We start from the raw sequence: 68,841 nt of genomic DNA, 5'->3' as shown, positions 1-68,841 counted from the left end.
GAGTGGTAGATAAGCCTTTTCAGCAAGGCCAGGCTGAAAGCTCTTTCTGCTTGAGCTGAGGCCTGAGGAAGGAGAAGAGAGGCTCCAGATACCCACTGAGTCCACAGGAATAGTCCAGGATAAAAAACAGCAGGTGTAAAGGCCCTGAGGTAGGAAAGGATTTGGTGTGTTAGAAGAACAGAAAGGGGGACTTCCCTGGTGGTGCAGTGGTTGAGAATCCACCTGCCAATGCAGGGGACACGGGTTCAATCCCTGATCTGGGAGGATCTCACATGCCGCGGAGCAACTAAGCCCGTACGCCACAGCTACTGAGCCTGTGCTCTGCAGCCCGTGAGCCACAACTACTGAGCCCACGCCACAACTACTGAAGCCCGGGCGCTCTAGGGCCTGCATGCCGCAACTACTGAGCCCGCGTGCTGCAACTTCTGAGGCCTGCATGCCTAGAACCCGTGCTCCACAACAAGAGAAGCCACTGCAATGAGAAGCCCGCGCACCATGATGAAGAGTAGCCCCCGCTCGCCGCAACTAGAGAAAGCCTGCGCACAGCAATGAAGACCCAATGCAGCCAAAAAATAAATTAAAAAATAAAAGAACAGAAAGGGAGGTAGGAGGGCAGTAATGGGAGGGTGTGTGTGATGAGGCTGGGGAGGTGGGCGGGGCCTCCAGCCCCTGCAAGCCCAGGGGCAGAGCCATCTCCTGGCGCCCGAGACGGGATGTCCCAGCAGCAGGGCCTTGGCTGGTTTCCCATCTTCCTAGTTTGAGGCTCTCTGTCCGGCTTCCAATTCCTCACTTTCCTGCTGCTCAGACATTTTCCAGCCGTGTCCACTTCTCTCCCTCCCCACGGCCACTATGCTGGTGCGGGCCCGTTGTACCTCCCACCTGGACTCCTGGCTGCACCACGACCACTGCACTGTCCCTCTGTGCATTCTGCTCTCTCATTAGGCTCCTTAATGTGGGTCACTCAGCCAGTAGGGACCGCCAGCATCGTTGCCCCACCGCCCTGCCCACCTTAAACTCCTCGGTCAGCCTTGACACCAGCTGTGGTCCGTCCCTGCTCCCTTCCCTCCACGTCTGCATCCTGGGACCAAATCCCAGTTATCACATCATTTGACCCGTGACCATTTCAGCATGGGATTGAAAAATAAGGAAACTTTTCAAAGGCCACATTTTCATTTTAGAAGTCCAACATGATCATTTCTAAAAGTCATGAACGATAATTCCTTAAAATCAACAAATATGCAGTGTCCATATTCATTTATTTATTGGTTTATTTACAGGATTGTGTGTGTGAATCAGGATCCAACTAGATGCACTGGTTGATATGCTTCTTTTCCCCTATTTTCAACTATAGGTTGCCCTGCAGCATCTCTCTCTGTCTCTGTCTCTGTCTCTCTCTCTCTGAGTTGGATCAGGAAACAGACACACCACACTATCAGGGAAATAAGGGGTTTCATACAGGAATGTGGGTGGGGCTGGGCCATGGAATTCTGGAAGACTGGAACCAGAGGATGGGAGAAGCAGTCACTAGCCTTCAGGATACTGGCCACTCACCCACTGGTGCCGGGGCAGAAGCTGGGGAAGTGCTGACCCAGTATCACTCAGAGAGGACATGGTGCAGCGGAAGACACTCCAGCCCAGCCCACTCCCCACCCCTTTAACTATTCTTAACTTCTTGGGGGGCTGCAAGTCATTTATGTGGGAGATGATCCCAGAAAGCATTACACAAAGATGGAGAAGTGAGGCAGAGAAGGAAGAAAACCCTGAGAGTTCACTCCTGCCTGGCTTTGAGAGGTCTGGTCCTCCGTCAGCTCACCAGCGCCCCAGCCTCCATCAGTGTGCTGTTGTGACAATTGCAAGACATAGGCAGGTACCCCAGGGAGGGTGGCTTGAGCGGGAGGAGACAGGCTGAGTCCAGTAGTTGGGGGGAGACTGGTGTAAACCCACTCCTGATCTGGGGGGACAGGAGGGAGGTAGGCAAGGGATGATGTTGCACTAGGCTCTGTGTTTCCACTGGGCCTGCCGTTGGTGCATGTGGACACATAAGATAAAAATATGTCTTGGAGGATTGGTTCAAGATGGCAGAGAAGAAGGACGTGCGCTCCCTCCCTCTTGCGAGAGCACCAGAATCACAACTGACTGCTGAACAATCATTGACAGGAAGACACTGGAACTCACCAGAAAAGATACCCCACATCCAAAGACAAAGGAGAAGCCACAATGAGACGGTAGGAGGGGCGCAATCACAATAAAATCAATCCCATAACTGCTGGGTGGGTGACTCACAAACTGGAGAACACTTATACCACAGAAGTCCACCCACTGGAGGGAAGGTTCTGAGCCCCACGTCAGGCTTCCCAACCTGGGGGTCCGGCAACGGGAGGAGGAATTCCTAGAGAATCAGACTTTGAAGGCTAGCGAGATGTGACTGCAGGACTTCAACAGGACTGGGGGAAACAGAGACTCCACTCTTGGAGGGCACACACAAAGTAGTGTGCGCATCGGGACTCGGGAAGGAGCAGTGACCCCATAGGAGACTGAACCAGACCTACCTGCTGGTGTTGGAGGGTCTCCTGCAGAGGGGGGGTGGGGTGGCTGTGTCTCACCGTGAGGACAAGGACACTGGCAGCAGAAGTTCTGGGGAGTACTCCTTGGCATGAGCCCTCTCAGAGTCCTCCATTAGCCCCACCAAAGAGCTGGGCAGGCTCCAGTGCTGAGTCGCCTCAGGACAAACAACCAGCAGGGAGGGAACCCAGCCCCACCCATCATCAGACAAGCAGATTAAGGTTTTACTGAGCTCTGCCCACCAGAGCAACACCCAGCTCTACCAACCACCAGTCCCTCCCATCAGGAAACTTGCACAAGCCTCTTAGATAGCCTCATCCACCAGAGGGCAGACAGCAGAAGCAAGAAGAACCACAATCCTGCAGCCTGTGGAACAAAAACCACATTCACAGAAAGATAGACAAGATGAAAAGGCAGAGAGCTATGTACCAGATGAAGGAACAAGATAAAACCCTAGAAAAACAACTAAATGAAGTGGAGATAGGCAACCTTCCAGAAAAAGAATTCAGAATAATGATAGTGAAGATGATCCAGAACCTCGGAAAAAGAATGGAGGCAAAGATCGAGGAGATGCAAGAAATGTTTAACAAAGATCTAGAAGAATTAAAGAACAAACAAACAGAGATGAACAATACAATAACTGAAATGAAAAATACACTAGAAGGAATCAATAGCAGAATAACTGAGGCAGAAGAACGGATAAGTGACCTGGAAGACAGAATGGTGGAATTCACTGCTGCGGAACAGAATAAAGAAAAAAGAATGAAAAGAAATGAAGACAGTCTAAGAGACCTCTGGGACAACATTAAACGCAACAACATTCACATTATAGGGGTCCCAGAAGGAGAAGAGAGAGAGAGAAAGGACCTGAGAAAATATTTGAAGAGATTATAGACAAAAACTTCCCTAACATGGGAAAGGAAATAGCCACCCAAGTCCAGGAAGCGCAGAGAGTCCTAGGCAGGATAAACCTAAGGAGAAACACACTGAGACACATAGTAATCAAACTGACAAAAATTAAAGACAAAGAAAAATTATTGAAAGCAGCAAGGGAAAAATGACAAGTAACATACAAGGGAACTCCCATAAGGTTAACAGCTGATTTCTCAGCAGAAACTCAACAAGCCAGAAGGGAGTAGCATGATATACTTAAAGTGATGAAAGGGAAGAACCTACAACCAAGATTACTCTACCCAGCAAGGATCTCATTCAGATTCTATGGAGAAATCAAAAGCTCTACAGACAAGCAAAAGCTAAGAGAACTCAGCACTACCAAACCAGCTCTACAACAAATGCTAAAGGAACTTCTCTAAGTGGGAAACACAAGAGAAGAAAAGGACTTACAAAAACAAACCCATAACAAATAAAAAATGGTAATAGGAACATACATATTGATAATTACCTTAAATGTGAATGGATTAAATGCTCCAACCAAAAGACACAGTCTCACTGAATGGATACAAAGACAAGACCTGTATATATGCTGTCTACAAGAGACCCACTTCAGACCTAGAGACACATACAGACTGAAAGTAAGGGGATGGAAAAAGATAGTCTGTACAAATGGAAATCAAAAGAAAGATGGAGTAGTAATACTCATATCAGATAAAATAGACTTTAAAATAAAGAATGTTACAAGAGACAAGGAAGGACACTACATAATGATCAAGGGATGAATCCAAGAAAAATATATAACAATTATAAATATATATGCACCCAACATAGGAGCACCTCAATACATAAGGCAACTGCTAACAGCTCTAAAAGAGGAAATTGACAGTAACACAATAATACTGGGGGACTTTAACACCTCACTTACACCAATGGACAGATCATCCAAACAGAAAATTAATAAAGAAACACAAGCTTTAAATGACACAATAGACCAGATAGATTTAATTGATATTTATAGGACATTCCATCCAGAAACAGCAGATGACACATTCTTCTCAAGTGCGCATGGAATATTTTCCAGGATAGATCATATCTTGGGTCACAAATCAAGACTTGGTAAATTTAAGAAAATTGAAATCATATCAAGTATCTTTTCTGACCACAATGCTGTGAGACTAGACATCAATTAAAGGAAAAAATCTGTAAAAAATACAAACTAGTGGAGACTGAACAATACATTACTAAATAACCAAGAGATCACTGAAGAAATCGAAGAGGAAATAAAAAAATACCTAGAAACAAATGACAATGAAAACATGATGATCCAAAACCTACGGGATGCAGCAAAAGGAGTTCTAAGAGGGAAGTTTATAGCAATACAAGCCTACCTCAAGAAACAAGAAAAATTTCAAATAAACAATCTAACCTGACACCTAAAGGAACTACAGAAAGAAGAACAAACAAAACCCAAAGTTAGTAGAAGGAAAAATAATCATAAAGATCAGAGCAGAAATAAATGAAATAGAAAGAAAGAAAACAATAGCAAAGATCAATAAAACTAAAAGCTGGTTCTTTGAGAAGATAAACAAAATTGATAAACCGTTAGCCAGACTCATCAAGAAAAAGAGGGAGAGGACTCAAATCAATAAAATTAGAAATGAAAAAGGAGAAGTTACAACAGACAGCAGAGAAATACAAAGCATCATAAGAGACTACTACAAGCAACTCTATACCAATAAAATGGACAACCTGGAAGAAATGGACACATTTTTAGAAAGGTATAACCTTCCAAGACTGAAGCAGGAAGAAATAGAAAATATGAACGGACCAATCACAAGTAATGAAGCTGAAACTGTGATTAAAAATCTTCCAACAGGGCTTCCCTGGTGGCACAGTGGTTGGGAATTTGCCTGCCAATGCAGGCAACACGAGTTCAAGTCCTGGTCTGGGAAGATCTCACATGCCTCAGAGCAGCTAAACCCACAACTGCTGAGCCTGCGCTCTAGAGCCTGCGAGCCGCATCTACTGAGCCCGTATGCCACAACTACTGAAGTCTGCGTGCCTAGAGCCTGAGCTCCACAACAAGAGAAGCCACCGCAATGAGAAGCCAGAGCACCACAATGAAGAGTAGCCCCCACTCGCAGCAACTAGAGAAAGCACGCACACAGCAACAAAGACACAATACAGCCAAAAAATAAATAAATTTATAAAATAAAAAAAGAAAAAGTTTCAAAAAATAAAAAATCTTCCAACAAACAAAAGTCCAGGACCAGATGGCTTCACACGTGAACTCTATCAAATATTTAGAGAAGAGTTAACACCCATCTTTCTCAAACTCTTCCTTAAAATTGCAGAGGAAGGAACACTCCCAAAGTCATTCTACGAGGCCACCATCACCGTGATACCAAAACCAGAAAAAGATACTACAAAAAAAGAAAATTACAGACCAATATCACTGATGAATAGAGATGCAAAAATCCTCAACAAAATACTAGCAAACAGAATCCAACAACACATTAAAAGGATCATACACCATGATCAAGTGGGATTTATCCCAGGGATGCAAGGATTCTTCAATATATGCAAATCAATCAATGTGATACACCATATTAACAAACTGAACAATAAAAACCATATGATCATCTCAATAGATGCAGAAAAAGCTTTTGACAAAATTCAACACCCATTTATGATAAAAACTCTCTAGAAAGTGGGCATAGAGGGAACCTACCTCAACATAATAAAGCCATGTACAACAAACCCACAGCCAACATCGTTCACAATGGTGAAAAGCTGAAAGCATTTCCTCTAAGATCAGGATCAAGACAAGGATGGCCACTCCCACCACTATTATTCAACATAGTTTTGGAAGCCCTAGCCACAGCAATCAGAGAAGAAAAAGAAATAAAAGTAAATACAAATTGGAAAAGAAGAAGTAAAACTGTCACTGTTTGCAGATGACATGATACTATACATAGAGAATCCTAAAGATGCCACCAGAAAACTACTAGAGCTAATCAATGAATTTGGTAAAGTTGCAGGATACAAAATTAATGCACAGAAATCTCTTGCATTCCCATACACTAATGATGAAAAATCTGAAAGAGAAATTAAGGAAACACTCCCACTTACCACTGCAACAAAAAGAATAAAATACCTAGGAATAAACCTACCTAGTGAGACAGAAGACCTGTATGCAGAAAACTATAAGACACTGATGAAAGAAAGTAAAGATGACACAAACAGATGGGGAGATATACCATGTTCTTGGATTGGAAGAATCAATATTGTGAAAAGGACTATACTACCCAAAGCAATCTACAGATTCAATGCAATCCCTATCAAATTACCAATGGCATTTTTTACAGAACTAGAGCAAAAAATCTTAAAATTTGTATGGAGACACAAAAGACCCCGAATAGCCAAACCAGTCTTGAGGGAATAAAATGGAGCTGGAAGAATCAGGCCACTGGACTTCAGACTATACTACAAAGCTACAGTAATCAAGATAGTATGGTACTGGCACAAAAACAGAAATATAGATCAATGGAACAGGATAGAAAGCCCAGAGATAAACCCACATACCTATGGTCAACTAATCTATGACAAAGGAGGCAAGGATATACAATGGAGAAAAGACAGTCTCTTCAATAAGTGGTGCTGGGAGAACTGGACAGCTACATGTAAAAGAATGAAATTAGAACACTCCCTAACACCATACACAAAAATAAACTCAAAATGGATTAGAGACCTAAATGTAAGACTGGACACTATAAAACTCTTAGAGGAAAACATAGGAAGAACACTCTTTGACATAAATCACAGCAAGGTCTTTTTTGATCCACCTCCTAGAGCAATGGAAATAAAAATAAACAAATGGGACCTAATGAAACTTAAAATCTTTTGCACAGCAAAGGAAACTATAAACAAGATGAAAAGACAACCCTCAGAATGGGAGAAAATATTTGCAAATGAATCATCGGACAAAGGATTAATCTCCAAAATATATAAACAGCTCATGCAGCTCGATATTAAAAAAACAAACAACCCAATCCAAAAATGGGCAGAAGACCTAAATAGACATTTCTCCAAAGAAGACATACAGATGTCCGAGAAGCGCATGAAAAGCTGCTCAATATCACTAATCATTAGAGAAATGCAAATCAAAACTACAATGAGGTATTACCTCACACCAGTTAGAATGGGCAGCATCAGAAAATCTACAAACAACAAATGCTGGAGAGGGTGTGGAGAAAAGGGAACCCTCTTGCCCTGTTGGTGGGAATGTAAATTGATACAGCCACTCTGGAGAACAGTATGGAGGTTCCTTAAAAAAACTAAAAATAGAATTACCATATGACCCAGCAATCCCACTACTGGGCATATACCCAGAGAAAACCATGATTCAAAAAGACATATGCGCCCCAATGTTCACTGCAGCACTATTTACAATAGCCAGGTCATGGAATTAACCTAAATGCCCATCGACAGATGAATGGATAAAGAAGATGTGGTACATATATACAATGGGATATTACTCAGCCATAAATAGGAATGAAGTTGGGTCATTTGTAGAGACGTGGATGGATCTAGAGACCGTCACACAGAGTGAAGTAAGTCAGAAAGAGAAAAAACAAATATCGTATATTAATGCATGTATGTGGAACCTTAGAAAAATGGTACAGATGAACCGGTTTGCAGGGCAGAAATAGAGACACAGATGTAGAGAACAAACGTATGGACACCAAGGGGAGAAAGCGGCGGGTGTGGTGGTGGTGTGATGAATTGGGAGATTGGGATTGACATGTATACACTAATATGTATAAAATGGATAACTGATAAGAACCTGCTGTATGAAAAAATAAAATAAAATTCAAAACAAACAAACCAAAAACCCCAAAACAACAGCAACAACAAAATATGCCTTGATCCCCACATGAATTAGTCACAGTTTTCCATGAAACAAGTGCAAAATTGCAGAGTTGTTCTCCAGTCTGACTGCTCTGTTGTCTCCTGTTTATGGGAGGCCATGTTTCCTAAACTTTCTGGCAGAAGTAGCTGTTTTCCAGATAAAACTCAGAACTGTTTAGCCCCTCAGCTGTTGGAACTGGAATTTTCCCCCCGAGGCCCGGGCCAGCTGAACAGATTACACTGATTGGTATGTGCGTGTCTTTCCACTCATTTAAAAAAAAATTTTTTTTTTAAATTCCAGGATCTTTTCAAATAAATTGTGGTGAAATACACCTAGCAGAAAACTTGCCATTTTAACCATTTCTAGGTTCTTTGGCAATGAGTACATTCACATTGTTGTGCAACCATCACCAGCAACCATCTGCAAAACCCTTTATCTAGTGACGCTGAACATCTGTCCCCGTTAAACACTCCTCTTCCCCTCCCCCACCCCCTGGCAACCACCATCCTACTTTCCGTCTCTATCAGTGTGACTCTTCTAGGGACCTCCTCTGAGTGGAATCACACAGTATTTGTCTCTTTGCGACTGGCTTATTTCACTGAGCATAATGCCCTCAAACTTCATCCGTATGGTAGCATGTGTCAGAATCTCCTTCCCTTTTAAGGCTGAATGGTATTCCATTGTACGGATGGACCACACTTTGTTTATGCATTCATCCGCTGATGGACAATTGGGTTGCTTCTGTGTGTGGGTTGCAAATCCCTCTCTGAGACCTTGCATTCAGTTCTTTTGGGGTTGTACCCAGAATCGCTGGATCTTATGGTTGTCCTCTTTCTAATTTTTTTGAGGAACCATCATACTGTTTTCATTCCCCATTTTACATTCCTATCAACAGTGCACAAAGGTTCCAGTTTCTCCATACCCTCAGCAACACCGGTTATTTTCTATACTTTTTTCACAGTAGCCATCCTAATGGGTGTGAGGGGGTCCCTTCACGTAACTTTTAAATAAAGAAAACAATATTATCTTTCTAGGAATGAAACTGGGTCATTTGTAGTGATGTGGATGAACCTAGAGTCTGTCATGCAGAGTGAAGTAAGTCGAAAAGAGAAAAACAAATATCATATATTATCACATGTGTGTGGAATCTAGAAAAATGGTACGGATGAACCCATTTCCAGCGCAGGAAAAGAGACGCAGATGTAGAGAATGGACTTGTGGACACAGTGGCGGGGAGGGGAGGGTGGGATGAACTGAGAGAGTAGCATTGACATATATACACTACCAAGTGTAAACTAGATAGCTAGTGGGAAGCTGCTGCATAGCACAGGGAGCTCAGCTCAGTGCTCTGTGATGACTTAGAGGGGTGGGAAGGAGACTCAAGAGGGAGGGGATATATGTATACATATAGCTGATTCACTTTGTCGTACAGCAGAAACGAACACAATGTTGTAAAGCAATCATACTCCAATGGAAAAAAAAGAACTAACAGAACTCCATTGTCCCCTGTTCAACCAAAGACACACTAATCCTCCCTCCAAAAACGGAGATGCATGGGACTTCCCTGGTAGTGCAGGGATTAAGAATCCGCCTGACAATGCAGGGGACATGGGTTTGAGCCCCGGTCCGGGAAGATCCCACATGCTACGGAGCAACTAAGCCCGTGTGCCACAGCTACTGAAGCCCACGTGCCTAGAGCCCCAGAGAATCTTCTGGACCCTGGGCATAGTCTCTCCACTGCATTCCCCCTCTGAACCAGGACCAGTCATGCCGGCGGGTACAATAACCCCCTTCTTCGTCTCTTGGTTCAGAGCCTAGGCCGTATCTTAGAAACAGCAAAGTATCATCACCCAGGCATTAAAAGGCCATCCCTTCATTCAACGATGCTTAGGACGATGGGGAACATGGTCAGGCCAAGGAGCCAGTGGGCTCAAGCCTGGTGATGCACCTTCATTTGTGGAGAAATGAGCTCCTTGGTGAGAAGCAGTGTTGTGGGGTTTAGTAATGACCAAGGAGATTCCGTATGTCCATGGGTGGTGGTTTTGGCAGAAGACTTCCAGGCAGGGAAGGCAAATTCATGTTCAGAGCAGTCATAACTCCAGAAAAATCGAATCACTGCCCCTTTCATGATGGAAGTGGTCCAGTGAAATCAATCCACAACCAGGTGGCTGGCTGTCCCCCGGGGAATGGTGTCTGCTGGGGGTCCCTGGGCTCGCAGCAGTGACTGAGCTGGGTCAGCTTTGGAGTAGGGAAGCTTGGGTTGCTGAGCCCATGCAAAGCAGGGTGGCTGGGGACACAGGCTGGCTGATGCCATCAGACAGGCCATCTTGTCCATCTGATGACACTGAGTCTCCTCTGTGAAGCTGGCCTCTGCTGAGTATTTACATGGGATGCTAATCTCTACCTGGCTCCCTTGCACCTACTCCAAGAGGTTCTTCCTCAGGCCTCTTCTCCTGACCTTCTGTGACCAATCATCCAATCCTGTTCCTTTCTTTTTATTTTTTGGTTGTGCCGTGCGGCACGTGGGACCTTAGCTCCCTGACCAGGGATCGAACCCATGCCCCCTGCAGTGGAAGTGCGGAGTCCTAACCACTGGACCACCAGGGAAGTCCCCCAATCCTGTTCCTTTTGGGTCCCTGACCATCCATTAGGTCCTGCAGACGTGTCAGTGTAGACCCATACCTCTGACCCTCTCTCCTTCCAGGTAAAAGGAAAAACCAGGCACATGTCTGAAAATGTGGCCCCAGACCCTTCAGGACCACCTCCCTGGAGCCGCAGAGCTGCAGCTGTCCACCCTCAGACGATGCCAGCTTACCGTGCGGGCCTGAAGTCTTTCTTCATGTCAGCTGGGAGATCATTTGCGTGGATGGAGGGAGAGGGGCTGACACAGCAAAGGAGGTACCGTGGGAGTCTAGCATCTGCTTCTGCAATGACTTGTGCTTTCAGGTCTGATCTGCTGTATCTCACTTCCCCTTGACCGTGGAGAGCCGTGGTGGGCATCTCAGTGTCTATCTTGCTGGATTGGGTAACACCTAGTTCGGGATGGACAGCTCAGATCGATGGTAACTTTGCAACCTGTGTTCACACGTTTAGTCTCTATTAGGGCCCAGAGGCAAGCCAGGAGCTGTCTTCTCAAAAGGAGAAGAGTTCTTTTCAGAAGAAGATGTGCTTTGCTCCAAAATTTGAACGGTCTGTTCTGCAATACCCCAGTAGGAGCCTGCTGAAGACTTCCCACAGAATCCCCCCATCTCCTGACACCTATGTTCCATCGGATCTGCTGGGTCATTTGGCCTGAGCAGCGGAGTAGCTTCCGCTGCATCCTGGGTGCATCCCAGAGCCTTCTCTTGTCCTGGCATCTACTCACACCTGCCTTACATGTCACAGGCAGCCTTACGGGTAGACCAGTTGGACGAGCACACTTTATAAGATGTATGTTGTGTCCAAGATCTAAAGAGGCTCGCCAGGCATTGTGGGACTTTCCTAGCAGTAGGAGCTGGCTGGTCTAGCAACTTGTATTTTCTTTTGGCGAGGCTACCTCAACACGTCCCAGACCATTGTCCTTCTAGAAGTTTCATTGCATTTTGTGGGGATCACTTCTCACCCCCTGACATGCATGTGTCTGACCAAGATTTCTGGAGGGTTTATGTTTCTGGCTCATTGGGTCCAATCTGCCCGATGTCATCGATATGGTGGGTCAGTTTGTTGTCCTGTGAATCGGATCTAGAGGGTTTTCTTTGCTTATTCCAATCAAGTAAATCTCAGTTAGCTGCTCCTTTATGAGTCTGAACCATGTTAAATGGTAGTTCAGGTCAAAAATGGTTGCCTATCACCAATTTTATGGGGTTAAACCAAACGTTTCAGTCCCAGGTACTTCCTGAGCAATTAGCCGCTACCAAAGAGCTCCGCTGGTCATTCATGTTTCCGTGATGGTAACTACACCCTTCTTGTCTCCTTGGCCCCTGCTGTGTTGGGATTCCTTCATCCTCATGGAATTCAGGAAGCCTGTTTCAATGGCAGCGTCTCCCAAGGTCATTCCTAGCCCGCAGAGAACAGCCACGAAGACTTTCCACACACTGTGTTCCCCTCCCAACTGTATTTCTCAAAGCTTTGGTGAAGGGCCCTCTTGGGGCATGGTTGGGGCGTGGGTGAGTGGGTTGTATATAATGAATCCACCCCAATATTCCTATTTCCCCAAGTGTTTGGAGAACTTTCTCTACAGCAGGGAGGATTTTGCTACCACACACCGCCCGCCAACCTGGGGACATTTAGCCATGTCTAGAGACATTTTTGGTTGTTACAGCTGGGAGGGGTGTGTTACTAGCATCTAGTGGACCAGGGATGCCACCAAGCACCCCCCCCCCTAAGAGCCTCCCCCAACAAAAAGCATTATCTTGTCCCAAATATCAAAAGTGCCAAAGTTAAAAAACTGTCCTTTACAGTTTACCAAGGGAATCCCATAACCTCATCTCCATCTCAAATGGGCCACCACTGAATGTAAATTGGTGCAGCCACTGTGGAAAACCAAAAATAGAACTACCATGTGACCCAGCAATTCCACTCCTGGGAATATATCTGAAAAAAAGAAAAACACGAACTCAAAAAGCTACACGCACCCCAATGTTCACAGCAGCGTTATTTACAATAGCCAAGGGATGGAAGCAACCTAAGCGTCCATCAACAGATGAATGGATAAAGAAGGCGTGGTACATACATACAATGTATACTACTCAGCCATTAAAAAAAAAAAAAAAAAACCACCGGAATTTTGCCATTTGCAGAAACATGGATGGACTTGGAAGGCATTATACTAAGTGAAATAAGCCAGACAGAGAAAGACAAATACTGTACGATATCACTTATATGTGGCATCTAAAAAAATACAACAAACTAGTGAATGAAACAAAAAAGAGGCAGATTCACAGAGATAGAGAACAAACTAGTGGTTAGCAGTGGGGAGAGGGCTGGGGGAGGGGCAGCGTAGGGGATGGGGAGGGAAAGGGTTATTCTGAGACTATATGAAACCATGTGTGTGAAATTTTTTTTTCAGTTTTTTGAATTGAAGTATAGTTGATTTACCATGTTGTGTTAATTTCTGCTGTACAGCAAAGTGACTCAGTTACACATATATACATTCTTTTAAAATATTCTTTTCCATATGGTTTATCCCAGGAGACTGGATATAGTTCCCTGTGCTATACAGTAGGACCCTGTTGTTTATCCATTCTAAATGTAACAGTTTGCATCTGCTAACCCCAAACTCCCAGTCCCTCCCTCTCCCTCCCCCTTTCCCCCTTGGCAGCCACAAGTCTGTTCTCTATGTCTGTGAGTCTGTTTCTGTTTTGTAGATAATTTCATTTGTGCCATATTTTAGATTCCACATATAAGTGATATCATATGGTATTTTTCTTTCTCTTTCTGACTGACTTCACTCACTATGATAATCTCTAGTTGCATCCATGTTGCTGCAAATGGCATCATTTCGTTCTTTTTTATGGCTGAGTATGTGTGTGAAATCTTTGAAAATTGTAAAGCGCTGTAGAATTGAAAGAATCTTTCTTTTAATTGAAAAAAATAGTTAAATTTTGGAAAAACAAAAAAGAGGAGCCACTGCTGGGTCCAGACTCCAGTCGATGACATGAAGTCACGAGCATTCTATTAGAGCCACGCCCAGCTCTGGGTTATTCGAGTCTGGGATGGGCGATTGCATCCGTATCAGAAAACATCACGTTTCTTCCATTGCTGGCCTGACACCCGCAGGGCCGTTGCCGTGCTTATTCCCGAGGTTTCTGCCAATGGAAACTGGTGATGCCTGTCAGTTCTTTTGTCGTATGCAGTACATCTTCCTGGGTCAGAGGTTTTGTGTTTTGGCTGTGCCGTGTAGCTTGCGGGATCTTAGTTCCCAACCAGGGATTGAACCCGTGCCCTCGGCAGTGAAAGCGAGGAGTCCTAACCACTGGACCGCCAGGGAAGTCCCCCTGGGTCAGATTTTATACCCCTGTTCCTGCGATTCGAGTTCAGATCCAGAAGCAAGAGGTGGTGGCAGGCCCTAGAGGAAGCGTCTCCCTTAGGAGTGATGGAGGGGGGACTCGGGACGGCTTCTGCAGGCAACAGAGTGTCTGAGGGATTTGGAGGTCCAGCAGCACCGCAGTCTTTCCAAATGGGATCTGTTCCAATGTTTGGGGTTCCCCTCTTTCCCATAGGTACCCTGATTCACCCCAGGGAACCCGTGTAGCTACGATTTCAAACGGCCGTGCTGACCCCACGGGGTCAGAGTTTGGGTCTGGTTTTCGAAAACCTTCACCCTGTGATTACAAGAGATGTGGACTTTTGAAGGGCAGTCATGGAAGTTTTCTGGTACTTTAATAACTTGGTCATGGGTTCAGGGTCCAGACTGCCCCAGCACCGTGTGACCCCATTGCCGTCCTCCTGCGGTCACCACAGATAGAAGCCTGCCCGTGAGGTACTGACGTCTGCTCTCGGATGGGACCACCGCGCTCTGCAGTGAGAACTGTTGGCAGCTGGGGTGAGGGGTCCTCAGTTCTCAGGACCATCAGAGCCCCGTTGACTTGCCTCCCCGTCCTCCCTTGCAGAGGCTGACGCCACGTGACTCCAGCACCCGTTGGGGATTCATCTCCACCTCCTTGCCTGCCGTGGCCTCCTGGTCGTCTAGTTCCATCCTGGCTGCAACCCATGAGTTTTGGGTTTTGTTATCCTAGGTGCTCTGTCCATTTCTCTAGGGGAATTTGGAGAGATCAAAAGAGATGCGTCACCCTTCCGTCTTCCCCAGACGGCCTTCAAGCTCTCTTGAGATAGCAGCAGAAGTGTCTGCTCTGAAAGTCCCAGGCTTGACGGCAGCTCGAGGTGGGCTGTTTCTCAATAGAAACAAGAGCACCAAAGAGCAGAGCATGACGCCTGGGCCCCTGTCACCAGACCCTGAGGCCTGGCGGAGAGAGCTGCGAGCGGGGCCACCAGGCACTGTCTCTGGGTCACATGTCCTCCGTGCACTTGGCTGACAGGGCAAGTGGGACTGAATTCCAGCTCATGTACGAGCCCTGGGTCCCGTCCCGGGGCTGCAGCCTCCACCCTGAGAATGCACCCTGTGTGCTGGGGGTTTCCCCGACCATAGGGAGGGCGTGACTGCCTGTCTTTAAGGCCTCTTTCCGCGGTGGGATTCCCTACAAGGGGGTCAGCAAAGTGGCCTCTCCCTGAGATGGTGGGAGCCGTTGCCAAGGTGAATGCACGCCCTCTTGGCTCTGAACTGTACCAAATCCCTCCCAGCAGAAATGTGGGGTTCCCTCACATCTGTGGTCACCTTGCCACCCGCATCCTCACCTGGGGAAGGGTCTCAGGGATGGGGGGGCAGGTGGACAAGCAAAGCCGGGAGAGTCAAAGGAATCAACCAAGTAGGGAGTCGCTGGCCCATCCTAGCTTGGCCCAGCTCGAGGGGGCTCCTGGCAGAGAGACCCTAGGCTTACCCCCCTCCTGGAGGAGTACCCCCAACTTTCCAACCCCTGCCCAGGCAAGGGCTGCTCGGTTCCCTGGTTGGTGCAGGCCTTTTCCAACCTCTAGGTCTGTGCTTGTGTGTTCTCTCTACCTGCTGTTCTTTGGAAAACTCCCACTATCCTTCAGGGCCCGGTTCAAACGTCACCTCCTCCAGGAAGCCTTCCCATGAAGCCCTGCCAGGACTTGGCACACCGAAGGCACTTGATGAGGGATGAATGGGTCCAGTGTGACTCCCTCAGCCAGCTCTGAAGGGCAGCGAAGTTCCCTTGACATCCTTCTCCCAGATGCTTCCCTGTTCCAGCTGCTGGGACGTCGCTGGCTCTCTGAGGAGCTCACATGTTGCTGAGTCGTGTGGGGACTTCCCCTCCACCCTCAGAACAAACCTTGAGTGTGACCTGCCAGATCCGCTGGCCTGGCTTAGATCCTTGGCAGGACGGCCGTCTCCAGCCCGGAAGACCACCAGTCCCTCCCCGTCAGGTTTCCTGGTCCTGGTGGACTCTGCCCCTTGGGCCCGTGCTCCCCGCAACCCCCCTTCCCCGCCCCGAGGAGCCTGGGCAGCTGGCCGGGCAGCAAGCTCAAAGTCCGCGGTGCTTCCCAGGCGGCCCCGGGGTCTGCTTCTGCCCCTGCCCTGCTGCCTCACTCTCACCCTCCCTGCGGCCGGACGCGGCGCCCGCTCAGCCCCTTTTCTGTGCTGCGGTCTTTTCTCCCTCACCCTGGGGTTTATCATCTCAGGGCAAGGGTGCCTTTAAGATACTGCAGGATACAAATGGCCACAACGGAGCAAGGTGTCCCCACCCACAGTCCCTCTTAGGGCATGGGGGTGAGAACAGGTTTGTACTGGGTAAGCCCCAGTCCCAAGGGGTTCCCAGGAGGCATGTGGTCTCCTGGGGGGTTCTGTCTCCTGTCCCCTGTAGTCCACCCCGTCCAGCCATCACACTTTTTAATTTTTTTGCAGTATGCGGGCCTCTCCCGTTGCGGAGCACAGGCTCCGGACGCGCAGGCTCAGCGGCCATGGCTCATGGGCCCAGCCGCTCCGCGGCATGTGGGATCTTCCTGGACCGCGGCACGAACCCGCGTCCTCTGCATCGGCAGGCGGACTCTCAACCACTGCGCCACCAGGGAAGTCCCAGCCACCACACTTTAAAAGCGTAAATCCCACATGTTTCTCTCCCAAGCTTGAGCCCCTCCAGCTGCTGTCAGAACAAGCTACCCCTCAGCACGGATGCCGCCCCCTCCCTGCACCTCGGGCCCCTCCCCTCAAGCTCACTGTCCTCAGCCCTCCGTCACTCCCCCTACGTGCCACACCCCCTCCTGCCCTGCCCCATGGCCACTTCCTCCTCATCCTTCAGACCTCAGCTAAAATGTCACCTCCTCCCAGAGGCCCTCCCTGACCATCTCATGTAAAGAGGACCCCTCTGTGTGTGTTTTTCATTTTAAAAAATTTTATTTATTCCTGTTTTTTTTGGCCACGCTGCACGACATGTGGGATCTTACTTCCCCAACCAGGGATCGAACTCGGGCCCCCTGCAGTGGAAGCGTGGAGCCTTAACCACTGAGCTGCCAGGGAAGTCCCCGGGTGTGCTTTTTAGGATCGAGATTTAATGAATTCTCTTACCATAAACTTCACCCCTTTAAAGTATAAAATGCAATGATTTTCAGTACGTTCACCAGGTTGTGCCACCATCACCACTGTCTAACTTCAGAGCACTCTACTCACCCGGAGAAGAAACCTCGTGCCCCTTGGCAGTCTCTCCGACCCTCCCCTCCCCCAGGCCCTGCCACCACCAACCGCCTTCTGTCTCCGTGGACTTACCTCTTCTGGACACGTCGTATTAGTGGAATCCTACATTACATGGCCTTTTGTATCTGATTCTTCCACTTAGCGTATTTACCGTCATTCAGCGCCTCATTCCTTTTTACGGCTGAATAACACGCCCTCGTGTGGATCTGCCCCGTGTTGCTCCTCCGTCCCTCACTCCCTTTGTGCGGAATCCAGCCTATGCTTTTCATTTCCCCACGGTGCTCTTCTCACTTTTGGTCTCTTTGATGAGACACAGTCTCCGAGAGAGAGGCCCTGACTGCGTGCTCCTGGCCGTGCCTCGGTGCGTGGCCAGGGCTGGGTGCACCGGGGTCCTCGGTGAATAGGGCGCCCCGAGTGGGATGGTCTGAGCTCCGCCCTGCCTTGTCTCAGTGGATGGCGGCTGGTAGCGCTGTGGACCCACGGATCCAGGCCAGGTCAGCGATACCCTCCCGCCAGCACCTGTGCCTTTCTGCGCGGGAGACTCACACCCTAGGAATGGCTCCAGCCAATGGCCTTGTCGCGGGGGAGTTGGGGGAGCATCTAGGCTTCCTCGCCCCGAGGAGGCGGGGACACCCTGAGGTTTTTTCTTTGAGGTCCCCACGGAGACTGAGCCTGGCTGCTACGGGCTGATGGGGCACCTTCTATGGCTTCCTTCCCTTCCCTGACCTGCTTCTGGGATTGCCATCCAAACACACTGCTCAAACTCTGTCTCAGGATCCCAGCCCAGGAGGACACGGATGTGCCTGCCTGACCTGGAAAGGCCCCAGATTCCTCCCCAGGCTGACACGGCCCCCGCCTCTCCCAGGCTCTCACTCCAGCTCCCCACGGGCCTTCTCTCCAGCAGGTACCCCAACCCTGAAGGCAACTGGGCTCTGCTCTCCAGCCCCCGCCCCGCAGACCCTTGTCACCCTCAGCCCATCCCTTGGCCGCCACCCGAGCAGCTCGGTTCCCGATGCGACCAGTGATCCGGGTCTCCCCAGATTCCTGTTGCTTGTGTCATGTGTGGGAGAACTCAAAATAGCCAGTGCGGCCTGTGCCCTGCCTGGGAAGGATCTGGTTTTCCCAGGGGTTGGTCCCCAGGGCACAGACGAGGTCTTGGTCACCAACACCCCTACTTTTGGCCCCGTGCTCAGCCGATGTGCTCTCTTCCCACGCTTGGGCAGGCTTGATGTCCACTGTGTCCCTCACTCGCCGTGTGACTGTGGACAAAGCACGTGGCCTCTCTCAGCCTCAGTTTCCCCAAGCGCAACAGGAGGATCGTCGCTGCGCTAATCTTGGTGGTCATTTCAAGACTGAAGTATGACGAGGGACTTGAGAGTTCTTGGTGATCTTAAAACACTGCGTCATGTTCCTCCCAGAGATGGTATAGAAGGGAGGGACCAGGAGAGCAGGGACAGGGTCTGAGGCCCTGTTGCATGTCCCTTGTCGCTGCAGATGGGAGTCGCTGCCATCATTATCCGCGTTTTATGCAGGCAGAGACCGAGGCTCAGCAAGGGGGTGGGGCTGCCCGAGCTCAGGAAGCTGGTCGTGGGCAGGATATGAATTCAGATCTGCGTGATTCCAGGCCCATGATTTTCCCTTGTAGCCGTGAGGACGGGTGATTTAAATTTTTTTTCCATGTGCTTTTAGAAATCATTTGAAACTGTTACGAGGAGCAACTTTTGTCTTATTCAGTAGTACCCGGGCCGGTTCCTGGCATGCAGGAGGCCCTCAGTAGATGCATGGATGAATGAGTGAGTGAATGAATTAAACTAGAAAGCTACGTTGGCTTCATGGGCACATAAACCGTGGGCACATGTCTTCTGCTCCTGCAGGTGACAGGGGAGACCTAGCCCCATGGTGGGCGTTGGCCTGAACTGACCAGGAAGGAAATGGTTGAGATCAAGCAGTGTCACGAGCAGGCCCAGGGTGCCCGACCTCTGACGGTCACGGGCCCAGGCTGGGAAGACGTTTGGGCCCCTCTGGGGTCTCCTCCATGCCCTGGCAGCCTCTAACCCTATAACCCTATAAAACAATGCAGAAATGTGCCAACACGGTTGGCACGTTGCCCAAAATAACACTGCTGGGGGCCAGCGTTCGGGAGCCGTGGGGGCATCTCTGTCGTTCGAACCACGTTTGGTGCGTCCCGCGGGCGGGTATCTCGGGAGAGAAAGCTCTCTGTTGATGCTGCGAGCCGCCAACAGTGGCCCTGGTATGGCATGAAGGATGCCCAGGCTGACTCAAAGCCAGTGTCCCCACCAAGAGGACATCTTCCTCCACTGCAGGTTCCGGGGACAAGGACCACAAGAGCAACGCTGCAAAGGCAGCTGCGGGGGGTGGGGGGTGGATTCCTCGTCCGTTTACGGTGTATGTGGGGTAGGGGGTGGCAGGAGACAGGAGGACGCTGGCCCCTTATGAATCTCAGGTCTGTTTCCTTGCCTGGGCGCAGGGCAGGGAACAGAGTTTGTGCCAAGGATGCCCTTTCTCATCTGCTTTGTAAACCAGCGGCTCTGTGACTGCCCCGTTGCAGGAGTGATGGATGTTGCTTCCAAGATTAGGTTCTAGAGGACGGTGATCTCCATCGCGTTAGTCCTCTCCGACTTTTCTCACTTTCTTGTTCTGACGAAGCCGGCTGCCCTGTTGTGAGCTGCCTTATGGAGAGGCCATGGGGCAGGGAACTGAGACCCTTGGTCTATCAGCCCGTGAGGAACTGCACCCAGCCCACAGCCGCTGGGGCTCAGTGAGCCCGGTCCCTGGAGGGGTCTGCAGCCCCTGCCACACCTTGACTGCAGCCTGGAGAGACGCAGGCAGCCATCCAGCTAAGCTGTATTCGGATTCCAGTCTGGGAGAAACTGGGAGACAGCAAACATCATTTCAAACCATAATGTTTTGGGGTTACTTGTTATGCAGCCATAGATAACCAATACAAAGATTTCATTGAATGTGTCTTAGGAAAAACATAAGTAGCACGTGAAATTGGGTTTGGGACATTTATTGCTCGCAACGACACTAAGCAGGGAAAAGCAACCCATTTAAATCAGTTTGAAGAGAACCATAAGGTAAATAAACGTACAGATGGGTGTGGGACGGCAGAAATCGGGAGGAGGAAGGAGATGACTGACTGAAGTTCCGAGAGCACTGAGATATTGGCGGGAGGGTCACTGATGCCACAGCAGGTGTGTTCAGAGGTAATTCTGGGTTGTGTCTGGGTGCAGCTGTCTACAGGGTGCCACAAGGGCTGCCTCTTCCCAGGCTGAGTTCTGCTCTGCTGAGGGGAGGCTGCACAGGAGATCACCCCGGTTACTGCCCCCTTCCACAGCCTACGCAGGGTGCAGCATCCTCAAGGGGGGAGGAGTGGCTCTGTGGCCTCTTTGCTGTTGCCCAGTGTCCAGTGGGTTGAGGGGACCAAGGATCTGGGAACCCTGGTTCTAGGACAGCTTCTTTTTTAAATTTTATTTTATTAAAAATTTTTTTTGGCCACACCACGCGGCTTGTGGGATCTTAGTTCCCTGACCAGGGATTGAGCCCACGCCCTCGGCCGTGAGAGCACAGAGTCCTAACCGCTGGACTGCCAGGGAAGTCCCTAGGGCAACTTCTGGCTGTGGCCGTCACCTGCCTGTGGGCTGAGGAGGGACAGTAGGTCCATGGGAGGAAGGGGAAGGAGAGAGGACGATGGGGGTAGGGGTGTCAGATGACATCACTGTCACACCCCGGGTTTCCTGCAGGCCTGCTTCCTGGTCTGCGGCACCAGAAAGACCCATGGGCAGAGCTAGGAGGAGGCCTGGTGACCTCATCCAACGTCAGCCACAGACAAGGGGAGATGTTGGCAGAGCCTTTGTCACCTCTGGTCTCAGTTTCCCCATCCCATGGCCTTTTGGGGGGTGTGGCCAGAGCCCACTGAGTCCACGTCCCTTCCTCCAAGCCTGTCACAGCATCCTCTTTCCCAGTTCCGTCTGTGTCCTCCACTGGACCAGACAGACGAGGAGCTCCGAGGGCCAGCTGGCCCCTGACACTGAGTGCCTCCCTCTGCCCAGCGCCTGACACGTGTCACCTTGCTTGTATCCTCTCAACAGCCGTGTGAGGCTGGTGTAATTCTCCCCCCACCCCCACTTTACAGATGGGGAAACAGGCTCAGAGAGGGGCATGACACGCCTACATCCTCAGAGCTGGGCCAGCCTAGGAGCAGAAGTAGCAGAGTCAGGATGCTGGCATCCCAAAGCACCTGTTTTGTTTGCTGCTGTATCCCAGCGCCCAGACTGGTTATCCCAGCGCCCAGCCTGGTGTCTGGCAGGCAGTAGGTGCTCGGTAGACACTTGCTGGGCAGGACTGGCTGAGCGGTGGCTCTTGGTCAACCTCACAGAGCGGCTGGACTTTGAGGAGGCAGCTCACCAGGGGACTGGACCTCAGCGGAGGTTACATTGCCGCTAGGGGGGCTGTGTATGCCCAGAGAGTCCTGAGGGCCAGTGCCATCTCCTTCATGCCTCACAGCGGTCTTGGGTTTGTTATGATCCCACTTCACAGAAGAGGAAACTGAGGCACGCAGAGGGGCTGTGACTTGCCTGAGGTCACATCGAGGCCAGGCTGGTGCCCCTCTGGTTTCACTCCCAGACCAGCTCTGCTCCCTTGGTCCTGTCCCCCTCAGTCAGTGCCCTGGGCTCCAGGAGACCCACACATGGGACCACCAGGCTGTCGTGAGGACCCGGCTACCCAGAGGGCCCCGCCAGCCCTTTCTCTCCCCACGGGCACCTCCAAGCGCGAGGCTGACTTACTGAAAGCTAGTAGTGGACATGGCGCAGAGGCCATGTGTCTGCACCCCAGGGTCAGTTTGTTTGTACAGGGGCATGCACTGGCATCTGAGAAACCTTGTTTCTCTCTCCCCTTTTATGAGCACTCCTTCTGTTAACCCCACCTGCATCCAAACCAGCCTTGACTGACTCCAGAAAGTCCGTGCAAATGCTTACACAGCACTGCTTTCCACTCGGGCCTCATGAGTTTGTACAAACATCAAAGGAACTCTTTAACTGCAGTAAAGACAAGTCCTTGGGGGATGGGCCATTTTTGCAAAGGGCTGTGTGCATCTATTATTTCCTTTTGCAGAACAAACATGTCTTACTTTTTCCTAGGTTTTATTTATTTATTTAATTTCTTTTGTTTTTACCGTTCTGCTCAGGTATTTTAGGTGTGTTTGTCTTTTTTCTTTTTTTGGTGGGGGAAAGGTTGGAAGGGAGACAGAAAAACAAAACCGAAGGGAGAAAAAAAATCCACATGACTCTTCCCACCCACTGCCACCCCCGGTCCCGGGCCTGAGTCGATGAGGGCGAGATGAGCACACACGGGGCAGAACAGCAATAACTTAGGGTCGGGGGGGGGGCATCAGGAGAACCCCAGATATAATCTCCGGACTCCACAGCAGACGACGCTGCCTGTCTAGAGGCCCAAACGGCTAGGGGTGAGGTGGGCAAGCGTACCGAGGAAGGAGCGGTGACAGGGAGGAGAGATCTGGGACTGGAGAAACTTCACTGAGTAGTGGCAGATGAAGTGCGTTTTCAATGCTCTAGATATGCGCTGGGGAGGAGCTAGAGTTGGCCACACCTCCAGGGGGCGGGGCCCCAGGGCTGGCGGGTTCGGGATCTCCGCGCAGCTAGAGTCCCTGGTGGTGGCTTAGCCGGCGCTGGCTGCGTGGTAGCAGCCGGGGGATACGGCTGGGCCGCTCACGGCCAACTGGCCAGTGTGTGGATGGCCCAGGGGGGCAGGCGGGTGGCTAAACCCCGGCTGGCCTGTGCCAGGCGCCAGTTCCAGCCCTTACACGGGCCCCCAAACCTTGCCAACAGGGCTAGTGGGTGTCGGGCAGTGAGAGGATTACCCCGCCGGGGCCCAGGGACAGGCAGACGGCTGCGGAAGCCATCCATCCTCGTTGGTCTTGGGGTAGAGTGCGAATAGGCCCAGGTCCCCCACAGCCCTATAGGGCCCTGAAGGTCATGGGCGACAGACACAGCAGAGCATGCAACCAGGGTCGAGAGATGCCCTGGTGCATCCGGGGGCCCTGCTGCCGCACCCATTTGTCCCCAGCTGCCAGAGCTGCCTGAGGTAGAGTCAGGCCTGGCCAGGCTGGGAGCCAGGCAGCCCCAAGGCCCAGAGGGACACCCATGAGGCCTCGGCGCCCCCAGTGCGGTGCCCTGAGCCAGGAGTAGGAATAGACGGGGGTCAGGTGCAGAGCTGTACAAAGAAGTAGGTAGGAGGCCCCGACCTCGAGGGCCAGCAGGGCTGCCTGCGGGCCACCCCCCCCCGCCCCCGGCCGCCAGCAGTGGGAGCGGCAGCAGAAGTAGCCGGGGCAGGAGGCCAGAGGAGGGCCCCGCTGCAAAGGAGAGTCCAGCCAAGAGGCCATGGACAGGAGTCCAGGGAGCTGGCTAGTCGGGCTGGGCCTCAGGGGTGTGGGAGGGGGTTCGGGGGGCATGTCTGGTGAGGGACAGCCATCTCCAGGATCCCTCGGGGTCCTAGACGGAGCCCCCTCCTCCTCAGGCACTGGGGTCACTGCTGGACCCTGGACCCAGCCAAGCTCCAACTCCTTATGCAGGAGGCTACCATTCTCCTTCCCCCACGACCTCTGTTCCCCGGATGCCTCCTGGCCCCAGGGGCTCCTCTCCTGGGGTGCCGGGGATGGAACTCTACGCTCCTCCATCTCCTCCCGAGGGAGCCCCCAAACTTCCTCATCAGCCAAACTCCTCTGCTTTTGTGGACTGGGGCTAGGGGTTCCTGACTCTTTCCCCAATATCCTCTGCTCTCCTGGCTCCAAGGCAGCCCCTTCCTTCCCCAGAATCCTCCTCTCTGGAACTGCTTCCTCCTCCTCTCCCAGGATTCTTCTCCTTTTTTTAAAAGATTTACTTATTTTATTTTATTTTTGGCTGTGTTGGGTCTTCGTTGCTGTGTGCGGGCTTTCTCTAGTCGCGGTGAGTGGGGGCTAATCTTCGTTGTGGTGCATGGGCTTCTCATTGCAGTGGCTTCTCTTGTTGCGGAGCACGGGCTCTAGGTGCACGGGCTTCAGTAGTTGAGGCTTGTGGGCTCAGTAGTTGTGGCTCGCGGGCTCCAGGGCGCAGGCTCAGTAGTTGTGGCGCATGGGCTTAGTTGTTCCGCGGCATGTGGGATCTTCCCGGACCAGGGCTCAAACCCGTGTGCCCTGCATTGGCAGGCAGATTCTCAACCACTGCGCCACCAGGGAAGCCCTCCCAGGATTCTTTGGTCTGCCTCCTGGCCAGATTAGCAGGGCTGCTCTTCTTTAAGGGTGCCTGTGTTAGGTGGTCCCAGAGCCCCAGGAGCGGGGAGTGGGAGGCCCGGGGAACACCGGCCTGCACATACGTTGAGGCTCTTGGGCTGCTGGCGAACCTGGGCCGCGTGCTCTGCCGCGGTCTTGCGCACGCCGCTTACTGTACTCCAGCTGGTTGCCCAGCTCTGTCTGCTGCTGCCGGCGGGTGAGCTCGGCCCGTGTGCGCTGTACGGCCTGGGGCTGCCGCAGCTCCGGCTCCCGTGTGGTCTCATGCTGCCGTAGCAGCAATACACGCTCCAAGTCCTTCTGTGTCTGTTTCTTGTTCAAGTCCTGAGGCAAAAGAGAGGCAGAGCCCAGAAACTGGTCCGAAAGCCTTGTTGGTGTCAAGGAAGGGAGAGCCCCAGGACTCCTCGGCAGAGGGAGCCGAGGGTGGGGAGACGGGGGGTGCAGATGAGAGGTGGAAGGGAGCCAAGCTCCTGGCGGGCCTGGGAACTCTAGCAGGGTCTGGCGGGCATGACAAGCGAAAGAGGCGTGGAAAAGAAGCCGGGTCGCAACACGAATGAGGGCAAACGGGAACGGCAACCACAAGTGAGGCAAATGGAAAAGGATGTAGGTGTCTGGGATCTGGGAAGGGAACAGGGGAGGGGGTGGCCTACCTCTCGAAGCAGGTCCTGGTCCAGGCTGTGACGAGCCAGCAGCATCTCGCGCTGGTACTGGTGACGCTGCAGCTCCAAGGCCTGGCGCTGCTGTAGCTGCTCCTTCGGCCGCAAAAGCCACCCGGGCTTCTCCCGCTTGGAGTGCTGGGCTTCTGGCGCTCCCCGGCGAGGGCAGCGGGACAGCAAGGAGGTCAGGGCCGCCTCACCCTCCATCAACCCCACCCACCGCTGCAGCCCCATCCCACCTCCTTCAGCTGCGCCTTCCGAAGCTTGGAGGCTAGCTTCTGCGCCTCTGGCAGGGCGGCCGGCTCCTTCTTCTGCTGCCCGAGGACGTGCTGCTGGCAGTTACTGCCTCAGCCCGGGCAGCTCGCGCCGCCTTCTCGCCGGTAGCCTGGTGCCGCCTTGACAGCTTTTCGGCCGCAGCCCCAAAGCCAGCCCACCGGCCTCGCGCTCCCGCTCCTGAGGCTCAGCCCTCAACCTCAGCCCCGACGCCAGCAGCGGTGTCCGGTGCTTTGTCGCCTCTGCCTGCAGCTGCTGCCGCAGGGCTGAGTCCTGCGCGCGCTCCCGGGTCTGACGGCTGACCAGGCAGGCAGTACGGATGGTGGCAGAGCGCTCCCGGCTGCGGCAGTAGGCCTGTCAGCAGGCAGAAGGGGTGGTGGATGTGGGAGCCGGGCTGCAGGTGGCTGGAGAGGGCCCGGGCTCATCTCTGGTGGGTAGGGATCGTCACGGAGGCTGTCAGAGCCCGGCAGCCGGTGGACGATGGAGCTGTGGGAGATGACGGTGTGCTCGCCCTCCCGCATCACGGCCGTGTCCCGGGCTTCAGGGCCTGTGCCTCCTTGTCAGAGGTGTCTGCCAGGCTGTTGACTGAGCTGCTCTGGCTGGAGGGCTCTCTAGACCGGCCCGTGTCTCGGCCCGCTGCCTGGAGGGCTTGGCCTCCTCCTCTGGGGCCTCAGCGCCAGGGCCACTGGGCGCCTCTTGCAACAGTATCTTCTTCATCTTGCGGTACTGCACGTTGTCCGGCTCCCGGACAGCATCCTTGGTTCTCTGGATTAAGTCCATGATGACTGCGGGTGGCTGCTCCCGGAGCACAAAGCGGTGCTTCAGAAGAACCTCTGAGGTTGGTCTGTCTCGAGGGATTTTCTGAAGGCAGGAGTCGACACAATTCCGGAGGTACTCAGACCAGTGTCCTGACCGGAGCACCGGGGACTCGCTCTCTGCAATGTGGTATAAGGCACTCATCGCATTCATGCGAAACAGCGGTGGTTTCCATTCCGCCAGCTCGGTGCAGGTGATACCTAAGGACCGAGACATCCACCTTGCCATCGTCCTGACCCCTCATCCATTGCCAGGATCACCTCTGGAGCCATCCAGTACGGGGCGCCCGCGAAGGAGTTGGCAGGTGCCATGACGGGTGCAGAGCCGAAGTCCCCCAGTTTCACCAGACCTGGCTCTGACAGCAGGATGTTTCCAGCCTCACATCCCTACGGATCACGTTGCGGGAGCGCACATAAGCCAGGCCGTGAAGGGCCCCGTGGTTCCCAGCTGCAATCTCCACCTCCTGAAGGGGCTTCCTGTGCACTTCTAGGAGGTCAGAAGCTGAGCCCAGGCGATACTCCACCACCACCCAAGCCGTGTGCCTCCTCAGGTAACAGCCCCGGTACTGAATGGCATCGGGATGCCGGAACTTCTGCAGGAACCGCACCTCCTTGACGATGTCCTGCCGCTTCTCATTTGACTGCTTCCCACTGTAGGATACCTTCTTGAGGGCCGCCACCCCACTATTCCGGACACTCCCGGCAAAGTACACGCCTCCAAAGCTGCCGTGGCCAATTTCCCGGAGGCCACAGAAGAGCTTTTCCGGGTCGTTCTTGAAGAAGAGCTCAGCCACGTCGGGGTCCTTCAGGCTCCCGGCCGGCATGGTGGCCCCTGGGGGTCCTGAGAGTGGGGCTTGACCTGCTAGGGGTCACTCTGGTGCCCAGGGTCTCCACCTCCTCCTGGGGTCCGCCAACGCCTCTGCCAAGCAGGGAGAGGGCCAAGGAGCCCTTTCCCCTTGCCACCTCTTCCCCTATCCTCCCGCCCCTTCCTGAGGGGGTCCCTCCTGTAGGGCGCTGGTTGCTGAATCCCGGATTTCTGATTGTGGGGTCTGAACCCCAGATATTTGAACGCGGTGGGGAGGCCGAATCTGATATTTGAACTCATGGGGAATGAACCCCAGATACTGGTGCACGCAGGGTCCTGAACCCCAGAAACAGAGCCCCAGGTTTAGAGAGGAGTCCCAGATATCTGGAATCTCAGGAGCTGAGACCCGGATATTTCAGAAGCGTGGGGTCAGGCCCGGAAATTCGGGACAGAGGGGACTGAGCCCCAGGTTTTTGGCCACTGATAGGGGGCCTACCCGGAGGATTCCGACGGCACAGCCCCTCTCACACCGGAGTCCGGGGGTGAGAGCCTCCACTCCCACCCCGGCCCCCTCCCTTTTCCTTTCTCTCTCCCTAGGACAGCTGAAAGATTGTACGTAGCTGAGGGCGGTCCCGATGCCCTCTGCCCCTCTCCTCTTCTCAGTCTCCGCCTCTCTCCTCACCACAGCCCCCCGTCTCGTCCCAGTGTCCTTCTCCCTTTTCCTCCCAATTCCAAGGTGGACACAGGGCGGGAGCCTTTTCTAGGTTTTAAAATGCACGCAGATTGTTTAAGAAAAAAACAAACCAAACCCATGAACGCATCCTGTGATTTCTCTCTACCCTCCTGGGGTAACCACACTGGTGCCCTCCAGAGCTGTATCATCTTTTAAATACTTGCCAAGTGATGGGCTCAAGGATTTCATTGTTATTTTAATTTGCATGCCTGTATTCTAAGGAGGTGGAGCTTTGCATCGAGCATTCATTATTCATATTTCTTCTTTTGTGTACTTCTGGTTCTTACCCTTTGCCCCTTTCCCACCTAGGGGGAATTTAGTCCTTTTCTTACTGATTTTTTTTTTTAAAAGAAGATGTTGGGGGTAGGAGTTTATTAATTAATTAATTAATTTTGGCTGTGTTGGGTCTTCGTTTCTGTGCGAGGGCTTTCTCTAGTTGTGGCAAGCGGGGGCCACTCTTCATCGCGGTGCGTGGGCCTCTCACTATCGCGGCCTCTCTCGTTGTGTAGCACAGGCTCCAGACACACAGGCTCAGTAGTTGTGGCTCACGGGCCTTGTTGCTCCGAGACATGTGGGATCCTCCCAGACCAGGTCTCGAACCTGTGTCCCCTACATTAGCAGGCAGATTCTCAACCACTGCGCCACCAGGGAAGCCCCCTTACTGATTAAAAAAAAAATTAATTAATTTATTTGGCTGCCTCAGGTCTTTTCGTTGTGGCATGCAGGAACTTCGTTGCGGCATGCAGGCTTCTCTAGTTGTGGTGCACGGGCTCCAGAGCGCGTGGGCTCCGCAGCATCTTAGTTCCCGGACCAGGGCTCGAACCTGCGTCCCCTGCATTGGCAGGTGGATTCTTAACCACTGCGCCACCAGGGAGGTCCCTCTTACTGATTTTTTTCTCTTTTTTAAAACATCTTTATTGGAGTATAATTGCTTTACAATGGTGTGTTAGTTTCTGCTTTATAATCTCTCTCTTACTGATTTTTAAGAGCTCTATGGGAGGCAGAATTATGGGCCCCATGACCTCCCCCTCCCCATCATGCTTGTGGTTATGGTCAGTTAGATGGCAAAAGAGATCCTACAGATGTAATTAAGCATACTAATCATAGCTCACGGGCTCAGCCGCTCCGTGGCATGTGGGATCTTCCGGGACTGGGGCACGAACCCGTGTCCCCTGCATCGGCAGGCGGACTCTCAACCACTGCGCCACCAGGGAAGCCCTAATCAGCTGATTTTAAACTAAGGAGATTATCCTGGATTATCCCATGTGTCCAGTGTAATCACATGAGCCCTTACAAGCAAAGAGATGCTGCAGAGGGGGAGGTCAGAAGGATTGGAAGCACCTTGCTGCATCTTGAAGCATCTCATTCAAAGCATGGGAGGATTCAGTGCTCTCTTCCTGGCTCCGATGATGGAGGGGGCCATAAATAAAGAAATGCAGTAGCCTCTAGGAGCCGAGAATGACCCCCAGCCAACATCCAGCAAGAAATGGGTACCTCAGGGTGCCACAGTGGTTAAGAATCCGCCTGCCACTTCCGGGGACACGGGTTTGAGCCCTGATCCAGGAAGATCCTACATGCCATGGAGCAACTAAGCCTGTGCACCACAACTACTGAGCCCACGCTCCAGAACTACTGAAGTTCACGCGCCTAGATCCCGTGCTCCACAACAAGAGAAGCCACCGCAAGGAGAAGCCCGTGCGCCACAAGGAAGAGCAGCCCCTGCTCACCGCAACTAGAGAAAGCCCGTGCGCAGCAACGAAGACCCAACGCAGCCAAAAATAAATAAATAAAATAAATAAATTTATAAAAAAGAGAAGAAATGGGTACCTCAGTCCTAGCCCCATGGCAGTGAATCTGCCACCCCACCTGGATGAGCCTAGCCCAGGTGGGCTGAAACCTTGACTTTGGCCTCCTGAGGCCTTGAGATGAGAACCCTGCCCAGCCACTGGACTTCTGACCTCCAGGACTTAGAGGTAATAAGTGGGAGTTGTTTTAAGCTAAATTTGTGGTATTGTGTCACTGCAGCAATAGAAAAAAAGCTCTTTACAGATTAATGTTGGAAATACTTTTTATATGTAGTGTAAATATTTTTTTAAATGTATCACTTGTCATTATAAACTTTACCCTCAATTATACTTAACCTCCCTAATTTCATTATCAGAGGGTAAATTCAAATTCCATTTTGGGGGATGACCTTTGGCATCACTCCCATGTACCCAAAAGTCACATGCAAAACACAGATTCCTGGGCCCTGCCCCGAGTTTCCGATTCAGCAGGTCTGAGGGGGCCCAAGAATGTGCATTTCTAACCCGCGCCCACGTGACGCTGACGGAGCTGGCCGGGGACCACCCTTTGACAGAGAAGGCCTTCCTTAGAAGGCCTTAGAGCCCCGCCCTGATGGAAGGAAGCTGAGCCCCACCCACCAGGAGGCGTGGCCGGCTAAGCCCCCGCCTCCAAGAGCAAGATCTCCATCTTCATTGGCTGGTAGGAAGGAGCGTCCCGTACATCACAGGGCTGTCCCCGCCTCCTCCCGAACCCCGGGGGCGGGGGCATTGCGCCTGCGCAGTGGAGCTCGGCGCTCTTGTGCTTGTGTGAGGTCTGGGTGGCCGGCTGTGACCCCATGGCGGACCCCCGGGAGGAATCGGAGCCCCTTCTGAGCCGGACCCGCGGCGGCAGTGCCCGCCATTCCCCGGCGGGCGTACCCTCCTGTCACAGCATCCAAGTCGGCCCTGGTGAGCCGCGGCCTGGGGAGGGGCCGGGCCGCGCAGGGGTGGCGCGTGGGGTCCCGCCGGCCCGCGCCGCGTCACTACTGTCCCTGTGGGGGCGCCCCGCTCCCCCGGCCGGGGTCCGAGCGGGCCCGGGCGGCGCGGCGCGCCAGGGAGCCGCCTTCCCGAGGGCGGGGCGGCTGCGCCGTGCGGACCCCGGCCCCGGCCAGGGCGCGGGCTTCAGCCAGATTCTGCGGGGTCGCGCCCTGCCCCCGACCGATCGGGCTGAGACGCCTCGCTCAGCCCAGGGGCAGCCAGCCTCCTGCAGCCCCCACGGTTCGCCCGGGGCCTCGTGCTTTCCGTGGATCGCCTTGGTGATTCCTAGGAGGAAGCACTTTCGTTTTCCCCAGTTCTTACGGGGAAAGTGAGGCACAGAGAGGGGCGTTCCCCTACTCAAGGGCTCACAGCCAGGAAGTGGCCGAGGTGGGATTCGAACCCAGCTGGGAGTGAATTGTGAGGCAACTCCTTCAGCGTCGGCTTGGGGCAGGCGTCCCCAGACCGGGGCGGCTTCCTTCCTTCCTTCTCTGCAGCTCCATCCTGCTCTTCCTGTTTACCCGCAGAGAGATAGCTGAAACCCAAGGAGGGCGGGGAGGGTGAAATCCTTCTGTCCCTGGCAGACCCCAAGGGCACTGGGTGCTGGGTTAGGGATGGAAGGGCCTCAGCCTCGTTTTGCAGAGGGGGAAACTGAGGCCCAGAGAGTGTCCAGGACCTGTCCAAGAACATAGACCTGGGATCTGTCTCAGCCGCTGCAGGCACCCACACTGGGTGCTCCTTCCAGGCCACCTTCTGTCTCTGGGCTCACTTTCCTCCTCTGTTGGGGAGGGGTCCGCAGTGTGTGCCTGTCCTGGGATTATTGGGGCGGGTCTCTGGCAGGAGATGGAAAACATGCCCACCTGCCCATCTCAGAGGCTGTCCTGGGAAAGTTCTCCGTCCAGTCCGTGCAAGACCTCCCGGGGCCCTGGACATGGTGGCATTCAGGGGATGCAGCCTTTGCGCCAGGAGGCCACTTCCCGGCTGTGTGACCTTGGCAGGTTGTCTAACCTTTCTGAGTCTCAATAAAAGGGGGGTGGTCGGGGCGTTGTGAGGATTCAGAGAGAGTCCAGGTGCCCGGCCAGGTGGCAGAGCTGGTGCACATCAGTGCTGATGACCATTCTGGGCAGAGAACCCTGATCACTGCAGGTCCAGCCCCGGGAGAGTGCATGGAGGACAGGTGAGACTCACCCTAGGGACAGGAGCCGGGGCAGGCAGTGTGGCTGGTGAAGGGGGACCCTGGGGATGGCTTTTTGTCCCGACGCCGTGGCCTTGGTGGGGGCTTCGGAGAACATGGACAGGACACTCTGTGTTCTGGATTTCCCTGGTCAGGCTGTCCAGCCAGGCTCTGCAGACCCTCATTCAGTTTCTGCCCAGCTCCCGTGCGGGGCTCCTGGATGGGGTCCTGAGCTCAGGGTCCGCCTGTCCGCACCTAGCTGGACTCTCCTACCGACAAGGGTGGGGGAGGGCTGCTGCTGGGTGCTCCGTGGACCCCAGTGGGCCCGGTGGTCAGGTCCAGACCCAGCCCCACCTCTGGGCCGTGACCACAGGGTGGGGATAGTCATTTTCTCTTCCTGTTCCTGGTCAGGGAATTACCCTCTTACTGGTTATGGAAAAGTCAGAGGACAAGGGGTCACTGTGCCATAGAAGGGGCTTTGAGAATAACAATAATAGCAAATGTTTATGAAGAGCTTACCGTGCACAGCACTTCAGCTACAGTAACCCACTCCGCCTGCCCATCAGTCCTGTTGCGTAGGGCCCGCAGGAAGTGAGGCACAGAGAGGGTCAGGGGCTTGTCCAGGGTCACAGAGGCAGCTAGTCAGGACCCCACCCAGGTAGTGGGGAGTGGGCAGGGGCTGGAGCCAGAGCGGGAGGGGGGTTTATTCTGGGATGTTGGGGAGGGCAGGCTTGGGGCGGGGGGACCAGTGCAGGGCTGAGGTGTTCGAGCCCCCATGTCCTCTGTGCTCCGACATTCTACAGTGGTTGGGGGGGGCGCTGACAGCTGATCGCCACCTGAGGCAATGAGTCCCTAGACGCCAAGCTGGGGCACAGCGCTTCCGGTAGGGCCGACAGCCTGGGAGGCTTTGGAGAGCTTGGCCTTGGCGGAGCCAAGTTCAGGGTGAGTGGCGCGGAGGGCACAGGGTGGAGGAAGCAGCAGGGGAGGAGGCGGGCAGGCGGGCGGGGTGTGGACTTTCTCCTGGAGCAGTGGGGACCCACGGAAAGCTGTGGTTACCATCTGAGGGTTTGTGACAGGATCCCTCCGGCCACCGCAGGGTGGGAAAGGGAGGCTGGTGTCGGGGCCGCAGAGCGGTGTGGGATGGCTTTCCTGAGGTTTGGTGCCTTGAGGGCCGGGTGGCCAGAGGGAGCCCCTTCCGCTGCACCCAGTCCTGGTCCTGGAGCGAGCTCTGGGGGCCCTGGCTGCCTGTCTCTGCTTATCCAGGAAGCTTGTCTCCTTGGACCTCTCCAGGCTGAGTCCCCTGAGTTCTCACCCGGGGATTTGGTGACATGGGGCCTCTTCCGGCCCCTCAGAGCACCCTGCCCTCCCAGGCTCCCCTCAGCTGTTCACTCAGTTGATCAGTGGGACTTGTGGGCTGCTATGTGCCGAGCCCCACGCTGTCCTGGGCTCTGTGGGTACAGCAGGGAACAAAACAGGGTGCCTTCACATCACAGCGTTCCCGGGCGCTTCCAGGGGAAGCAGGTGGTCGCCACCCTCAGAGCCTCCGTGGGAGAACTTTTTGGCCCCTCACGTGAGCGTGGAGGTCGTCCACGGGAGGAGCCTGAGGCCCAGATGGAGGAGGGTGCTGTTCCTGGGTGACACAGCAAGGTGATGGCGGAGACAGGACAGAGTCCAGCCTCCTGTCTCTGTCCAGGGTCCCCCACGTCCCCGGTGGGCACAGTCCCTGAGGACAGCGGCAGCTGCGTCCCTGGGGTCGGCAGGCAGAGTGGGCAGGGCCCGGAGCTCCGCCCAGGTGCCCGGCCTCCCCGCCTCTGGCCTCGACATCTCTGCATCTCTCGGGACCGGTTAAGGGCGGTTTGGGCAGCTCCTGGGCTCAAGGGCAGATGTGAAAGTAGAATCTTCAGCAGAAGTGGTGACAGGCCTGTTCACCGCGTTTCCAAGCCTGGATCTGGGAGCTGCTGGGGGCTGTGTGACGGCTCTGCCCCCCCACCAGGGCCTGGGCTGCGCCGTCTCCGGGGCCTCTCTGGGGGGTCCTTTTTCCTGTGAGCTGCAGCTCCTCGTGCCTTTCTTGGCCCTTTACATCAGGCTTCTGTGCAAAGCTGCCCACCACGCGGTGGGCAGAACCCTAGGCCAAGGTGACAGACCAGGGGTTTGAGCCATGTGACTTGTCCTGAAGGCCCCTCCTAGTCAGGAACCTGCACCACCCCAGCCTCCCTGGCCCCGAGGACCCCAGTCCCTGGTTGGTGAAGGTTCCCTTGCCTCCCACCCTCGGGGTGACTCGGTTGCGGTCGCCTGGCCCTGTGGGCCTGTGACACAAGCAGGGAGCCACGATGGCCTCGGAAGGTCCTTCTTAGTGCTGAGTGTTTGACGGAGGGTCACGCAGCGCCTCAAGCTTCTAGATGTCATCTTCCTGTGTGAGCGTTAAATCTGTGACCTTGTTCGGTGAGCGGGTAGGCCGGTAGCGCTGCCCCATCTTACAGTCGCGTAAGGGGGGTGCAGCGTCCTGACGAAGGTCACCTGGAGGCTGGTGGTGGGACGGGACAGAAGGGTGGCTGTGAGCACGTTCTGTGTGCCGGGCCGGCCCTGGGGGGTCCTGCACTTGCACTGGGGGCCAAGCTGTGTGGCTGTTAACACCCCCGTTTGACAGGGGGAGATGGGCACAGTGAGCTTAAGCCCACGGCCCTCAGCCTTTGAGCCAGTAGGTGCGGAGCCGGGGTCTGAGCCCCCTGAGCCTGGTTCCGTCCCACTGGCTGCTTTGTGCCCTCTGCCACTCCACCCCAGGGGGTGGGAACCGTGGGAGCTGCTGTTCCTCTGGGCCCGGAGCCCGTGCTTAGACCCTGCCCCACCTGGGGCCCAGCCCTCGGGGGTCCTGCCCTGTGGGCGTGCACACACGCTGCGGGGCAAGAGGCGTCTCGTCCCAGAGCCTTGGAGAGGATGCAGCCGGGTTCTTGCCTTGCTCTCGGTGGCCCCGAGGTGGACGGGCGCCTCCCGAGGCCCCTCCCCACCCTACGTGTCCCCTCTGCCCGCAGGTGCCGTGGCCAGGCGGGATCTGTGCTTGGACCAGGCTGTGGTGTTCATCGAAGACGCCATCCAGGTGGGCGGCGCCTGCTCCCGGCGGCTTGTCCCTGGGGCTCGTGGGGACTGCACGATGGCTGCCCCACTGGCCCCTTCTCTCCTGCCATCCTGGGGCCAGGGCTGCGGTTGCTGGACCGTGTGGTCATTGTGGCTGCGATGACTGGGCTTTGGGGCGTGGTCCCCTCGAGTCCCCCTTAAGGAGACACGTGCTGGGTGCTCTTCTGGGTCCCTCGTCCCTCATTTCACTGGTTCACCACCTGCCGAGGGCCTGTCGTGTGCTGCCCTGGTCTCGGTCCCGTGAAAGATGCCCAAAGGTGGCAAGACCTTCCCCTGCCTGCAGACAACACACAGGCTTAATCAGGGAAAGAGACTAGAAGCCACCAGTGCCCCACCTGGCGGATGAGGCTGGGGGCGTCCTGCATGGGGACACAGCTGAGGTGGGTGGGGTCAGCCTTGCACAGAGGAGGGGAGACCCTCACAGACAGGGCACAGTGGCATCCAGCCAGCAAGTGTCCGTCCACCTACCGGCCCTGGGGAAACCTTGCAGCTTGGGAGGGTCTGACCCTGCTGGGTCCCGACGAGCCCCTGGTCCCTGTACTGAGTGGAGGTGGACCCTGCGATCCCCAGCCTGTGTCCCCGCCTCGGGCCTGTCGTGGGTGAGAGGGGTGCCCTGCACGGGGCTGGCTGTGCTGTGTGGCACGGAGGGGACCCTCAACGTGCCCCGTGTGACCTTCACTTCCAGTATCGCTCCATCAACCACCGCGTGGACGCCAGGTCTCTGTGGCTGTACCGACGGTACTACTCCAGCACGAGCCAGTGGTGAGAGCGCATGCGCGCGCCGCGGGCCTCCCGCAGCCGGGCCTGGGGAGGGGGCTGCTCTCGGGGGGCAGGCAGGCTCCCCTCCCCATCGGAGCAGAGCCCGGCCCCTCTGTGGTGAGGGTCCCTTTCCAGCACCTTCCGGCCAGCCACGGCAATTGAGCTGTGCGCCGGTACGTGTTATCTGACCACACACACGAGTGGCCACGGAGCAGGAAGTGTGGGCTCCGGCCTTTGGACCCTTCCCGGCGTCCCGCCTGCTCCTCTGCTTCTTTGGCCCCGGCGTGTGGCTGGTTCTTTTGCCTTTTGACCAGTTTCGGTCCCTTTTCCAGGACTCTGAGCTTCACCATTTTCTTGATCCTGGCTTTGGCTTTTATCGAGACCCCCTCGTCACTCACCAGCACCTCTGACGTGCGCTACCGCCCGGCCCCCTGGGAGCCGCCCTGCGGCCTGACCGAGGGCGTCGAGGCACTCTGCCTGCTGGTCTTCGTGGCTGACGTCTCCGTGAAGGTGAGGGGGCTGCACAGGTGCTGAGGTTGGGACCCGCGCCCTCCCGGCCCGGCTGCTGCTTCCTGGGTTTACTTTTCGCGCTCCTGGAGCAAGCTGCCTGTCCCACTGTGCGCCACGGAGCAGAGGCCTAGGCTGCCTCCTGGACAGCTCTCCCCCATCCCAGACCACCGATGGGGGCCGGCCGAGCCATCGGGGGCGCACAGCCTTGCAGGACCCTGGGAGAGAGTGGCCGAGGGTCCGGCAGTGCCTCTGTGGGGAGGGACCCCCGCTGAACAAGAGGGGACCGGGCGTCTCTCCATGGCCTACGCTCCCGCCCCGACAGAGGAGAAGCCCGGAGGGGAGGGGCTGCTGTCCCGCCCCCGGCCGTGTGCAGCTCTGGCTTCCTGACGCAGGTCCTTCTAGAAGCTGGAGCTGGGCCATGCCTTGCTTGCGTGAGCTGAGCTGTGTCAGGGCTTCAGAGCTGTAGTGACTTCCCATTGAGACGCAGGGTGTACCACTGGCCACGCCTTCTGTCGCTTCTGACAAACAACAGTGATTCTGATTCCGTTGCTCCAGCCCCGGCCCACGTGCACGTCCACACCCTGCTGCAGGGCGCCCCCTTGCGGGGTGGTTTGGCCTCTGTGGCCTGACTCCGAGGGACGTGGGTGAGCGTTGGTGCATGTGTGTGTGACTGAGGGCCCGGGCGGTTTCTTATTTCTTCTTTTTTAGCCTATCATGTGGTTAGGAGGTCTGGGGGTTTTTAAACTGGAACTGAAACTGGGTAGAAGTTCTCATTAGCCTGTTTGGAATGGTTGGTCCATTTGGGAAGTCTCGAAAGGTGAGAGAGAGCACGTGTTTTATCTGCAAGCTGTGACGTCCGGCGGGGGTCAGTGATGGGAAAGGGCAGTTAGGTGCCCCGAACAGGTGACGAGCTCCCGCCTTCCCAAGGCGCGTCCCCTGCGCATCTGGTCAGATTCCTAGGCATTTCCGGAACGATTCCTAGGCACAAGCTACAGTGGTGGTTGGGTAGGCAGGACAGGCAGGGACCCCGTTACCCGTGAGGACATGGGCGCAGCCGGTCAGTGCGGAGCCCAGGGTCACGGGCTGCCCAGGGTCACCCGCAGGCTGGGCGAGGACCGTGGGCCTTCTGACCATGGCTCAGCTTCCTGCTGTGTGAGTCCCGCGGGGACCGTGCTGCTCGCTGAGGCTGCCTAGCGCCCGCGTGCATCACAGGCCTCAGACCGGCTGCCCGGCCGGGGTCTGTGTGGCCACCCCCGGCTCAGCCGCGTCCCTCTTGCAGAGCTACCTGGTTGGGTGGGCCCAGTTTCGGAAGAACCCCTGGCTGCTGGCCTACCTCGTGGTGCTGCTCGTGTCTCTCGTGGACTGGACCGTGTCGCTGAGCCTCATTTGTCAGGAGGTAGGTGGCGAGGCGACTCTGAGGGGGGCGGCGGGGAGCTCTGGGGGTTGGGGGGACGCAGCTGCCCAGGGGAACGGTGGGCGGGAGTCCCGAGGCCCTGCATCCGTCCGGCCCACCTGCCCGGCTCTGCCCGCCCTCCAGAGCACGTCAGTAACCCACGGGCCAGGGAGCTTTGTCCCCATCTTGCAGATGAAGACACTGAGGCCTGGGGGAGGCGCAGGGCCCTGGGGGCGAGTTCTGGGGTTCCTGCCCTGCCTCAGCCTTGCTGACGACAGCATCTTTGTTCCCCCCGAACACCCAGAAGCATCGCCCTGTGATTTGATAGAGCAGAGCTGGGAGCGGTTGGTTTGGGGACATCCTGAGCCATCAGGGCTGGTCGGGGAAGCACCCGTCAGGTGCTTTAGTCGAGAGAATTTAACATCGGGCCTCAGACAGGGGATGAGCGAGCAAGAAACCGAGAAGGGGGCCCGGCGAACACAGACCTGCAGGCGGCAACCCCCCTGCCCCCCTAACCTGGGGCTAGGGGAGGAAAGGAAGGAGATTGGGGTTATGGAACCTGGAAGCTCAGGGGAGGGGCTCCGAGAGCTGGGACCCTGCCCGCTGGGGACGGGGTGCTGGCTCCCCCAGGAGGCGCGACCACGATGCTGGTTCTGGGGGTGCCGGAGGAGGGGGACGCTGGATGCCCTGGGTGCTGCCGGCGGGAGCAGCAAGATGACGGGAGACAGCGGGCCCCCAGCCCGTGCCTCCCGCCTCCTTCCCGCTAGGCAGGGGCGGCCGATGAAGGAGAGGTGTCAGTGGCGGGTCCTGGCCCAGCTCACAGCAGGGCCGCAGGGCGGTGGAGGGCGCAGTGCCCCCTGCAGCCCCCGTGCCTCCGCCGTGGCCCTGTAGGAGCGCGACAGCACGTGCTTCTCCCTGAGAAGGTGCTGCCGTCTTCGTACCAAGGAGGAGGCCCTCACCCGCCCCAGAAGGCGGACAGACACCAGCCTGACCACCGCCGGCCCTACTTCTGAGTGACCATCTCACGTCACCTGAGCATCTGTCACCTCAGCACCACCAAGGGGCCTTGCGTGAGATTAGGAAGCGGGGAGGGGAAAGGGGGCCACCGCTGGATACAAACCTGTGTCTGTGTAACTGGCCCGCAGGCCTTGTGTGGTTAGTGGCCCAGGAGCCCAGCTGCCCCCTGCCCCAGCCCCACATGCCTTGGGTCCCCTTGTACGGGGACCCAGACTGGCTTTTTATTACTGGAGTTTGGCGGTAATTTTTCACGTTGGATGCAGCCCTCCCTGCCCCTCTGGGCAGCAACATCCCGATCTGTCCTTGGCGATTGGAGCTTGTTTGCCTGCACTGGCCCCCAGCCCTCTTTTCATGAACAGCTGTGGTCCAGCCCGGTGGGCCCAGCGTGCGTCCCTGGTAGAAGCATCTTGGGAGCGGATGCTTCCGGACCAGCAGGGCCCGGGATCGTGGGGTGGGGAGTGGTGTCGCTGCTCCCGTTTTGTCCTGGTGCTCAGAGCCTCTGCTGGTTTTCCCACCCCACCAAGGGCTGTCCCCCTCACCCCCCCGCCCCGCCTCAGGGCCACCAGGCCCTCCCACAGGCCAGCTGCCTCGGGGTAGGTCCGTGGTAAGGCCGGTGGGAGCTGTGGGCCGTGCCCGGGTTGCATGCAGCATTGGTCCCGAGGCTCAGACGGTGGTCTAGGGAGAGGCCTGGAGGGCAGGGCAGGCAGAGCCCATAACCCCCGCCTGCATGTCCGCTGAGGACAGCTGAGGGCCTTGCTTGGGGAGGGGCTGGTGGGTCCCCGCGGGGGCGCCTGGGGGCCGGCTCTGGGCTCTGCTTCTGGCAGGGTGGGCCCCCAGTAGTGGCCTGGGTGGGGCGGTCCATGTGGTTGGCCCCGGGCGTCACCCCCGTGCCTGCTCTGTGGCCACTTTGCCTGTGGCCTGTGGAGATCGGTGCGGGGTGGCCAGGGGAGAGGCTGAGGACATCCACAGACGTGTCATCTGTCCAGAGAGCCTCCTCCTGCTGCCTCGTGGTGGGGGCACTCTGCCCACCCACACGTGTCCTCTCGGACGGTCTCGTCGCCAGACGCCCAGGCTGTTCTCTCCATGGCCCTGACCCCCTGGGAGTCACTACCTTTCTGGTCCGTACAGGGTGGACCCTGCCCTCTGTAAAGCTCCCCCTGTGGGGCCGTCGCTAGGGGACTTTCCCGTGGAGGTTGTAACACCACACGCCGTCCACTTCTGGCTGGGACTGGCCCATCACCCAGAGCCGTCTGCACACCAAGCCCAAGGTGCTTCTCCGTGGCCAGCTGCTGGTCTTCAAGAGCTCCCCCGGCCTTGGGGCCTGCAGGAGGACCGGGGCCTCTGACCTGCTCCAGTCTGGTCTTCCCTGTCCTTTTGCACCCGATGGAGTCCTGCTTCCCCAGCCTTGTGGCTGGAGGGTCAGGTCACATGGTCTGCTGGTCAGCTGACAGGCTGTACTCGTGACTGCCGTGGCTGTTTCTCATAAGAGACTAGTTCTCTGCGGATTCGTTGGTAGCTTCTTTCTAAAGGCTCAGAGGCCTAGGCTGTGATTCTCAGTTGATTTAAGCCTCGCCAGGGGCTTAGCTGGCCCTGGGCCGGCTCTCCTTGCGGGCAGGTCACGTGGGAGCGTCTTCCCGCCCTTCCCATGTGCTCCCTGCATCCGTGGCAGTGATGTGACCCCAGCCGTCGGGGAGGCCCTCGGTGGGGTGGGTTGGGCGGGGTGACTGCATCTGGAAGAAGCCGTGCTCTGGTCTGTGTCTGACTGCAGGCGAGGGCCCAGCACCCGGGGAGTGGATGCGGCTGGACCTCTAGCTCCTGCTCGGCCTGGGGGACGGGCTAAAAGACTCCCGATATGGGCCCCGAGACTGCAGCTTTCGCCCAGGGGCAGCGAGCGGGTCGTGGGTGAGCTGGGGCCCTGGTCCCTCAGCCTGGGAGTGGGGCAGACCCCTGAGCCTCGCCCGTTCACCGCTGTTTCCTTTTCCCGTCTCAGTCCTGTCGGCAGCCGGGGCCCCTTCTGAGGGCGAGTGCAGCCTGGGGAGGCCGAGTGAGTCCTTGGGACGCTCACGCTGCAGACATTCTGAGGGCCTGCTGTGCGCTGCTGCTGGCGGGGCCTCGTTCTGTTGTGAGAGGGGCTGACGGTACCAGGAAGCACCAGATGTGTGCGGGGGGGGGGGAATATCGAGGCGAGTGGCGAGAAGGAAGGTCGCCCATGCAGCGCTGGAGGTGGCACTGACGGCGGGACGGAAGGGCCCGGTGCGAGCAGCCTGCTGAGCGGGTGGGGGGGGGCGGGGATGGCGGTGCCGAGTGCGGCGGCCAGTGGGCCAGGGAGGGGTGGGTGCCCTGGGCCTCCAGGCAGCGTCGGAGGGCTGGGCCGGGAGGCGACTCTATCAGCCTCTCGTTTCTGAGACAAGACCTCCATTAGGACGCGTCTGGAGTTGAGAGCTTGGGTTGGAGATTGAACGCGTTGTGACCCTTAAAATCCCAAGGACGGACATGTTCCCTGAGGCGCGAGGCCAGAGGGCGGGGAGGAGGGGGCGCAGGGCGTCCAGCGCTTGGTGGGCACAGAGGAGGCGGCCGGGGCGCAGGGCGGGGCAGCTGCCCATCCTGGCAGGAGGATGGGAGGTGACCTTGGGCTCAGAGGCCTGGCGGTCACTGCAGGTGGGTCCCCTGCCCTTGGACAGGAGGACAGGTTGGCTGGGGTGGGAGCGGGAAACAGGTGAACAAAGGGCGAGTGTCGTTTTGGTTGCAAGTGGCAGGTTGTGGAAACACGTGGTGTTTGTGTCCACGTGGGGGAGGGAGGAAGGGCCCCCGAGGGGAGCCTCTGAGGGGCCGGGGTCCTGAGCACGGGAGGAGGGCTGTTTGGCTGTGACAGGAGGGAGGAGAGGAAGGAGTGTGTGTGTGTGTGTGTGTGTGTGTGTGTTCACGTGTGTGTGTGTGTGTGGAGGTGTGGGGTTCCTGCTCGGTTTCTGTGCACCTGTGCACCTGTGCTGGAGGCTGAGGCCCGGAGCCGAGCAGAGGGGCTGGGGGCTGCGGAGAGGAGGCCTGAGGAGCCCCCAGAGGGCAGGACAGCCGGCTTCACAGACACGTGCAAGGCGCCCGGCGCGGCCAGAGTAGGAGCTGGGTGCCGGAGAGGCACGCTGGTCGCCCCCCTTCCCCGGTGCTGGCGGGTCTGGGGGCTGGGGTTCCGAGCTGGGCCCCGGGAGGGAGCGGGGAGGGTGTTGAGCCTGTGGGGTCAAGGCCGGGCACGCTGGGAGCCCGCAGACAGCCGGGGCCGGGGCCGTCCTCGTGCAGAGCATCGGGCCTCTGGGCCCGCGTGCCGTCCGCCAGCCCGCAGTGGCTGTGCTCAGGGTCCCGGGTCCTGGTCTCTTCCAGCCCGTGCGGGTGCGCCGGCTTCTGCGCCCCTTCTTCCTGATGCAGAACTCCTCCATGATGAAGAAGACACTCAAGTGCATCAGGTGGTCGCTGCCAGAGATGGCCAGGTGGGCCCTGGGGGCAGGTGGGCTGGCAGAGCGGGGCGGGGGCTCCCCTCCCCTGATCTGGGGAGGCCGGTGGGTGGGCGTTTGGGGGTCTCTGTCTCACACTCAGGGCGGCCCCCTAAATGACCTTGCTTTGAGCCCCACCCCCTGCTCCATCCTGCGGCGCTTCCCACCTTGGCTCTGACCCCTCCCCTCCCCGCCATCCCCCACCCCACCCCCATGGCTCACGTGGACGACCCTTCCCCGTCCGGCCCGGGGTAATGGAAGTGGCCTTTCCCCTCTGAGAATCCGGGGGTCCTGGGACACTGCCTCTCCTGGGCCCCTGGGACGCTCCCTGGGTGGGAGGGCGGCAGGTCTGGGGCGGAGCAGGGACCTGGCCCAGGGCCTCGGCCGCGGGGAGGCCCCTGCGCGGCCAGGTCGGCTGTCCCGGAGCCCGCCCGCCCGGCGCTGAGTGCCGCTCTCGCCGCAGCGTTGGGCTGCTGCTGACCGCCCACCTGTGCCTCTTCACCATGTTGGGAATGCTGCTCTTCCCCGGCGAGAAGGTACCGTGCTCTCTGCTCCCTGCGGGGTGATGGACAGCGCCGCCCCTAGCTAATCCGCCAGGTCGTTCTCGGGCCGGCAGAGATGGGGACCAGGTTAGGCTGCCCGCCCACCTCGCCACCAGGAGGTCAGCAGGGGCCCCCCCTGGAGCCCAGGCGTCTTTCTTCAAGCGGCCGCGTCTCCAGGGCGTCTGGCTCCTCGGCTCTGCCTGGCCGCCTCTTCGTCCCCTTCCCAAGCCCCCCTCTCCTGGGCCGGTTGCTTGGCCAGGGCTGTACCTCACTTAGATGGAAGCCCCTCAGACTAGCCATCAGGATGGCTCCTCTCACCGCCCCTGCTCGCCTCTCCAGAGGGCATCTCCCACCACTTCCTCCCCTCCCCGCGTGGGCCCCCTTCCCTCCCAGCCCCTCACTGCTGCCCGGCCCCCAGCAGCTTGTTGCTGTGCGGAGGTGTCACCCGTGGGGCCTGCCTCGCATCTGCCGTCCCGTGTTCTTTCCTCGTGTCCCGGCCGGGGTCACCGTCCTCCTCAGGGCGGGGCTGTCGTGCGCCTCTGTCCTGGGATCCTTCCCGGTGCTTGGCCAGGGCTGGTCTGCAGTGAGGTCGTGGCAACACTTGGGGGTTGTGGCCGTGCTGCCCGTGAGGGAAGACGAAGACCATCCCTCAGACCCCCGGGGAGGAGTTCCGCTTCGCGCGTGCACGTGTGTGTGTGTGCGTGTGCGTGTCTCTGTATATCTCTGTGGGTGCTGTGTGTGTGTGTGTGCGTGTCTGGGTGTCGGGGCACCTAGGCTGTGAGATGTGGGACTGGCTAACAGACTCTCAGGCCCCGCGTGTCTGTCCAGTGACCCTGCTGTTCACGGAGCCCAGGACAGGGCGGGTGGGTGCACTGGGCGCAGGGGGCTGGGGTGGGCCTCTGACCCGGGAACGCTGAGGGTTCCAGGGTGTCTGCTAGAGGGCTGGCCCTTGGGCGGCAGCCGGGAAACGGCTTTGCAGGCTCCCCAAGTGATCAGGTGGTTCTGTGTGTCTGGGCGCCACGCCTTCCACCCACACTGGGTGGAAGGCACACGGCGCGGTGCGTGGAGTCTGGCTGAGAGCGGGCTGGCTGGCCCCCGCGTGGGCCCTCTCTGCGTCTAGGCTGTGATGCTCTCTGCCAGGCTGGCCGAGAGCTGTTCACCCGCTGCAGTGGCTGGTGTCCGTGTGGGTGTGTGGCATCCCAGGACGCTGGCCCTCGGGCCCGCGGGTCCTGCGTTAGGTCCTGTCCGGCCTCAAGCTCGGAGCCCGCTGGGAGGTGATGGGGAGGTGCGGGTCCGGGGCTGCTGAGCCTTGGTGGGTGGTCCTGGCTTGCTGGGTCCCGGGCCTGGGCTTTGGTGGCCTGAGGCCCCGGGCGGCACCTCAGCGCTGCCACGTCTGTTCCGCAGGACGACAGGCGGGACAGGCAGCGGCTGACCTACTTCCGCAACCTGCCCGAGGCTCTGACCTCCCTCCTGGTGTTGCTCACCACCGCCAACAACCCTGATGGTGCGTGACCGGGGTGGGGGGGGGTGGTGGTGGTGGTGGTGGTGGCGGGGGGCCGGGCTAGGGGCCTGTTGGGTGGGGGCGGGGCGGGGGTGGGGTCAGCGCTGAGCCCGAGAGCCCAGCTCGGGGGTGGGAGCCCCTAAGGCCTTTTGTGGAGAGCTGGGGACCCGGGTGTGATGCTGGGGCCTCCCTCCTACCTTCCTTTCCTTCTCGATTTTCTTTTTCTCTTTTTCTAGTTTCCCTTCCCTCTCCGACTTTTTCCCTTTTTCTTCCCTTTTCTTCCCAGTTTTCTTTCTCTGTTCCGTTCTCCTCTTCCCCTTGTTGTCTGTGTCCTGAGAAGCTAGAGGTGGACGGTGTTCTTTGTGTGGTGATGGATCAAGCTGTGCTCAGCGGGGCCCTTGGTGGTCTCCTCTTGGCGGCCCAGCCGTGGGGTGAGGCTTGGCCGCACCGCGTGTCAGAGGCCCTGGGGTCTCCGGTGGCTGTGATGCTCACCGTGTCAGGGTTGCTGTGGGGGCCTCTGTTCGCTTGGGCCGGGGATGTGGCCAGGATGGGGTGGTCACGGTCCTCCGGGGCCCAGCTGAGGCCTTTCATCGTGGGCTCGGATGGTCACTGACCATAGAGGCCCTCCCAGGAGGGTAGCCACTGGCTCTCATACCCGGGGAGGGCTGCGCTCGGGACGCTGAGCACCGTCCCCACGTGTCCTGTGAGTCCTCGAGTCACCCAAGGGAGAGCTGAACTTTCAGTCTGGGAGGCGTGGTCATGGGGAAGCCTAGAGAATGAGCATCCTTGAAAGGTAGTGAGTTCCCTGTCCCCGTGGGTGTGCAAGCAGAGGCGTGAGGAGCAGAGTTGGACAAGAAGACCTCCCAGCTCTCCTAACACAGGGCCCTCCTTTCTGTGGAGAAGGCAGTGGTGTGAGACAACGAAGGGAATCAGACTGGACGCTGGATCTGTGGGTGTGTTTTACTTCCTTTAATGTCTTTCAGTGATGATTCCTGCCTATTCCAAGAACCGGCTCTACGCCATCTTTTTCATAGCCTTCACCCTGATAGGTGAGTCTGGGCAGGTCTGCAGGGTCACGTGGGGCAGACGAGATCCCAAAACCTCGGGGCTGGGTGTACTCCCCAGACCCCGCAACTTCACCTCAGTGGACCCCCTGACCCTGCGACCGCGCCTCGGCGGGACCTCCCCAGTCCTATAACTTCATCTCTCTGTGGCCCGTCCGTGGTTTTCATTCTGTGACCACTGATGACTTGTCCTCAGTGCCCCTGCTGGGCAGGCCAGGTGGCGCCCCTGTCCGCAGACGAGGCCCCCAGGCCCCAGGCCCTGTCTCCGCCCATCTGGGCCTTTCTCGCTGCTCACCTTCTTGCTATGCCCGTGTCGGCCCTCTGGGCCCCCAGCGCTGGTGATCCTTCCAGACTCTGCCCCTGCCCGTGTGCTCCCCACTCACCATGGCCTTTTCCTCTCCAAGGGAGCTTGTTTCTGATGAACCTGCTGACGGCCATCATCTACAATCAGTTCCGGGGCTACCTGATGGTGAGCTGAGCTGCCCACCGTGCCCGGCTGTGAGAGGAGCTGTCCCTGGAGGCCTGGCGGGAAGCTGACCAGCGGGGGGCCGGGGGGACAGGGTCTGCAGTGGCCTCAGCACTGCCCCGGCTCCCTCTTGTGGGTGAGGGGGACTGGGCCCATCCTCCCTCCCTGCCCCCCAGGAGGTGCTGTCCCCAGCGCCACCCTGGGGTCCCTCCCCTGCCCCGCCTCCTCTAGAGGGAGCTGCAGTCTTCTTGCAGTGACCCCCAAACCCACCTTGCAGGGGGGCCAGGGACCCCAAATCTGCCGAGAAGAAACGCATACCTTAGGGAATTACACAGCGAGTGGCTATCGGCAGGACCAGCCCTTGTTGTCGGGGACTGTCCCCCTGATGCCCACGGGGCGAGGAGGTGCTCCCCAGGCTGCCGGTGGGCAGGGGCTGCCCGGGGACAAGGGGCTGGGCGGCTGGGGAGAGGGCTGAGCCGAGCCCCTCAGAGCCGTACCCTTTGCAGAAGTCTCTGCAGACCTCACTGTTGCGGAGGCGCCTGGGCATCCGGGCTGCCTACAAGGTCCTCTCGTCCATGACGGCAGAGGGAGAAGCCCACCCCGGGGGGTGAGTGTGGGGCTCCAGCCCTCTTCCCCTGGGGCTGCCCTGGGGGGAGGTGTTCACGGGGGCGGGGTGTTTCCTGAGCACCCACTCTGTGCCGAGCTCCCTGCTGGCAGCAGGTTGCAAGGCTCCTTTGGGATCACGAAGACGTCCCTGGGCTCCAGGGTTTCTTTCCATGGTCCTTGCGTCCGAGTTAACTCGTGTGTCCTCGTGACCCACTGGAGATCCCTGGCTCGTGAGGGGCCGTGTGCTCTGACCTGTCCCCCTCCAGGGGCACCCTTCCCACACCCTGGTGCTGTGACTCGTGTGTTGGGACCAGAGGGGCCCTGGGACACACATCGACTCTGCCGCCTGGCTTGGAGGCCGTGTCACTGGGGAAGCTTCAGTGCCCCCTGCTCGTTAGCCACGGGGCCTGTCGGATTGCACCCCTTTCCCAGCTTCAGCTGCTCCTCTCTAAGGTGGAAGATGAGGTCTCGGGGTTTTGGACACAGGAGGACCATGAGGCGCTCCTTCTTGGAGGCCCTGTCATCGCCCAGGGCTGCTCAGGCCAGAAGTTGGGGCGCCCAAGGGTGCTGAGCTGGCTGGGCTCACGGTGGGGCGTTTCCCCCACAGAGTCGGGGTGAAGCCCCAGGACTTCCTGCAGGTGCTTCAGAAAGTCCAGCTGGACAGTGACCACAAACAGGCCATCATGGAGGTACCGGTCCCGCTGCCCCCCGCCTTCCCCTGCCAGTGCCTCTGGGCTCTGGGCGTCAAGTGGGTGTCATTTCGGATCAGCCGGGCTGGCCCAGTCGGGGTGGGGCCGGGGGCAGCTCCCCCCTCCTGCCCTCAGCCCAGCTGCTCTGTTGACCTGTGCTTTCCTGCTTTGCAGAAGCTGCATTCCCGCAGTGGGGACCTGCTGTCAGCTGACGAGTTTCAGAAGCTCTTCGATGAGTTTGACAAAAGGGTGATTAAAGAGGTAACGGGCCAGACTGGAGTCACCTGCCCAGTGCCAGGGCCACCCGAGGTTAGGGGGAAGTCCTCGGTGTCTGTTGGCATTGATCGTCTGGGTCACGCTTAGTGACCATTGCCAGGACTTGCCTTCCCAGGGATTCTGGTCCTCAGGATGGTACGTGGGAACAGAGATGGTGTGGCTCTTGGGGAGATTTTGTTGACCTCGTGAAATTCACAGACCACAGGGGCTGTTGTCTTGACCCAGAGGAACTTTCCAAACAGTTTTCTCCGTCTCCGTGATAGACTTTTATCCTCTTCCCATGTGTCCTAACCTGCGAGGTTCCTGAGTTTGTCTAAAACCTTTGTTTGTTGTCCTCGACACTGAGTTTTAAAGTTACCGAATGGGCCTCAGCGTCCAGCTCAGTGCTGTGTCCGTAAGACCCTGGACCGCCTGCATTTTACGTAGCAGGTTTCTGGGAGGTGGGGGCGCAGGGTGGGGTAGGTGAGGGGGGTGGCAGAGGTGCTGAGAGACAGCCAGGCTGTTCACAGGCACACCGTGGGAGCAGCGGAGGGGGCTGCCACTGCAGCCACTTGGCCTTGAGAGGGCCAAGCCGGACTCGAACGGGGACTGGAGTGAAGAGGTGGAATCAGACGTCTCCTGCTGATCGGACTCCTAGCAGCTCTGTGTCACCGTTGAGTCAGTCAGCTCAGCTTCTGTGACAAATACCACAGCCTGGAGGTGCTTAAGTAACAGGGCTTATTATCTCCCAGTCCCGGAGGCTGGAAGTCTGAGATCCCGGTGTGGGCAGGGCTGGGTCCTCCTGAGGCCTCTGTCCCTGGAGTGTAGACAGCCGTCTTCTCCCTGTGTCCTCACAGGGTCGTCCCTCTGTGTGTGTCTCTGTCCCGGTCTCCTCCTCTTATAAGCACCCCAGTCACGTTGGACTAGGGCCCCACCCCAGTGACCTCATTTCCCCCTAATTTCCTCTTAGGAGACCCTGACTCCAAATACAGTCACATCTGAGGTTCTGGGGGTCAGGATGTCAAAATACAATTTTGGGGGATACATCTTAGCCCACAACAAAGGTCAGCTTCTCCAGGTCTTGTGGTCAGCCTCTGTGGCCTCAGGCCCCGGTCAGAGGTGGTTTTCCTAAGAACATGGTTTCCTGAGGTCTTTCCAGGTCACCTGGAGGCAGGCCCTGCTAGGCCTGGAGCTCTGGGCGGTGCGTCCGTGGCATGTCTGTCGTCAGCAGCATCCTCACTGTGGCACCCTTGGGACCTGGGAGTTGGTAGTAGGGACACACAGGTGGACACTGTATGTTAGTGCACATCGCGCCTCTCTTGGGAAGAGGCTAGGCAACAGTGTCTGCTTCCAGGTGACTCGAAGGAAATAGTAAGTATGTACCATCAGGTGCAGATTTTGCAGAAACTGTGACACTGGGTCCTCAGACGGTAGAAGATCAGGAAGCACCTTGCTAGCTGGTGGCCCTCACCCTGGGGCAGGAGGTTTGCTGGGCCCAGGACGCAGCTCCCGGCAGCTGTCATGCGATCCAGCCCTTTTCTGGGTTCAGGCTGACCTGGGCAGGAAGACATCTGGGAAGGCGGGCTCCTTTCTCAGGGTTCGCTCGGTGGGGTCCGCTGGGCCAGCCAGGCTCTCCCTGGGCACTTGCCTGCTGGCCTGTAGGATGCTGCTGGGTCCGGGTCTTCCAAAACCGACTCTGCCTTCCTCTTCTGGCATCAGGATCTGATGATATCAAAAAGGAGGTGCTGTGGTTGTGACTGGCGGAGCAGGGCACATGCTGGGCGCAGACGCAGGGATGGTCTAACACGCAGGCCGCGCCCCTGCCCTGACCACGCCCCTGCTCTGGCCACGCCTTTCCTAGTGTGGTCCATGGGATGTTCTCTCTTCTCACAACTCCCTGGGTCTAAAGTCCAGAATTGTGATTTGAGGTGGGAGTTTGGGTCCTAGAGGTTTGGTGAGCTGTGGTGTTCTTGCCTTGGTTTTATGACAGCCTCTTACCCCGAAATGCTGATTGCAAGGGGGCAGGCAGGTGCTTCACGGACTGTTAGCATGCGGGGGCTTGTCCCAGGTGCCCTGGCAGCCTGTGAATTTGGAATCGCTGCTGAAGAGAGGCGTGCTGCAGGCAGGCTGATACCAGGAAAACATGAGCCTTCCACGAGAGCCCTCCCGTGTGTGGTCAACCCCTGTCCATCAGCCTAGCCTCCAGTACTGGTCGGTTCTTGCTAACTGGTTGTAGAGAAGGCACTGTGCCAGCTTCCGAAAGTGTTTTTCTTTTAATAAGAAGCTTTTTGGGTTAAAAGCATAGCAGTCATTCATTATAGGTAGTAGAGGAAAATAGAAAACCCCACCCAGCTGTCCCCCTTCCCAGAGACAAACACTGAAATCATTTCAAGGTTTGTGATTTCTTGATAACAAGGTAATCTATGAGCCCAACTTCTTGTAACCATTTAAACATCATGGATAACGCTGATATCTCTCTTGGCCAATATATCAGTCTGGGTCCAAGCAGGAGACAGAAACCACACAGTGGGTTTAGCAGGGGAAGTTTAACATTAAGAAGTGTCAACTGTGATGAAAGAGTAAGTGTAAGATACGAGGAAACTCTGCGGTACCTGAGGGGTGAGGGAGATGCCTAAGGAAGAGTAGAGTTGGGAGGGGGCGTCTTCCCCAAGGCCAGGGTTCACACTCCCTTGGAGAAGTTGTGGTCCAGCCCACAGGGTGACAGAGGCGTTTGCCGGTTTGCCCGGCCTGGAGCTGGTCTGCAGTCACTGGGCAAGCAGGAAGCCACCCTCTGGGGTGCAGCAGGGTTGGGTGCGGGTGCAGAGGGAATTGGTACCTAATTCTCTCTGCACCCGCACTGTACTAGTGTGGGCAGGTGCCTCTGGGCACCAGTTCCCACGTGGAGGACTGTGGGAAGATTGGGAATGTTCTTACTGGGTCAGGCTGTGGCTGTTGTCACCAAGGGACCATGCGTCTGAGTGTGGGGCTGGGTCAGAGCTCCATGGGTGTCCTCATGCCACTTGAGATGTGGCTATCGTGACAGAGAAGCTGAGTGTTTAATTTGAGCGGATTTAAATTTAAATCAAGTGGCCACGTGCAGTGAGCGGCCCCTGCGTGGGACAGCGCAGGCGCGGTCCAGCTCATGCTGCGGTGACCGCCCTGCGCCTCTGTCCTGGCTCTGGGGGCTGCCGAGCATGGGAGTGCTGGGTCTGACGGGTGTCTTCACGTTAGTATTTGTTGCCTAATGGCCTTCCTTTGAGTTCCACTCCAGCCTGGTCACGGTGTGTGAGGTCCCTTCGTTCTGTGCCGAGTTTTCATAGTTATTAGCTTGTAATTTATACGTGTATTTTCACATGGCGCTTTGCATACATTTAAGACGACTGTGTGATAGTCCGTCCCGGGTTACTTACAGCATCAGTGGCCGTCTGGGTTACTTCCACCTCTCTTGGTGTTAGAAAGACTGTGATGAACATCTTTGCGCATAAAACCGTTACTGTGTTTGAGACGATTTCCTTAGGCTGGAGAGCCTGGGATAGGAAGTAAGGTAGGAAGAGGTCAAATCCCAGGATAAGGGGGTACAGGCATCGTTGGGCCCCTGTGGCCATGGCCACCTCCGGCATGTTTCTGAGCGTGTGTGTCCCCCCAGCACCCGCCGCGGCCCGAGTACCGGTCTCCGTTTCTGCAGAGCGCCCAGTTCCTCTTCGGCCACCACTACTTTGACTACCTGGGCAACCTCATGGCCCTTGGAAACCTCGTGACCATCTGCGTGAGTGAGGATTTGCCCTGGCGTCTCCCACCCCCTAGATCTCTCACTTGCCCTTCCTCCTGACTCAGCTTCCTTCGGGGCTGAGTTGCCGTCCGCTCTGGCTCCACAGGTGTTCCTGGTGTTGGATGCACATGTGCTGCCCGAGGACCGTGACGACTTCGTGCTGGGGGTGAGCTTTCCAGCCGTGCGCGGTGCTGGGGAGTTAGCGGGGTAGAGGGCACAGCCGCCCCACCTGGGGCCCCAGGTCCCTGGGAAGCTGGGCTGTCCTAGTGCATCACAGGGACGGCCCCGGGGTCGGGGTGCCGGCCATGGGAGGGCAGCCGGGAGCCCGTGCAGAGCCCCGGGTGAACCGGCGTGCGGGCCGGACGGCGGAGGGAGAGTTGTGTAGAGAGAATTCCTTTCCTAACATTCTGAGGTCTTGTCAAACACCTTCGGAACTTAAAAACAATTTTTCCATTTTGGATTTTAAGCAAAAAGCTGTACACGCCGTCCCCGCCCCCATAACGCCAGACCTTCACAAAGCATGTATTTTAAAGTTTATTTTAATGAAAAATATTATGAGTGATATTAAGTTGATGAAAACCATTGAACGTTCTCTAATTATATAAGAAAAGCTTGATTTGTCCAATTAAAAAGTGACACATCAGGTCATGTATGTTAAACACAGGGTTAAACTTACAGCATCAAAATTGAGGAAATGGCTTCTTGGCCTGCTGTTTGAAATTCCTCTATTTTACACTTAAAATCAAATTTTCTACTTTCCTAATTTTTTTTTTTTTTTTCCTGGATTCGACAGGAATTGTTCAGTCTCCTCTGTGTGAATAACATACTGCAGAGGTGGCTGGTTTTTATTCCTGACAAATGTCAAGTGGGATACAGCTGACCTGTATTTCATCTCTTTTAACAATAGTTTTTCTTTTCTTTTTTTTGCGGTACGCGGGCCTCTCACTGTTGTGGCCTCTCCCGTTGCGGAGCACAGGCTCCGGACGCACAGGCTCAGCGGCCATGGTGCACGGGCCCAGCCGCTCCGCGGCATGTGGGATCTTCCCAGACCGGGGCACGAACCCGTGTCCCCTGCATCGGCAGGCGGACTCTCAACCACTGCGCCACCAGGGAAGCCCCCGGACAATAGTTTTTTAAGCACTTGAGTCAGCGTGATTGCTTATGAGAGACTTCTGGTCAGATCAGTGCCACGTAGGGTTCTTGAGGTGACTGCAGAATTCCATCCTTTTACGCCCCTTGATAACTGCTCATAATGTTTATTCTTCTGCCTTTAACGGTGATCTCTGTGTAGGTGTGAATGAGACAGCATTGGCTAAGAATATAGAATCTAGACTGGACACTGGACAAGGTGACCCCATGCCCCCCATCACCCCACTGCGACGTAGCCCCCTTTAAGGGAAGAGCTACTTGATACTTACTGGCTTCAAAAAAGACAGTGACCCCATAGCCTGAGACCAGCTTTGCTGATGAGGCCTCCTAAACACATCCCCCAGCGACTGATGCTGCTGGGAGCCAGGAGGTTCCGTCAGGGAAGGACACTGCCCGGTGTCCCCAGGAGATTGGACCAGAGGGGCCAGGTTGGAGGCGGAGACCCCCGAGGAGGTGTGGGTGACCCAGGCCCTGCCAGCATAGAAATGATGTGGGGTTGGGAGACACCGGGCGCGGGGGGGTTGAGGGCCCGTCGGATGGTGGGGGGAGTCTGGGTCGGGGGATGCAGACGTGTGAATTGTTGTTGAAGCCGTGCACGGGGTGCAGGTCACCCCAGGAGAGGCTATGGGTCAAGAAGGGGGCTCTGAACATGCCCGTGTCTGGAGCTGCGGGGGCGTCGGGAAGAGCAGCCCAGGGGAGCAGAGGAGAGGGTCACGTGGCTCCGGCAGGGGCGGGGCTGTCTGTTTCCCGGCCAGCCCCCTTGTGCCGCAGGGCGGGGTCCAAGGGGCCCTGTGGCGTCCCAGCCGCGTGGATCTCTCCTGGGCCCCATTGCAGTGGGGGGCGGGGCAGGGCGCGGGGGCGGCACCGGGACTGAACGCCGGGTCCGCTTCTCCCTTTTCAGATTCTCAGCTGCGTCTTCATCCTGTACTACCTGCTGGAGATGCTGCTCAAGGTGTTTGCTCTGGGCCTGCGGGGGTACCTGGTCTCCTCCAGCAATGTGTTCGACGGGCTACTCACCGCCGTCCTGCTGGTAAGTCCTGCTGGTAAAGTCTGAGACGGGCCGAGGCGCGCTCTCGGGCGGGCGGTGAGCGCTCGGCGTCTGGCCGGGCCTGGGGGCCGCGGGCACTGGGGCTCCCGCCTCCGGTGACACAGGGGCTGGCCTCCCCCGGATGAACTGCTTGGCGGGCGGCTGCAGGAGGCTGGTTTCTGCTGCATCTGCGCATCGTGGGTGGAGGTGTGCAGCGGTGGCAGGCTGCCTCTCCTGACCCTTGAGGGAGGCCCGGAGGGAACCCGCAGTCCCCGCTGGCCAGTGGGGCCTCGACGTTGGTGAGGGAGGGGCAGGGGTTCTCGGGCACCGCGGGTCTCGGGTCTCGGGACACCTTCCCCAGGGCCTGGGGGAGTGAGGGGCCACGCCTGGTGTGCGTGTCACTGCAGCGATATTGGCGTGACACGTATTCGTATCTGATGGATTCGAGCCGTGGGCCCCTGGGAGCAGGAGGGAGACAGCTGACCGAGTAGCTTCTCCCGTGCCCGGGACTCAGCCGGCCCTTACCGAGCCCTGCCCTTCGTGTGTGCAGCCCGACGCCTGAGGCCGGGTGTCTTTCTCAGCTGCAGGATGTCCCCACGTGGCACCCGCCGTGGGGATAGGACCCCCTGGTCCTGATTTCTCCCCGGAACCCCCTTTGGGGACAGCGTGTTAGAGCTGCCAGTGGGCCTTTGCCGTAGCGAGCTTCTTTTCTTTTGTGATTAAAGGTTTTGGAGATCTCAACTCTGGCTGTGTACTGCTTCCCACACCCGGGCTGGTATGTGACTGTGGAGGACCCAGGGAGGCCTGGCTAGCGCCCCGGGGAAGGGTGTGCGCCCGGCTTCCGGCCGCTGGCCCGGGCAGCTCTAGAGCCAACGCCCGACTGTCGGGGGGAGCGGCCGCGGCTCCTGCCCTGCTGAGGCCTATGGGGACAGGCCCCTTCTCATCGTAGCCGCCTTCAGAAGGGTAGCGTTCCCAGAGCCGGGATGGGAAGCTGTGGAGCTGCCGCTTGCAGTGCCCTGGCTCAGCGCCCCCGACCCCCACCCCAGGATGGGACACGGGGCCCAGGTGTGCTGGGGGCCAGAAGCAGGGAGGACCTGGGGGCACTGGAATCGGGCTGGGGCCCTCCTCTGGTTGGAGGCCCTGTGACCCGGGGTTGTCACCTCCCACTCTGGGTGTCAGTTCACCTCCCTGTAGATGGCAGGGATGGCCCGGGGCTCGCTGAACTCACGCTGCCACCAGTTCTAGCCGCGCAGAGCGATGGACATCTGGCCAGGGGTCCCAGGGCGCCTCGTGGTGTGGCAGCCTTGGGGTCTCTCTGCCCAGAGTACAGCCGCCAACAAGCACGCGTGCCGACCTTGGGCCCTCGGGCAGCCCTGGTGTCTTGGTCCCTCTGCTGGGCTGCTTCCGTCTCAGTGGAGCAGCTGGGAGTTGCCCGAGATGGGGGTGGGGCCCCGGGAAGGGTCTGTGTAGGGAAGACGGGGGCCGTGCGGTCCTCAGCGGGGACCTGCGCCCTGGGAGCAGTGGGGCTGCTGCACCACCCGGCACCTTGGGGCCGGCTCCCCTTGTTTCTCAAGTGCGCTAAAACCCGCACTGGGGAGGCGGGGTGAGCTGGGGTCGGGGGGTAACATCTTGGGTGAGAATGGGTTTAAATTTAAATAGAAATGAGAGGCCAGTAAGGCCACGAGAGACACCAAGGGGACGGGGTCAGGGCTCGGGATGGCTCAGAGGTTAGGGAATGGGGTCAGAGGATAGGGGATGGGTCAGGGCCCCACCTCTCCCAGCTCTGCTGGGACCTGAGCTGGGCATCCGCAACCTCAGTGTTCTCCCGTGTAGGAGGGGGGTTGGGTAGCCCTGCGGCACTGCGGCGGGCTGTGCCCTGGAAGGTGTTGCCGTGACCGCCCTGGGGCTGCAGGCGTGGGCGGCTCAGGCTCTGCCCTCCTGTCACGATGGAGCTTCTCCGGTTGGCGTTGGCTAAGGGGCGCGTTCCCGGCACTTCTGTGGCTCTCTCTTGAGTCCCTGCGTCTCTGTCTCTGGACCACGTGTCTCCCGTCTGCCCCTCGCTGGCCTCCCGGCCTCCCCCAGCCCATCTCCATGTGTCTCCGCAGGAAGCCGGAGGCGCTGGGCCTGCTGTCGCTGTGGGACGTGACCCGGCTGGTGAACATGCTCGTAGCCTTCCGTTTCCTGCGCATCATTCGCAGCGTGGAGGTACCGCCCCCGCCTGCGCGCGCCGTGGCCTTGCCCTGGGAGTGGGTGTGCCAGGCGAGCAGGGACCGGGCCGAGCACTGTCCACCCTGCCCGCCTGCCCTCGCCACCTGGGGCCCTTCGGGCTGCGGCCCCGCCCTGCACTGCGGCTGGGCCATGCTGGCGGCGGTTGGAAGTATGAGTGTCCAGCCCTGTTTTGTGGGGGTGCAGGCAGGACCCGTGTCGGCCAGTTGCAGGGGTGGCCTCGTGCTCCTTGGGGTCCCTGACCTTTGCAAGGAACTGGTATGCTCCCAAGCGTCCCGCGCTTCTGAAAGGCCTTCGGCACGGGCTGCTGGTGGCTACTGGTGCTCGTTTCCAGGACCCCCAGAGCAGGAGTGGGGCGGCCTGTGACCGTCTCTGAGCCTCGGTTTCTCTTAATGTTCCCACCCGGAGTAACACCCACCTTGAGGGGAGGGGAGGGGAGGCGGGTGCTCAGGCCCGGCTCCCACCTGGCACGGAGCCTCCCGTCTGCTTTCCTAAGCACTTTTCAGGAGGAAAGGAACCAAGGACATCTGACCCCTTTCTAAGTGTCCAGGTCCTTCCCCTGTCCATGTCTGTCCTTCCTACCAAGCTGTGCTCCTGGCCTGTCAGGGGAGTGACCTGTCACCCAGGGGTATTTCCCATCTGAAGGTGGTTCGGGGGTCCTGGGTGCAGAGGGGGGCTGCTGCCCTGAGGCCTTCACACACACACACACACACACACACACACACACACACACACACACCCCCACCCCTGTGTGTACGCAGGCATGTAATCACACACACAGCCCCACAAGCACACATACAATTATAAACACACACACGTAATCACACATCCACACAATCACACGCGTCATCTCACAGATACACATGACTATACACGTGCATACACCGACACGTGTGTATGTGTAAGCACACACAATTGTACACACACGTGCCTGGAATCACACACATACACAAGAGCACACACAACACACGCGTATACAAGCACAACTGTACACACACACACAAATAATCACACGTGTGCACTCATACACACATGCGTGATCACCTGCACACACATACGCACATGCGTGTACATGCGTGCACAGAAATCACATGTGCACACACGTACAGCACGGTCCCCGCCTGCTACCATCCAGCGCTGTGTTCTCCTAACTTACCGGGTGGGGTAACCAGGCTGCTTGGAAAGGCCTTCTCCGGGGCTCAGGGTAGCCTGTAGCCGGGGTTCCCGATGGGGTCTCTGAGGCCCCATCTCAACCCTGTCACCCGGGGCTGACTGGCCATCTCCAGACCAGGGACGAGCTGACCCCGCCTCAGTGGGTTGGTGGGCAGTGTGGGCCGAGGCCCTGCACACCATGGCTTCACCAAGGGTCTTGGACTTAGACCCATCTGAGGCTGGGCGGGTGGAGGTATCTGCAGGGAAGGGGGTGTATGCATCTGCGTGGGTGGGTGTATCCAAGTGTGAGTATGTATGGGTGGGCACAGAGGTGTGAGTGTGCGTGTGCACAGGTATAGGTATACAGGTGTGTATGGGGGCCTGTGGGTGTGTACAGGTGCGTGTACAGGTGAGGTGTGTATGGGTGTGTGTACAGGTGTGTGTACAGGTGAGGTGTGTATGGGTAGCTGTGGGGTGTGTGTACAGGTGTGGGTATACAGGTGTGTATGGGGGCCTGTGGGTGTGTGTACAGGTATGTGTACAGGTGAGGCATGTATGGGTGGCTGTGGGTGTTTGTACAGGTGTGTGTGTGAGGCCTTGGGGGTGTGTGTACAGGTGTGTATGGGGCCTGTGGGTGTGTGTACAGGTATGTGTACAGGTGAGGCATGTATGGGTGGCTGTGGGTGTTTGTACAGGTGTGTGTGTGAGGCCTTGGGGGTGTGTGTACAGGTGTGTATGGGGCCTGTGGGTGTGTGTACAGGTATGTGTACAGGTGAAGCATGTATGGGTGGCCGTGGGTGTTTGTACAGGTGTGTGTGTGAGGCCTTGGGTGTGTGTGTACAGGTGTGTATGGGGGCTGTGGGTGTGTTCAGGTGCGTGTACAGGTGAGGCATGTATGGGTGGCTGTGGGTGTTTGTACAGGTGTGTGTGTGAGGCCTTGGGTGTGTGTGTACAGGTGTGTATGGGGGCTGTGGGTGTGTTCAGGTGCGTGTACAGGTGAGGCATGTATGGGTGGCCGTGGGTGTTTGTACAGGTGTGTGTGTGAGGTCTTGGGTGTGTGTGTACAGGTGTGTATGGGGGCTGTGGGTGTGTTCAGGTGCGTGTACAGGTGAGGTGTGTCTGGATGCCTGAGGGGTTTGTGTACAGGTGTGTGGTTTGGGAAGTCACCAGTCTCCTCCTGCCTTTCCAGGTCAGCGTTGGGTGGTGGGCGGGTTGGTGTCACCTCAGTGGGACCAGGAGGAACCGGGTCTGTGCTTTCTCCCCGTCTCAGCTGATGGCTGTGGTGGCTAGTACCATCCTGGACCTGATCAGAAACATGCGGGCTTTCGGCGGGATCCTGGCGGTGAGTCTAGCTGCCTGCGCTGGCCCCTCGGGGGAGCGGAGCTGGACTGTTGGGGAGCCAGGGCTCAACAGGAGGCTGGCGGCCTTCGGAAGGAGGGTCCCTGTGTTAGGGGAGCGGGTGACCAGGGCCCAGGAGGCACAGGGCGGGGCAGGAAGCCAGAGAGAGGAGCGCAGGGCTGGTCTGGCTGGAGGCGCTTCCTGACCACGCTCCTTCCCGAGCCGGAGATCCTCTCGGTCACTCCTGAATCCCTCCTGTGTCCTGGGCCAGGGGCCACGCTGAGAAGATGAAAGATGTAAGAGGCACCAGGGACCCCTCAGGGCCCCCAGAGCCCCCAGTGGGCTTTGGTCAACCATCCTTGCTCAGAGGGATCTGGGGAACTCCCAGTCACTTTTGCTGAGAGCCGTGATGTCCCCCCGCCACCCCCGGGGTCAGCCCTTCCCCCGCCGCCGCTGTTGACTACCCTGTGGCCCAGGCGGGGCCGGGCCCGGTGAGCAGGGGCCCTGGGTGCCGCTACAGGCACGAGGCCTGGAGGGCAGGAGGGCAGGTGACAGAGCCCTGCTGCTTGTTTTGGACAGTGAGGGGGCTCCTGGGGTGCTCGGGCTGTCGTGGGATGCTAGAGGTGGCACCTTGCTTCGGGCACTGCCCCTCAGACCCCTGTTTGCACAGTGGAGGAAACTGAGGCCCAGAGGGGGCTGGGTTAGCCTGGGGTGTGCGCCTCTTCCCTGCACCCCTCCCCCCCACCGGGCATGCTGGGGACAGGTCAGGGGCGGCCAGCAGCCCCTTCTCTGACTGTGGCACAAGGCCGCCCAGTGGTGTGCTCAGACGTCTCCTGATGGAGGTGGGGAGAGTGGTGGGACTTCTCTGGAGGGACCTGGCCAGCCCCCGGTCACCCTTCCATGGCACACTGTCCCCTGGCCCTCGCTGCCCTGTTCTCAGTGGAACCCTCTTCCTGCCACACCAGCCCTGGAGGAGGGGTGGACAGCCTCCGTTCTTACGCCTGGGCCCCCGGTTTATCTTGGGGCTGCCCACCGTGGCTCCTCCCCGCTTCCCTCTGGCGCGGGTGCTTGGGAGCCCCAGTGTTCCCAGGAAGGCCAGCAGTGCCCGCAGTTGGGAATCCCTGCTGGCATGCCGCCCTCGCAGGCCCAGCCTGGCTTTGCGGGGGTCCCTCCGGGGGTGCTGACAGGCCCCACCTGCCTCCCTAGGTGGTCTACTACGTCTTTGCCATCATCGGCATCATCCTGTTCCGAGGTGTCATCGTGGCTCCTGGAAACAGCAGGTGAGGGGGGTCCGAGGTGCAGAGAGCGCCCCGCCTCTGGGGGCACTGGAGCCGCGGGTGACGGCGCCGGGCGGGGGGGTGGAGGGGTGAGACGCAGCTCCCCAGCAGGGAGCCAGGAGGCCCCTTTCTTCCTTGGCCTCTCCACCCGCCCGCTCCTCACCGAAGCCCTCCCTCGAGCCTGCACTGAGGGTGTTTCCCGTGCCGGCTCAGAGCCCCCAGCCGTGCCCCTTTCTGGGCCTACAGGCCAGGCCGCGCTCCGGCAGGGGGCGCGTCCAGGGCCAGGCCTGAACTATAGGGCCGAGGGCCCCCCCGGGCCGGCCGCTGGCCGTGTGTGTCCACAGCGTTGGCCTCCTCGCCGCCCTCAACACCTCCGAGGTCGGGGGCCGTCTCCCCTTTCCCCCGCTTCCTCAGGGGCCCAGCTGGGTCCACGCCGAGCAGGGGCCGCGGCGGTGCCAGGGCGCCCGGGTGTGTGTCCTGCCCCCGCCTCCCACCGACCTGGCTTGTGCCCCCCCAGCCTGGCCCCTGACAACGGCTCCGCGCCCTGCGGGAGCTTCGAGCAGCTGGAGTACTGGACCAACAACTTTGACGACTTTGCCGTGAGTCCTGCGCCCCCCCACCCCTCGGGACCCCCGCCTCCACCTCCCACGGCCTCCTGGATCCTGAATCTGCTGCCCCACAGGCCGCGCTGGTCACTCTGTGGGACGTGATGGTCGTGAACAACTGGCAGGTGTTCCTGGACGCCTTCCGGCGCTACGCAGGCCCGTGAGTGACCCGTTCTGGCGGCCCCAGCCGCGGCTCCGCGCGGGGTGCACGTCTGGGTCTGCGCCTCCCGGGGGTGGCAGGGCGCGTGCAGGAGCAGGTGGCTTCTGGGGGCCGTGACAGCGGGGCTCGTGGGGTGACAGGGCTCAGCCTGGAGCTTGCAGAGCTCAGACCGGCTCCCGGCCGCTGGCCGAGCGCCCCTGAAGGCCAGGCTGGGCCAGCTCGAGGGCGGGAACGGCGATGGCACAGGCGGGGCAGCAGGGTCGGGGGAGCAGCCGCGCTCGGCTCACGCGCGGCCCCGGTGGCCTCCTTGTTCTCCGCAGGTGGTCCAAGATCTATTTTGTGTTGTGGTGGCTGGTGTCGTCCGTCATCTGGGTCAACCTGTTCCTGGCTCTGATTCTGGAGGTATCAGCGACCCTGCCCGGGCTCTTCTCAGTCGGAGTTGCTAACTTGCTGATGGGGGCCCACCCGGAACTTGGTCCAAAGAGGCCGTGCTGGGTTCGGGCAGCCCTGGTGGGTTCAGGCTCCGTCCTCCCTTGGGGCTGCTCGCCCTAGCTGCTGGGGGCCTCTTGGAATGCTCCTGACCTTTGACCTGTGGGAGGGGGGCTGGAGGAGGGCTCTCAGGCATCTGTTCCTGTAGGAGCTGGTGGCCTTGGATCCTGGTGTCCAGGGTGGGCTTCTCAGCCAGGCCGACACTGTGGGATTGGGGTAGGGGGACAAGGCTGGTTCCGCGCAGGGCCCACGCCTACTGGCCACCCGTCCCTCCCTCCCTCTTGCCAGAACTTCCTTCACAAGTGGGACCGCCGCAGTCACCTGCAGTCCCTCACAGGGGACCTAGAGGCCACCTCTGAGGTGACCGTGGAGCTCCTGTTCAGGTACGTGGAGCGGGGAGGCAGTGGGCGGGCGGTTGGTCCCCACGAGCCCGGGGTCTGCCTCTGCTCCTGCTGCAGGGCCGGGCCTCTGTCCTGCTCTCCGGTGAGCATCTTTCGGGAAGCACCCTCAGGTTCCGGTGGTCTCCAGGTGATTCTGTTGGTGGGTGTAGACAGGTGGCCCGAGGAAGCCTCGCCCTTCTCTTCTCCATGGTAACCTGGAGATTGTCCCTCTGCTGGTGCAGAGAAGTGACAGCCGTCCCAGAGTCAGCCCCGGGTGGTCACACTGGCGTCTCTGAGCGTTTGCTGTGTTGTTACGGCCACGCGGAGAGGTGTCCTCCCGGGCTTTGAGGGACGCCACGTAAACATCCCAGAGGTGGACCTGAGTCCCCGGGGGGTGGTCCCGAGGGGCCCCTCGTCCCGAGCACTGACGGGGCTGCTGCATCAGCTCTGCTCCCCTGCTCCTCTGGAGGTGCCCGGGGCTCCCCAGCCATCCTGTCCCCGATTCCGCAGGGATGTCCTGCAGGAGCCCACGGAGGAAGAGCTGGCAGAGAAGCTGAGCCACCACCCGCACCTGCAGCTGTGCAGGTGACATCCAGACGCCTTCCTGGCTGGGGCGGCGGCAGGTGATGCGGCCTTGGGATGGGCGCTGGCCGGGGGAGGAGGCGGCCGCGGCCCACTGGAGAGGCTGCTCCCTTGGGCAGAGCCACCGTGCGTGCCGACGCTGGGACACACACAGGCCCTGGTTTGCGGCCGAGCTGGACCTCCTCCGCGGCCCCTCAGGCGCTGTCCGTGCCACCTTCTTTTTATAAGCTGCTTCCCTGAGACTTATTTTTCTAAATATTGAAAGAGGGTGACTGGGAGGGAGATGCAGTGGCCCTCCCCCTGGGCCCTGGGATTTCCGTGGTGCCTTCACTGCTGGTGGCCTTCAGGGACCAGAGGCCCACGTGGGGCCCGCATAGGCCAACCGGCAGCTTTCCAGGGCGTTAAGCTTGGGATCCTGGTTTTACATGATAAGAATCTGGACTGTGTTTTATTATTTTATGGCTCGTGTGAGTGTGATTGGGTGCGTTTCTTTATGAGTGAGAATGCCAGTCATCTTCATCAATAAGTCTTGCAAAGAAGGAGATGGTCATCCTTATTCCGACACGACTGTGCTTCTCTGGAACGGGGCCACCCGGTCTCAGCCTGTCAGAAGCCAGTGCTGTGGTTGGACCAGCCCTTGTGGTTCATACTGTGTTAGCAACCACCGTCAGGAAACTTTGAAAAAATAAAGGGTTATTACTTACGAGACCTGGAAATTACATAGTACACCTGGGGCCACACAGCGAGGTCTCGGGTAGAGAGAGAGAGAGTGTGGGCCTGGGGTTATGCTTTTGTTGGGGTCGAGGGTTTCAGGGCCTCACTCTTTATTGGTGAATTTAAAACATAAGAGCAGGAATTTAAAGCCAAGGAAGAAAAAAATAAAGTGGTCCAAATGGTCAGTTATCAAACTCAACCAAGATTTCTAAAATAAATGAGCCTCAGTGGAGGAAGGTGGCCTGGCTCTTTATCTCATCGAGCGGCTGCCAGTGTATTTATTTGAGATAGCCGTGTTTGAAGTGGACGCCTCTGCAATCAAAGCTTAAGACAGGTACTTGCATTACAGAAAAGAAGAAAACAACTGTCGGGGCGTAACACTACCCCGGGTGTGGTTGTGTAGGTTGTGCACTGCACAAGGGTACCTGGCTGCAAGGGTGTGTCCTGGCATTGACTGTCTACCCCAGGAGGGGGACACCTTTTTCTAATTTGCATAAAGACATGTATAAGTCAGCGGTGGCCCTACTTTGTGTGTCCTCAGGGTGTGTGACAGAGGGGGCTGGGGTGGGGAGGAGGGGGAAGTGAGCAGTGCGTGGCAGGCCACATTGCCACTTGGTCTGCCATCGATCCAGGTTGATAAGTGGGTTTCTCATTTCAAGGGCCAGCTCGAGTGGTTGGTGGTAGCTCCTGGCGGTTCTGTTGAGAAGGATTGGAATCTTCATGGGAAGTGGTGCTGGGATCTATTAGTGATGTCTGCTGTGGGCACCGAAGGGGAAATCAGGCTCCAGATGCCGACTCCACTGCAGGAAGTCATCCCAATCTTCCCCAGCTTATCTGGGAAATGGGATGAGAGGAAAGCTTAACTGAAAAACGGCACTTCTGAAATGTCACGAAATCCAACTGCTTGAGGTTTTCTAACGGCTGGTAACGTTTTGTGTGTCCAAGCACATTGGGTTTCTGATCCCGGAGTTTTTCTGAAATTGTGGGCATTCCTCAGGTTTTGGGGACCTTTGTGGAGGTAGACAGGACTCTCCCAGACCTGCCCCCCTGTGCAGGCTGCCTTCCTGGAAGGCTGGTGTGGGTGGGGAGGCCCTCGTGGAACATGGTTTAGAAGTCCATACCCAGCTTGCCTCAGCAAGGCCCTGCTCTTCTGGGGACGAGGGTGAGGCCTGTCTGGTCAGCTGCTGTTCCTTCTGGCTGTATGTCCACCCCCCACCCAGGTCTGCGCGCCATCTAGTGGTGGATTCAGTTCAGTTGCCCTGACTCGTGATCCCCAGGGGACAGCTCCTTGCTTTTCCCAGTCCCCCTGCAGGCCTGCTTCCTCTGTGACCCGCCTGTGATCCGAGGCTGGGAGCCCGGCCTCACTGGGCTGCAAGCTTGTCCACCCAGAGTGAGCCTGGTTCTTGTGGGCGGTGTGCCCTCTGCCCTGCCCTCGTGCCGGCCCCAGCTGAGGGTCCACCTCAGAGGGTCCACGTTCCGTGTCTTGTGTGCAAAGAGGCCCTTCCGGACAGCCCACGCTGGGCCCTGGGAGACGCGGGCTCTGCCCTCGGGGGGTGGGGGGCACGACTGAAGCCGCTGCTGGTGCCTGCCGTGCCGGTGCCTTCTGGACACAAGCTGGGGCACCCGTCCCTGCGTCGGTTCCCCGTGTCAAGTGATGTCCGCCTCGGAGCCTTTGTCTGAATGAGAAGTAGGGCCGAGTTCAAGGCCGAGCTGGGGCCTGGCTGCTCGTTAAGGGGGGCAGGGCTGGTGGGGTCACCCGCTTTGCAGTGCTGCCGGTGTCCTCTGTCCCCAGCCAGGCGCTCCGTGGAGCTCAGGAGGATGTCACGGCCACACCAAAGACGCGTGTGACAGAGAACACGTGCTCGCATTTGTCGCTACGCCCTTGCGGCCCTGGTGAGGTCTCCTGTTGCTTCCTGCGCTGCAGCGTCTCTGGTCACCCCCCAGCAGTCTGGCTGAGTGCCAGGTGCAGGGGGCTCAGCCCTGTAGGATCTTGGGATTGCCCAGCACAGTGGCAGGAGTCGAGGACACCGGGAGCTGCTGTGTCTGCCCTGATGAAGACAGAAGGAAGCAGGCTGGGAGGCGGCTGTGGCTGGAGGAGCCCTGGGGCCTGGGTTAGGGGGTGAGGCAGGGCCTGTGTCTTCAGGGACTGCGGAGTCCTGGGCTGGGTGTTGGCAGGAAGTAGGTTGGAGACAGCCGGCCTGGTTGGGGGGGCAGGCCCGGGGGGGAGGGGGAAGGGGTTGGCACCCACCTGGGAGCATGGCTGGAGCGGGAGGGCAGGGCTGTGGGGCAGCACAGGGGCACCGGTGGGGCGGGCTGGTGTGGGTGCCCGTGGCCTGGACCTTGGGCCTGGGGCTGCCCACACCAGAGAGAAGCCGCTAAGATCCCGCATGCCGCAACGAAAACCGCGTGCCGCAACTAAGACCTGACGCAGGCAAATAAATAAAAGAAAAAGAAAAGATGCCGTAAGGTAGGCAAGGCACAACCTGGGGGAAGATACTGGTAACAGATACACCTGATGAAGGACTGGTATCCAGACCACGTGCAGAGCGCCTACAAATTAGCAAGGAAAAGATAAACCAGTGACAAAAAATGGGCTTGAACTGGCTTCCACAGAAAAGCAAACTCCCAAGTCCAGCAAGTATGTGAAAAGATGCTCGATCTCACAGTAACGAGTGACACGCAGAGTAGAACCTCACGGCAGTAACTTCACTGTCACTACAAGGTAGGAATTGAAGAAGTCTAACCACCTGAGTGATTAGCACTTTTGTATATACTTGGAGGAAATTTAAATGGACTCAATCTGTCTGGAAAACAATTTGGCCTATTTATTGTAGTTGAATATGACATACCTTATTCTCCTGCAAGGTACACCCTCAAGAGAAGCCCCTGCCCGTGTGTGCCAGGTGGTAAAATGTCCAAAAGAGCAAAGCGAGCCCTGCAGAGAGATGGACACAGCCCAGATGTCCCCCACAGAATGCACGTGACGCTGAGGTTTATTCGTGCAGTGGGATGTGGTGCAGCAGTGAACGTGGACGATCTCCAGCCACAAACGACTACGTGGCCAAGTCTTAGAAACACAATGTCGAGTGAACAAAGCAAGTTCCAGAAGACTCTGTGTGGCACCATATTATTTATAAAATTCAGTTAAACCCTACAGTGTCGGCATGTACACAATGGCAGTAGGATTACTTAAAAGTGAAACACAGGGGCAGCCTGTATTCCAGCAGAGGGGTCAGCGCTGCAGAGACGGGGGCAGAGTGAGAAGGACCGTCTGGGTGATATGGGTGTGTAATTAAACTTTATAATGTACACACATTTACATACGGGAAGTCCCCTACTAATGAACCTTCAAGCTGCGAACTTTCAGAGATGCGAATGTGTGTTCGCATGTCCAGTCACATAAGTTAGTTCAGGTGTCTGGTGCACGTAGTCGCGTGCGTGCATCCTCTACAAGTGGCTGTGCTTTTGTGTCCTTTAGTGTATGGAGTACAGCAGTGCAGTATTTTTATTTCAAGCCAGGATGTCCAGAGCAAGGGTACAAGCAGCGGTGTACAGCCGACTGTGTTAGTTGGGTACCTGGGCTCACTTCGTTCGACTTAATGAACAAACTGGACTTACGAACGCCCTCTCGTAACGGAACTCGCTCGTATGTAGGGGACTTACCGTATATTCTTTTGTACATACCAAAATGTAATATATTAAAATGTAATAACGGAAGAGCACAAGAGGAGGGGAGTTGAAGACACAGGGTAGGGGCAGCTCCCCCTGGGAATTTTGTTGCCAAGGGAGCAGAGACATGAGAGCGATGATTGGAAGGCAGGGGGGTCAAGACAACGTTGGTTATGTACGTGGGAGGAATTGTGTGGACTGTGGGGGAGATCCAGGGACGCAGGGGTGCGACAGGGAGTGGCTGTGGCCTTGGCTTTGAGTGGGGGACAGGCGTGGCCCCCTGGACGAGGGCAGTGGGCAGCAGCGGGGGCGTGGGGCAGGCTGGGGGGTTCTGTGTGCCCTAGAGGCGGCCAGCAGCATCTGTGTGTGGGGTTTCCGCCGGCCCCGCAGGCCCAGGTTCCTCGTGGGAGCAACAGAGGCCACTGAGGTCCCTTCCCGGGCCCCCTCCCACGTGCTGCCCCCCAGCCCTGGCAGCCGGGCAGGGTCCAGGCCCGGGGCCCGATCTGTCGGCGGAACCTTGGAGCGGAGTCCCAACAGGCGGGTGTGGGGCTTTCACGTGGTCTCCTCCGAATCTTGTCTTTCACCAAAACAGCCAGGGTTTGGTTTCGTGCCTTGCTGATAACTGGTGGTTCTGATTAAAACGTGAGAACAATTCCTCGCTTAAAACGAAAAGGTGGAAGGCAGGCGCGCTGTACCACTCTTAAGAACCAAAGAAGGGGGCGTGGGGCTCACGACGCCCCTCACATCAAAGCGGCCGGCAGATGCCGCGTCCCCCCGCCCTCTGAACACGTTCGGCCGAGCTATTCTCCTGGGAAATACGATCGGAGCCGCCCCAGGGCGGCTGGCCCACACCTGCGGGACCTGGGCGGCCCGGCTGCTGCCCCGGGTCCAACAGCAGTTGGCTAATCCGTGCCTAGTCCCTGCCACACCTGTCGCCAGGTGAGCCAGACCCACCTGGCCTTTGCTGTTTCATCGCAGTTAACGGGCAGGAAGACGTGTGGGGATGCGGGAGCTGCTGGCGCCAGAATCCACGGCTGAGGCCACAGCCGCACCCACTGTTGAAGCCTGTTGCTGGCTGAGGGCTGAGCGTCGGGCAGGAGCCTCTGCCATTGGCTCTGACCTGCGGGAGCCTCCGAACGCCCTGGAGGAGGGCTTGTTAACACCAGTCCTGGGCCCCAACCACACAGCATCCGGGGGCCTGGAACCTGCATCCCTAAGAGTTCCCAGGTGATGCTGCTGCCGGTCCAGAGACCACAGGTAGAGAACTTCCCACCCCTTCCCTTGTTTGCTTTCTTTTAGCACGTATGGAACGAGCACATGTAGCTGCTGTTGGTAAATTTTTAAAAAGCGACGTTTTCGGAGGGAGCTGTGAAAGGACTCCTTTCTGGGGGGTCAGAATTGCCCAAACTGTCCGCTCTGGGCAGAGGATTCAGGGAAAGATGTCAGCTCAACAGGACACACGTGTTGGTCAGCAGGGTCCAGGCAGACGGTGCCGCCCATCCTTGGCTCCGGGTCTGTGCCCTAACTGCATGACTGGCCGTGGAGAGCCGGCTGGACCCTGAGGGCCCCTCCCAGTCTCGGGTGGGCTGGGTGGAGTGGGCTGGGACGGCACCAAGGGCCTCCGGGCTAGAAGTGGAGAGAGATGGGGGTCCAGCCACCCGCTCCCAGGTCCACAGTCCTGTGTTCTCACGCTGCCCCCCTGCACTCCCCCTGCCCACAGTGGGGCGTTTCCACTCCCTCCTCTGTCCCCAGGGCCTGCGGTGCTTAGCGTGTAGCTGGCCCGTAGCCAACATCTGTGCGTGAAAGAATCCGCAGCTATTCACACCATCTAATGCGGGAGAGAACACGAGGAGTCCCGTGTCAAACACTAGCATTTGCTCTACAAATATGTCCTGGGGGCCACTATATACCAGAACGCAAACGGAGCAGCAGGAAACGTAGGCAGCCACACTCAAGCCGGCAGCCAACGAGAGAAGTGGGAGAGAGAAGCGAAAGGGCTGAAAACAGAAGAGGCGGGGCCGGGAGGAAGAGAAGGGACTGCAAACACACCTGAGGACCTTCCGCTGCTGCAGGCCAGCTCCGAGCTTCCTGGCAGCCTCTGGGAAAAGGGAAATGAGCCCCTACCCACAGCAGCCTCCCTAGCCTTGGTTTTGTCATCTGCGTGTTTCAGGGCTCACCGTGGGGGCCCCACGAGGTAAGGATGTGAAAACACCTCCTCTCAAGTCTGTGAAGCCGCGCACACAGAAGGCGTCAGCATTTTATTTCCTTTAAGGGAACCCTCAGGAGAATAACAGTTACAGTGATAATTAGTCACAATAAAAACCACGGTTTGAGTGCTTGCTCTCTGCAGGTGCTTTTCTGAGCACTTTACACTGGCTAGTTTAATCCTGAGAAGTCCCCAGCTGTGGCGCCCCTGACAGCTGGGGAAACTGAGGCAACAGAGAGGTTGGGTAACTTGCTCATGGCCACACAGCTGGTGATGGCATTGCCTCCTCTCCTGGCTCAGGCTTCTCTCTCTTTCCATGCCCCTGTGCATCAGTGGGAGAATTCACAGAGCAAGTGCTGCAGCGCCAGGTGTAACTTGCAGGACTGGCAGGGTCACTGAGGCCCTGGTGGGCTCCGTGTGTCACCACAGGAGGTGGGAGGTGGCACGCATGATGAGGTGACCTTCGGGATGCAGGCTGGGCTCCTTGTGACTTTCTCCTGTCTTAGCCAC

At 57.5% G+C, this 68,841-nt stretch overlaps 1 protein-coding gene and 1 pseudogene across 5 annotated transcripts; one reads left to right on the top strand and one right to left on the bottom strand.

The window, feature by feature from the left end:
- Window positions 1-23,227: 23,227 nt before the first annotated feature.
- Window positions 23,228-27,679, bottom strand: LOC307189850 (serine/threonine-protein kinase TAO2-like; annotated as a pseudogene). Its single transcript has 4 exons — window positions 25,814-27,679; window positions 25,569-25,712; window positions 25,005-25,242; window positions 23,228-24,294 (listed from the first exon to the last, which is right to left on the bottom strand). The product of its transcript is annotated as a serine/threonine-protein kinase TAO2-like (transcript).
- A 2,944-nt stretch (window positions 27,680-30,623) lies between these two features.
- Window positions 30,624-62,448, top strand: TPCN2 (two pore segment channel 2). 4 transcript variants are annotated; one of them, XM_079930642.1, is made up of 25 exons: window positions 30,624-30,932; window positions 35,202-35,266; window positions 35,990-36,066; window positions 36,396-36,573; window positions 37,853-37,969; window positions 42,356-42,462; window positions 42,929-43,001; window positions 44,412-44,511; window positions 45,492-45,557; window positions 45,977-46,041; window positions 46,545-46,645; window positions 47,252-47,333; window positions 47,508-47,594; window positions 51,235-51,354; window positions 51,464-51,523; window positions 53,408-53,536; window positions 54,259-54,308; window positions 55,639-55,738; window positions 58,182-58,253; window positions 59,456-59,529; window positions 60,044-60,125; window positions 60,209-60,291; window positions 60,612-60,693; window positions 61,069-61,163; window positions 61,671-62,448. In XM_079930642.1, the coding sequence occupies exons 1-25, from the start codon at window positions 30,821-30,823 to the stop codon at window positions 61,747-61,749; spliced, it is 2,256 nt and encodes a 751-aa protein (XP_079786768.1). In that variant the 5' UTR covers window positions 30,624-30,820; the 3' UTR covers window positions 61,750-62,448. The 4 variants fall into 4 exon arrangements, with proteins under 4 accessions (XP_079786768.1, XP_079786769.1, XP_079786771.1 ...); XM_079930643.1 differs by lacking the exon at window positions 51,464-51,523; XM_079930645.1 differs by lacking the exons at window positions 46,545-46,645; window positions 47,252-47,333.
- Window positions 62,449-68,841: the final 6,393 nt, after the last annotated feature.

Source organism: Stenella coeruleoalba (genome assembly GCF_951394435.1).
Source record: "Stenella coeruleoalba genome assembly, chromosome: 8".
NCBI lineage: Eukaryota > Metazoa > Chordata > Mammalia > Artiodactyla > Delphinidae > Stenella > Stenella coeruleoalba.
The sequence above is the reverse complement of the archived record's forward strand: the minus strand, read 5'-3'. Positions and strand labels throughout refer to the sequence as shown.

Coding starts and splice junctions, on each gene's coding strand:
- TPCN2 (XM_079930642.1), top strand. CDS start 30,821: ATGGCGGACCCCCGGGAGGAATCGGAGCCCCTTCTGAGCCGGACCCGC. Junction 51,524..53,407: donor GTGACGACTTCGTGCTGGGG/GTGAGCTTTCCA, acceptor CTCCCTTTTCAG/ATTCTCAGCTGCGTCTTCAT. Junction 53,537..54,258: donor TACTCACCGCCGTCCTGCTG/GTAAGTCCTGCT, acceptor TTGTGATTAAAG/GTTTTGGAGATCTCAACTCT.